The 70,424-nt window shown below is 49.4% G+C and overlaps 4 protein-coding genes and 1 pseudogene across 6 annotated transcripts in view; 3 read left to right on the forward strand and 2 right to left on the reverse strand.

Annotated features, from left to right (window-relative positions):
- Positions 1-22,517: 22,517 nt before the first annotated feature.
- Positions 22,518-24,628, forward strand: LOC109940935 (serine/threonine-protein phosphatase BSL2 homolog; annotated as a pseudogene).
- Positions 24,629-24,906: 278 nt separating this feature from the next.
- LOC100191166 (uncharacterized) lies at positions 24,907-34,939 on the forward strand. 2 transcript variants are annotated; one of them, XM_020540196.3, is made up of 4 exons: positions 24,907-25,101; positions 26,070-26,134; positions 33,689-34,329; positions 34,422-34,939. In XM_020540196.3, exons 3-4 carry the CDS (start codon positions 33,699-33,701, stop codon positions 34,481-34,483), a joined length of 693 nt encoding a protein of 230 aa, XP_020395785.1. In that variant the 5' UTR covers positions 24,907-25,101; positions 26,070-26,134; positions 33,689-33,698; the 3' UTR covers positions 34,484-34,939. The 2 variants fall into 2 exon arrangements, with proteins under 2 accessions (XP_020395785.1, NP_001354359.1); NM_001367430.1 differs by lacking the exon at positions 26,070-26,134 and having other exon boundaries at positions 24,914-25,101; positions 34,422-34,938.
- Positions 34,940-38,332: 3,393 nt separating this feature from the next.
- On the forward strand, positions 38,333-45,714 carry LOC100382564 (uncharacterized). Its single transcript, NM_001353444.1, has 13 exons — positions 38,333-38,457; positions 38,536-38,663; positions 40,096-40,386; positions 41,318-41,405; positions 41,503-41,624; positions 42,001-42,140; positions 42,216-42,288; positions 42,595-42,683; positions 42,775-42,880; positions 42,977-43,192; positions 44,669-44,863; positions 45,001-45,078; positions 45,195-45,714. Exons 2-13 carry the CDS (start codon positions 38,559-38,561, stop codon positions 45,504-45,506), a joined length of 1,815 nt encoding a protein of 604 aa, NP_001340373.1. The 5' UTR covers positions 38,333-38,457; positions 38,536-38,558; the 3' UTR covers positions 45,507-45,714.
- Positions 45,715-52,758: 7,044 nt separating this feature from the next.
- LOC100217060 (ROTUNDIFOLIA like 8) lies at positions 52,759-53,588 on the reverse strand. The gene has a single exon (NM_001143431.1). It carries the CDS (start codon positions 53,512-53,514, stop codon positions 53,215-53,217), a length of 300 nt encoding a protein of 99 aa, NP_001136903.1. The 5' UTR covers positions 53,515-53,588; the 3' UTR covers positions 52,759-53,214.
- A 15,054-nt stretch (positions 53,589-68,642) lies between these two features.
- LOC100193025 (putative laccase family protein) overlaps positions 68,643-70,424 on the reverse strand; it is a 3,433-nt gene continuing 1,651 nt past the window's right edge. The window contains exons 4-6 of one of the 2 annotated variants that reach the window (NM_001138193.1): positions 70,405-70,424; positions 69,367-70,323; positions 68,820-69,081 (exon numbers count right to left, since the gene is read on the reverse strand). The exon at positions 70,405-70,424 is cut by the window's right edge and continues 109 nt beyond it. In NM_001138193.1, the coding sequence (NP_001131665.1) occupies positions 68,951-69,081; positions 69,367-70,323; positions 70,405-70,424 (1,108 nt within the window). In that variant the 3' untranslated portion in view covers positions 68,820-68,950. Of the gene's footprint in view, positions 69,082-69,366 lie in introns of both variants that reach the window. The other variant, XM_020539486.1, reaches the window with a different exon arrangement.

Genomic DNA, 70,424 nt, shown 5'->3' on the forward strand with positions numbered 1-70,424 from the left:
CCCGTCCACCGCGAAGCGCCCCCCCTCCCCCCGCCGCGAAGCACTCCCTATCCTTGCTCCATTTTCGTGCATCATCAGTCGCCCCTACCTCGTTGTCCCCTCCCCATCCCATTCGCCTGAGCTCGCGGCCGACGCGTCGGCCCCCGCCCCCCACGCCAGCGCCCAAGCTCCAGGCCAAGGAGTCCGCGTCGACCGCTAACCCCTTCTCCAGCTCCCTCCTCACAGCCCTAAAGCCATCCGTGTCCGCCTCTCACCTCCCCGAGGGCGCGCATAAGAGCTACATCAAATTCTTGACCACCGTCAAGCGCGGCAAGGTCGAGCGCGTGCGCTTCTCCAAGGACGGTGGCCTGCTCCAGCTCGCGGCCATCGACAACCATCGTGCCACCATTGTGGTTCTCAACGACTCAAACCTCATCGACATCCTCGCCAGAAGATCTACGTGCTCACCATTTGTTGGGGCGAAGGCAAAGACGCCACCCTTCGCTCGTGGCCTTCGCCGCAGTCGCTGATCTGACAGAGACAAAACGGGCAGGGACACCCTTCGCTCCATTCGGCACCAGACGAAGGCCTGCGGCGACGGCCTTCCCGCGGCGTGGCCTCGTTCAGCTCTGAGGCCCACGTGTGATCTGGCCCATTGTAACGGGCCCTGCGTGGCCGCCTTTGTGTTACGGGCCTAATTTGTAAAGGCATGCTTGTAATTACAGCTTGTAACCCTGCTTTATGGGAATATTCTGGGGATAAACTAGGTGTCTGAGGGCACATGCGTCCTTAACACAAGGCACTGGGCACTCAGATACCTATAAATACCCCCGCACAGTGCCCGTGAGAGGCTAGATTAACAGAGCTATTGCCCCCGAGCACGTAACCCTGTTGTCACCACTGTTCACCCTTGTTGGCCTCCTTGCTGCTGAGAGCAAGTTCCAACATTTGGCGCCCACCGTGGGGCTCGAACCCACGACCACAAGGTCGACAACCTTCGCAAATTTTTTGTTTGACCCATTTAGGGCTGATTTCGCCCTTGTAATTCGCCACAAACAATCTTATACCGGCCCACACTCTTTTCCTCCCGGGGGGTGAGGTTTTTAACGAGGCGGAGCCATGTAATACATGTGAGAAAAATCCCCCGCAAAAACATGTGTCGAAAAAAGACCGCGACAACGGTCTTCGGCATTCGACCAATCCGAAGTCACCGCGAGGCTAAGCGCTAGCCACCCTCGCGTGCGACAAATCCGCGCAGAAGTCGCCTAAGGGTGCAGTCGGACTAAGCACAACAAGTGCGAAAAAAAATCGACGTCTATCGCGAAGACTATCCGCGCAGAAGTCGCCTAAGGGTGCAGCCGGACTAAGCACAACAAGTTCGAAAAAATCCGACGTCTATCGCGAAGACTATCCGCGCAGAAGTCGCCTAAGGGTGCAGCCGGACTAAGCACAACAAGTGCGAAAAAAATCCGACGTCTATCGCGAAGACTATCCGCGCAGAAGTCGCCTAAGGGTGCAGCCGGACTAAGCACAACAAGTGCGAAAAAATCCGACGTCTATCGCGAAGACTATCCGCGCAGAAGTCGCCTAAGGGTGCAGCCGGACTAAGCACAACAAGTGCGAAAAAAATCCGACGTCTATCGCGAAGACTCCGCGCAGAAGTCGCCTAAGGGTGCAGCCGGACTAAGCACAACAAGTGCGAAAAAATCCGATGTCTATCGCGAAGACTATCCGCGCAGAAGTCGCCCAAGGGTGCAGCCGGACTAGCACAACAAGTGCGAAAAAGCCCGAAGTCTATCGCAAAGACTCCGCGCAGAAGCCGCCTAAGGGCGCAGCCGAACTAGTACAACAAAAGCAGAAACGACAGCATCAAACCATCCGCGCTAAGACCGACTATAATCACACCAGCACAGCATAACCAACCATACCAGACAAAGTACACAGCGCCCTCGCAGGCATAGGCACGCGAGGGCACACAACTTCATCTTACAAGCCCTTACACATATACAAGCGAGGGCGCCACGCTCTACATCGGCTCAACCTTAGGAATAATTCCCATCTCCCTATAATTAAATAACATTATCCTAAGCTCCTCACCCGCAAAAAGACTTCGCAGTTCCCCTTCCCCTGTACCCGCGGCGGCCGGCAAAGACAACAGCTCCTGCCGACCAGCCCTACTCACGCGAAGCCGAGCCCCTTCCTCCGTACTAACCCTACGCTTTGCGACCGCCCTTCATCGTCGGTGCCCGGTGCTAGGGCCTGGCACGTCTGGCGCGTCCGCGGCGTGTGGCGAAGCCTCCGCCGCAGCCACGTCCAAGGCCGCAAAATAATCCAAGTCCTCCTCCGACGACTCCTCCGTCCACTCAACCGAGCTCCCAGAGTCAGTGAAATCAAAAAACTCAGATATAGACCCACCATATTCATTACCACCTTCCGCGGTCGAAGCCGCCAAAAACTCAGTAGTAGCGGTTGCGTGCGCAGGCCCAAAATCTTGAACCTGCGCAGCAACCAAAATTCAGCACAACATCCAAAACTCCCCAACCCTAAACACCCACTACGCCACCTGCGAAGGCCCTGACGCTGCGGAAGCCTCCGCCGTAGGCTCCGCCGTTGCCTCCACCGTTGGCTCCGTCGTTGGCTCCGCCATTGTTTCCACCGCCACCGCCACGGGATCTTCAACACTTGGCTCAGCAGCTGCGGGGGCATCAGGGGCGCCTTCGGCCACCTTTGGGGGCAGGTCTTCGCCGGCCGCAGCAGATGCGGGGGCAGCCGTCGCGATTGCTGCGGTCTCCGGGGTTGGCTCCAGGGCGGCCCCAGTCACAGCCTCCACAGGGGTCGGCTCCGGGTCTGGCAGCGCGCTGTTCAACGCCCCGAAGTCGTCCACCCGCTCGCCACGCGCCGCCTAAGACAAAACACACAAAATTCAGCAAACACACGCACAGCCCACATACAGCAAACACCAAACAAACAACAACGTTACCTGAGCTCTCGCAATCTCGGCCCGCTCCCTGACCACCTCACGACCGTGCGGACCCCACATCCGGTCATAGAGGGCCCCGGCGGATTCCTTCACGACGGGGTCTTCGACCTTATAGACATCTCGTTCAAAGTCTTCATCTGCCTGGTCAAAGACCTCGAAGTGCCGGCACCCTTCGCGAGAGAGTGCGTTCACCGCCCCCTCGCAGGTGACCAGGGAGGCGTACGACATAAACCCCCCCACGACAGCGGGGAGTTCCTGCAGCTCCTCCTGCACCCATTCCAGACAGCGAAGCCCGGGCTCTCGGTCCGGCACCTCGAAGTCACCGGTCCGCGCACCCAGCTCACGATATGTATCCATAAGCTGTGTGCGCGTCCGTTCGGCCTCCGCACGCATCGCGGCCTCGGCCCCCTTCGCGCGGCTCTCCAGGGCGGTGAGCCGCTCCTGAAGATGTCCGGCGAGCTCCTTGGCAATATTGCCTTCCGCCCGCGCCAGCTTGGCCTCCGCCTGCGCAGCCTGCTCTTTGGCGATGGCTTCGTTGGCCTCCCTCCTCTCCCCCGCCAGCTGGCGCCGGAGGTCAGCCTTCTCCTTCTCCAGGGCGGCCACCTTGTCCGCCAGTTTACGGCACTTGCTGTCGGAGGCCGATTTCTCACGGACAGCGTCAGCATGTTGCGTCCGAAGTCTCTCGACTTCGGCAGACAAAGTTGCCGTAAGGGCCCCCGACACAGTACGGCTGGTGAAGTCAGCCACCTGCAGAGCACACGTAAGGTCGTTGCCTTAAAAAAAGAAGGGGGGGAGAGAGTAAAGCTCAGCGGACCTGACTCAGCGCCTCCGTCGCCTAACTCAGCGCCTCCGTCACTCCCTTCAGCCGGCGGGTCGCGATGCCCGCCTCGTCCCTGACCACCGCGAGGGCCGACACCTCGCCTCCGGCGCCAAGAGCCTCGGCCCTCGCCTTCGGCACTACGGCAGCCGTCGCGATCGCCGCGCCAGGCGCAACTATAGCAAGCTGGCCCTCGTCCGACCCTGCAACGCATCAACGAATTAAAAAAAATAATAATAATAATAGGCCAACGGCTTACCTCCAAGATAGTCGTCCACAGTAATATCGGTGCCGAAGTCGGCAACACGTTTGCCCGACAACGGCAGCGCTCGGGCCACCTTCGAAGCCTCCGCCACTCCGCTGGCCGGCGGCGCCACCTTCGTTGACTTAGAGCCTCCGGCGCCCGCCGTTGCCTCCGGCGCCTTGCTAGGTGCAGAGGCGCCCACCTTCGCCGCCAGCGGCGACTTGCCTCCGCCGGGGGCCGCAGCCTTCGCAGCCCCCCGCTGCCGCTTTGGCCTAGCCTCATGCAGCCTGACAGCCGCCTGGTGTTTTTGCGCCGCCCCTTGGCGATCCTTGTCCATCACTGCCCACACAACAGCACTGATATTTCGCCCGTAAGGAAAAACTCTCCACTGTCGAACCATACGAGATGTAAAACAGTCCTCGTCAGCCGCGCAGGGGATAGGAACATTCCTAGGCCAGCAACCCCCGGTAACCCTCAGCATCCGAGCCGAAGACTCCCGGAGCTCGGGCGAAGACATCCTTTCCCCCGGGGCCGCACACGTCCTCATTAACTCTCTAGCAAAACTATCAGACACCCCAAGTCCTCCCATCGCAGTACCTAATTTTCTCTTTTTTGAGGAAGGGGCGGCCGCCAGCGCAGGGTCGCCTCCAGTCTCCACCGCCGGTTTCTTCCCACGGCGGTCCGCTTCGTCTTGACCAGGATAGCCGTCGTACGGCAATTGATTTAATTCGAAGACCCTGTTCAAACGGTCATTTGACCCGCGGATATCAAAGATGCGCTGGCCTTCCGTCCTCGGCACGTAACGCCCCACGAGCCGCACCGCCCCGTCCTCCGCATCGCGCACAAAGGCGGCCGGGTCGCGGTTTCGCAGATTCAGTGCGAAGGCAGGACTTCGCACCACCCTTCCTCCGTGAAAAGGCATCTGGCGAGGGCACACTTCGCCCAACGACCAGCCGTGCGCCAAGGGCCACACCCCGTACGCCACAAACTCTTCAACTAAATCACGCCCACTGCTCTGACCGGCGGCGCACCGAAGGGCCCCTTCGTCTGCATCCTCCTCCGCCACTTCAAAGGGCGGATACGCAGAATAGTAATGAGAGCACATCTCAGACACGGGGAGTCCCTCATGGTCTTCGACAGTACCCTCAGCAACGTAAAACCAAAATTCATTCCAATTGCCCCACTTGTTACGGGCGCACGGAACCAACTCCACTACTTGCATTGTGGTCTTGCCGGTCTTCGGCGTGAATGTGCATGACCCGAACTGGGCAACCTCGTCCCCAATCATCCTCTTCTGCCGGTGCAAACAATAATACTTCGCAAAAACTTCAACCGACGGTTGTCCGCCGTACGAAGTCGTCGCCCAGACGTACTTCGACAGTGCCCCCACGGCATTCGGTGTCAGCTGATGTATTTGAACGTTGAATCTACGCAGGACTTCGCCAACAAACCGGTGCGCAGGCAAGCGGAGACCGGCGGCGAAGAACGCCTCGAAAACGACCAATTCACCCTCCGGCTCGGGGACTTCCTTCGTCCCCGGAGCACGAGCAACTCCGCCGCCAAAGTAGCCCAATCGCTGCATATCTTCAACGCGGGCTGACGTCATCCGTGACACACCAAAATCAACAGAGTCGCCGGCGCGCAACTCTTCCACCATCAAGCTACTCAACGTCTCCTCAGACGAGGCGGCGGCCGGCGGCGTAGTGGCAGCGGAAGAAGAAGAAGACGGCATTGCTACGTACCGTCGGCGGCGGCGGGCGGTCTGCTTCACTCGAGCCAGAGCTCCGGCGAGCAAAAGGAGCAGCGGAAGAAGAGGAGCAGCAAGACGGCGGGCGGCTAGGGTTTTCACGGAGCGCGGAAGGCAAAGTTCAAACACGCCGACCCCCGCCCCCTTTTATAGGCAGGGCGCGGCTCTTCGGGAAACCCGCAATCCGACAGGGCGCGACGCTTCGGGAAACCCGCAATCCAACAGTACGCCGTCCATCAACGGTCACATCAAAAACCCCCGCGGAACCACTTCGAGCGAGGGCAGCGTCTCCGCCATCTAGTAACGTCTTCGGCACCAGGTGACTTTGTCGAACTGGTCCCTCGGAGGGCAAATGTTGGGGCGAAGGCAAAGACGCCACCCTTCGCTTGTGGCCTTCGCCGCAGTCGCTGATCTGACAGAGACAAAACGGGCAGGGACACCCTTCGCTCCATTCGGCACCAGACGAAGGCCTGCGGCGACGGCCTTCCCGCGACGCGGCCTCGTTCAGCTCTGAGGCCCACGTGTGATCTGGCCCATTGTAACGGGCCCTGCGTGGCCGCCTTTGTGTTACGGGCCTAATTTGTAAAGGCATGCTTGTAATTACAGCTTGTAACCCTGCTTTATGGGAATATTCTGGGGATAAACTAGGTGTCTGAGGGCACATGCGTCCTTAACACAAGGCGCTGGGCACTCAGATACCTATAAATACCCCCGCACTGTGCCCGTGAGAGGCTAGATTAACAGAGCTATTGCCCCCGAGCACGTAACCCTGTTGTCACCACTGTTCACCCTTGTTGGCCTCCTTGCTGCTGAGAGCAAGTTCCAACACCATTCCCTCCTCCTCCCTCGCCTTCGTCACCGCCGTCCGCTGGGTCCCCCCCCCCCAGCATGCCATCCCTCAATGAGACGATGATGACGAAGACGGCTCGCTCCGCCTCTCCACGGGGGACTGCCACGGTGGCATCGCCGTCTGGTACGCTCACGCGCGAGATGTGCTCCACTGGCTCAACCTTGACGAGGCACACATCATGGCACCGGGCTTTGAGAGGTGGGGTGTAGGACCTGTGCTAGGTCCACCACGGCTTCAACGGCCATGACCAAGAGGTGCACGAATCTAGCGTGCGGCATGTTGCCGTCAATGGTGGGGATTGGAGGAAGGGTTGGCCGCTGTCGCCTCCAGCTCCTCGGGGCATTCCACTCTCGTCCCTCGCCTCCTTCCTATCCTTTGAGGCCTTCCCTCCCACAGTCGTCCGCGGTGATCGCTGTCTCTAATTCGTGCAACATCGTCGATCTCCACCAACGGGGCGTGTACTCCGATGTTGAGACCTTGGGGACAGCGGTGGAGCCGGCTAGGAGGTTCACTATTTACCTGGTGGGACCTCGTGTGCTGTACTGCGCCGATGAGGCAGTGGACCCAACACTTGCTTTAGTTTTTTTGGACTGGCGCTAATGGCGGCGTGCCAGATCGAATGCGGCAGGGAGGAGGGGAGCGTGACGACGCGGAGAACCAGCGGTGGCCGCCGTGGCTCAAGCCGCTGCTGGGGACAAGCTTCTTCAGCCAATGCAAGCTGCACGAGGACGCGCACAAGAGCGAGTGCAACATGTACTGCCTCGACTGCATGAATGGCTCGCTCTGCTCCCAGTGCCTCGCCTACCACCGCGACCACCACGCCATCCAGGTGAGCTTGGGATTGGAGCAGCCGGCGTCGGGCCCTTCCTTTGAAAGAAACGGCAGCTCCGGCGCCCCTGCGTCCATCCAAAAGACTCTTCTTCTTGTTGTGCTATCAGTCTTGTTGGTTGCATCCAAGGTCGCAACGACCAATCTTTCCTCCTTACACGCGTTATTAGTTGCATCAAAGAATAGGGTAGCTTGAGCTTGATGGACTGTCAGCAAATGCGCCCTTCTCGCTGACGGCGATGCATGCTCTGCCTGTGTTTTGGTTGGTGGTCTTCAGATACGGAGGTCCTCCTACCACGACGTGATCCGGGTGTCGGAGATCCAGAAGGTGCTGGACATCAGCGGCGTGCAGACAACTTGCATTGGATTACTACCTGGTAGCTTTTATTGTAGATTATCTATCGCCAGCGTTGTCAGCACGCTGACAGCTAGCTATGCTTGTACTTTTAGTAACACTATGGGTTTCTGAATTAAATAAGACCAAACCAAAGGATCTATCATGCTAATGTTATTGCATGAAACAAGCAGATATCTAATGCAAATTAATATTGGTAACTAAGAAAATAATTTCTCACCTTTGAATGAATCTAAGATCCTTTTATGATAGAAGGATGTATCAAGGATAGAGACAGGGCTTGGAATGTTGTCCAGTGAATGAATGTTTTGGTCTGAATCCAGAATTGAAGGAGCCTGAAAGAGGATAGACATGAATCACTCATTAGTAAAGTAGTGGTAAACAATGAATACAGGATGCATGTACATTGTAGAATTAGGTGGATTACAGGTATGAACTTTCTTTCTGTTTTATCTGTACCTTGTGACTTGCTGTTGCAGCAGCATTGCTTGGTGGAACGAAGGTTGAGTTGCCACCCAGAGGCTTTGGACAATCTGTAACTGTTGGGGACCATAATTAGGGGTACCCTCAAGACTCCTAATTCTCAGCTGGTAACCCCCATCAGCATAAAGCTGCAAAGGCCTGATGGGTGCGATTAAGTCAGGGATCAGTCCATTCGAGCGACTCGATCACGCCTCGCCCGAGCCTAGCCTCGGACAAGGGCAGCCGACCCCGGAGGATTTCCATCTCGCCCGAGGCCCCCCTCCAACGGCGAACATATTTCCGGCTCGCCCGAGGCCCTGCCTTCGCTAAGAAGCAACCCTGACTAAATCGCCGCACCGACCGACCAAGTCGCAGGAGCATTTAATGCAAAGGTGGCCTGACACCTTTATCCTGACGCGCGCCCCCCGGCAGAGCCGAAGTGACCGCCGTCACTTCGCCGCTCCACTAACCGGCCTGACAGAAGGACAGCGCCGCCTGCGCCACTCCGACTGCGGTGCCACTTGACAGAGTGAGGCTGACAGGCAGTCAGGCCCTGCCGAAGGAACCATAGGAAGCTCCGCTTCGCCCGACCCAGGGCTCGGACTCGGGCTAAGTCCCGGAAGACGGCGAACTCCGCTCCGCCTGACCCAGGGCTCGGACTCGGGCTAAGTCCCGGAAGACGACGAACTCCGCTCCGCCCGACCCAGGGCTCGGACTCGGGCTAAGTCCTGGAAGACGGCGAACTCCGCTCCGTCCGACCCAGGGCTCGGACTCGGGCTAAGTCCCGGAAGACAACGAACTCCGCTCCGCCCGACCCAGGGCTCGGACTCGGGCTAAATCCCGGAAGACGGCGAACTCCGCTCCGCCCGACCTAGGGCTCGGACTCGGGCTCAGCCCCAGAAGACGACGAACTCCGCTTCGCCCGACCCCAGGGCTCGGACTCCGCCCTGGCCTCAGCCGACGGCCTCCGCCTCACCCGACCCAGGGGCTCGGACTCGGCCTCGGCCACGGAAGACAGACTCGACCTCGACTTCGGAGGAGCTTCCACATTGCCCAACCTAGGGCGCAGGCCAGCCACGTCAACAGGAGGCGCCATCATCACCCTACCCCGAGCTGACTCGGGCCGCAGGGAACAAGACCGACGTCCCATCTGGCTAGCTCCGCCAGATAGGCAATGATGGCGCCCCGCGTACTCTGTGACGACGGCGGCTCTCAGCCCCCTTACGGAAGCAAGAGGACGTCAGCAAGGACTCAGCCGCTCTGACAGCTGTCCCTCCGCCAGGCTCCATCGCTCCTCCGACGGCCACGACATCACACCAGCTTGGTGCCAAAATCTCTCCGGCTGCCACAACGGCATGTACTTAGGGCGCTAGCTCTCCTCCGCTAGACACGTAGCACTCTGCTACACCCCCCATTGTACACCTGGATCCTCTTCTTACGCCTATAAAAGGAAGGACCAGGGCCCTCTTAGAGAAGGTTGGCCGCACGGGGACGAGGACGAGACAGGCGCTCGCTTGGGAGCCGCTCGCTCCCTCTCCCGCGTGGACGCTTGTAACCCCCTACTGCAAGCGCACCCGACCTGGGCGCGGGACGAACACGAAGGCCGCAGGATTCCCACCTCTCTCACGCCGGTCTCCGGCCGCCTCGCTCTCCCCCCTTCGCGCTCGCCCTCGCGCTCGACCCATCTGGGCTGGGGCACGCGGCGACATTCACTCGTCGGCCCAGGGACCCCCCGGTCTCGAAACGCCGACAGTTGGCGCGCCAGGTAGGGGCCTGCTGCGTGTTGACAAACAGCTTCCCGTCAAGCTCCAGATGGGCAGTCTCCAGCAACCTCTCCAACCCGGGACGGTGCTCCGTTTCGGGAGTCTTGAGTTCATGTCCCTCGACGGCGGCTACGACATGATACTCCTTCCACCGCCGGGCGACAACGACAATGGCGACCGACAACCCGCCCGCCGGCGGCGGAATCGACGACGTCTTCCCCGCGTGGTGGAAGAACAACCTTCGAGCTCGTCCCACCTTCTTCCCCGCCGACGGAGGGGAAGGCAGGGCAACCAAGGCCAAGTAGGAGGCAACGCCTCGTCGGCTGTCGAGCGAGTCGACAGCGCCGGCACCCCAACGGGGGGCGCACCGGGTATCGACTTCGCGCTTGAGACGAAGACGAGCGCCGTCTCCTCGCGACACGCCAGTCCCGAGCAAGCGGACGACGCCAGCGCGCTCGCGAAAAGCTTGCTGGACGTCACCCTCATACCCGAGACGACGGTGCAGTCAGTCCCCGACGTGACTTTATCGCCGCTCGTCGACCAAGAGGTACCGACCGACTCCCATCCCACGTCATTTGGATTCAGCCTCAATCCTCCTGGCGACCTCGCTTTGGCGGGCGCTCTCGTGGAGGCAAGTCCAAACCCTCTGGGGTTTCGCATGCGGTCGCCTTGGGACCGGCTGACGGGCGTCTCGACCTACGGGCCCTCTAGGTCCGAGGAAGACGACGACCCCAGCATCTGTTGGGATTTTTCTGGACTTGGCAACCCCAGTGCCATGCGAGACTTCATGACCGCATGTGACTACTGCCTCTCCGACTGTTCCGACGGTAGCCGCAGCCTCGACGACGAGGACTGCGGCCCAAGCCGTGAATGTTTCCACGTCGATCTAGGGGGTCCCTCCGAAGGCAATCATCTCGGCATGCCGGAGGACGGTGATCTCCCTAGGCCGGTGCCCCGCGTTGACATCCCACGGGAGCTAGCTGTGGTCCCCGTTCACGCGGGGGGCCACGACCCACAGCTCGAGCAAATCCGTGGGGTGCAGGCCAGGTTCGACGAGGGAGCAGGAGCGCTTGAGCCGATCCGCCGGGACGTCGGGCAGGCATAGGCGGGCCAACCCCCGGCCGGAGAAATACGTCATCTGCCCTAGGGCTTCCAGCACCGCGTCGCCGACGACGTCAGGGTCAGGCCACCACCCGCATCTAGTGGGGTCGGCCAGAACCTGGCTGCAGCAGCGATGCTTCTCCGCGCAATGCCGGAGCCATCAACCACCGAGGGTCGGCGAATCTAGGGGGAGCTCAAGAATCTCCTGGAAGGCGCCGCGGTCCGACGGGCCGAGAGCACTGCCTCCCGAAGGCAGGGGTACCCCTCGGAACCTCATGTCGCGACTTCCCGATTCATGCGGGAAGCCTCGGTCTACACCGGGCGCACGCGCAACACCGCGCCTGCGGCCCCGGGCCGCCTCGGCAACGAGCACCATCACCGCGACCGTCGAGCCCACCTCGACGAGAGGGTGCGCCGAGGCTACCACCCCAGGCGTGGGGGACGCTACGACAGCGGGGAGGATCGGAGTCCCTCGCCCGAGCCTCCCGGTCCGCGGGCCTTCAGCCGGGCCATCCGACGGGCACCGTTCCCGACCCGGTTTCGACCCCCGACTACTATCACAAAGTACTCGGGGGAGACGAGACCGGAACTGTGGCTCGCGAACTACCGTCTGGCCTGTCAACTGGGTGGAACGGACGATGACAACCTCATCATCCGCAACCTCCCCCTGTTCCTCTCCGACACCGCTCGCGCCTGGTTGGAGCACCTGCCTCCGGGGCAGATCTCCAACTGGGACGACCTAGTCCAAGCTTTCGCCGGCAATTTCCAGGGCACGTACGTGTGCCCCGGGAATTCCTGGGATCTCCGAAGCTGCTGGCAGCAGCCGGGAGAGTCCTTCCGGGACTACATCCGGCGATTCTCGAAGCAGCGCACCGAGCTGCCCAACATCACCGACTCGGATGTCATCGGTGTGTTCCTCATCGGCACCACTTGCCGCGACCTAGTGAGCAAATTGGGTCGCAAGACCCCCACCAGGGCGAGCGAGCTAATGGACATTGCCACCAAGTTCGCCTCCGGCCAGGAGGCGGTCGAGGCTATCTTCTGAAAGGACAAGCAGCCCCAGGGCCGCCCATCGGAAGATGCTCCCGAGGCGTCAACTCAACGCGGCGCCAAGAAGAAAGGCAAGAAGAAGTCACAAGCGAAACGCGACGCCGCCGACGCAGACCTTGTCGCCGCCGCCGAGTACAAGAACCCTCGGAAACCCCCCGGAGGTGCCAACCTCTTCGACAAGATGCTCAAGGAGCCGTGCCCCTATCATCAGGGGCCTGTCAAGCACACCCTTGAGGAGTGCGTCATGCTTCGGCGCCACTTCCACAGGGCCGAGCCACCCGCGGAGGGTGGCAGGGCCCGCAACGATGACAAGAAGGAAGATCACCAAGCAGGAGAGTTCCCCGAGGTCCGCGACTGCTTCATGATCTACGGTGGGCAAGCGGCGAATGCCTCGGCTCGGCACCGCAAGCAAGAGCGCCGGGAGGTCTGCTCGGTGAAGGTGGCGGCGCCAGTCTACCTAGACTGGTCCGACAAGCCCATCACCTTCGACCAAGCCGACCACCCCGACCACGTGCCGAGCCCGGGGAAATACCCGCTCGTCGTCGACCCCGTCATCGGCGACGTCAGGCTCACCAAGGTCCTTATGGACGGAGGCAGCAGCCTCAACATCATCTACGCCGAGACCCTCAGGCTCCTGCGTGTTGATCTGTCCTCCGTCCGAGCAGGCGCTGCGCCCTTCCATGGGATCATTCCCGGGAAGCGCGTCCAGCCCCTCGGACAACTCGACCTCCCCATCTGCTTCGGAACACCCTCCAACTTCCGAAGGGAGACCCTGACGTTCGAGGTGGTCGGGTTCCGAGGAACCTACCATGCGGTACTGGGAAGGCCATGCTACGCGAAGTTCATGGTCGTCCCCAACTACACCTACCTGAAGCTCAAGATGTCGGGCCCCAACGGGGTCATCACCGTCGGCCCCACGTACAAACACGCGTTCGAATGCGACGTGGAGTGCGTGGAGTACACCGAGGCCCTCATCGCCGACCTGGAAAGCCTCTCTAAGGAGGTGCCAGACGTGAAACGCCATGCCGGCAACTTCGAGCCAGTGGAGACGGTTAAGGCCGTCCCCCTTGACCCCAGCGGCGACGCCTCCAAGCAGATCCGGATCGGCTCCGGGCTCGATCCCAAATAGGAAACAGTGCTCATCGAGTTTCTCCACGCGAACGCCGACGTCTTCGCGTGGAGTCCCTCGGACATGCCCGGCATACCGAGGGATGTCGCCGAGCACTCGCTGAACATTCGAGCCGGAGCCCGACCCGTCAAGCAGCCTCTGCGCCGATTCGAGGAAGAGAAGCGCAGAGCCATAGGCGAGGAGATCCACAAGCTAATGGCGGCAGGGTTCATCAAAGAGGTATTCCATCCTGAATGGCTTGCCAACCCTGTGCTTGTGAGAAAGAAAGGGGGGAAATGGCGGATGTGTGTAGACTACACTGGTCTCAACAAAGCATGTCTGAAGGTTCCCTACCCTCTGCCTCGCATCGATCAAATCGTGGATTCCACTTCTGGGTGCGAAACCCTGTCTTTCCTCGATGCCTACTCAGGGTATCATCAAATCAGGATGAAAGAGTCCGACCAGCTCGCGACTTCTTTCATCACGCCCTTCGGCATGTACTGCTATGTCACCATGCCGTTCGGTTTGAGGAATGCGGGCACGACGTACCAGTGGTGCATGAACCATGTGTTCGGCGAACACATCGGCCGCACGGTCGAGGCCTACGTCGATGACATCGTAGTCAAGACGAGGAAAGCTTCCGACCTCCTTTCCGACCTTGAAGTGACATTCCGATGCCTCAAGGCGAAAGGCATCAAGCTCAATCCCGAGAAGTGTGTCTTCGGGGTGCCCCGAGGCATGCTCTTGGGGTTCATCGTCTCCGAGCGGGGCATCGAAGCCAACCCGGAGAAGATCGCAACCATCACCAGCATGGGGCCCATCAAGGACTTGAAAGGCGTACAGAGGGTCATGGGATGTCTTGCGGCTCTGAGCCGTTTCATCTCACGCCTCGGCGAAAGAGGTCTACCTCTGTACCGCCTCTTAAGGAAGGCCGAGTGCTTCACTTGGACCCCCGAGGCCGAGGAAGCTCTCGGAAACTTGAAGGCGCTCCTCACAAAGGCGCCTATCTTGGTGCCTCCAGCTGCCGGAGAAGCCCTCTTGGTCTACGTCGGCGCGACCACTCAGGTGGTTAGCGCCGCGATTGTGGTCGAGAGGCAAGAAGAGGGGCATGCATTGCCCGTTCAGAGGTCAGTTTACTTCGTCAGCGAGGTACTGTCCGAAACCAAGGTCCGCTACCCACAAGTTCAGAAGCTGTTGTATGCAGTGATCCTGGCACGGCGGAAGTTGCGACATTACTTCGAGTCTCATCCGGTAACTGTGGTGTCATCCTTCCCCCTGGGGGAGATCATCCAGTGCTGAGAGGCCTCGGGTAGGATTGCAAAGTGGGCGGTGGAAATCATGGGCGAGACAATCTCGTTCGCCCCTCGGAAGGCCATCAAGTCCCAGGTTTTGGCGGACTTCGTGGCCGAATGGGTCGACACCCAGCTACCGACGGCTCCGATCCAACCGGAGCTCTGGACCATGTTTTTCGACGGGTCGCTGATGAAGACGGGAGCCGGCGCAGGCCTACTCTTCATCTCGCCCCTCGGGAAACACCTACGCTATGTGCTACGCCTCCATTTCCCGGCGTCCAACAATGTGGCTGAGTATGAGGCTCTGGTCAACGGGTTGCGGATCGCCATCGAGCTAGGGGTCCGGCGCCTCGACGCCTGCGGTGACTCACAGCTCGTCATCGACCAAGTCATGAAGAACTCCCACTGCCGCGACTCGAAGATGGAGGCCTACTGCGATGAGGTTCGGCGCTTGGAGGACAAGTTCTACGGGCTCGAGCTGAACCACATCGCTCGATGCTACAACGAGACTGCGGACGAGCTGGCTAAAATAGCCTCAGGGCGAACAACGGTTCCCCCGGACGTCTTCTCCCGGGATCTGCATCAACCCTCCGTCAAGATCGACGACACGCCCGAGCCTGAGGCGCCCTCGGCCCAGTCCGACGTACCCTCGGCCCAGCCCGAGGCACCCTCAGCTCGGCCCGAGGTACCCTCGGCCCCCGAGGGTGAGGCACTGCGCGTCAAGGAGGAGCGAAGCGGGGCCACGCCTGATCGAGACTGCAGACCCCGTACCTGCGATATCTCTACCAAGGAGAGCTACCCCTCGACCGAGACGAGGCTCGGCGGGTGGCGCGGCGCGCCAAGTCGTTCGTCTTGCTGGGCGAAGAGAAGGAGCTCTACCACCGCAGCCCCTCAGGCATCCTCCAGCGATGCATCTCCGTCGCCGAAGGTCAGGAACTCCTGCGGGAGATACACTCGGGGGATTGCGGCCATCACGCAGCGCCTCGAGCCCTTGTCGGGAATGCTTTCCGACAAGGCTTCTACTGGCCGACGGCGGTGGCCGACGCCACTAGAATTGTCCGCACCTGCGAAGGGTGTCAATTCTACGCAAGGCAAACCCACCTGCCCGCTCAGGCTCTGTAGACGATACCCATCACCTGGCCTTTCGCTGTGTGGGGTCTGGATCTCGTTGGCCCCTTGCAGAAGGCACCCGGGGGCTACACGCACCTGCTGGTCGCCATCGACAAATTCTCCAAGTGGATCGAGGTCCGACCCCTGAACAGCATCAGGTCCGAGCAGGCGGTGGCGTTCTTCACCAACATCATCCATCGCTTCGGGGTCCCGAACTCCATCATCACCGACAACGGCACCCAATTCACCGGCAGAAAGTTCTTGGACTTCTGCGAGGATCACCACATCCGGGTGGACTGGGCCGCCGTAGCTCACCCCATGACAAATGGGCAAGTAGAGCGTGCCAACGGTATGATTCTACAAGGGCTCAAGCCTCAGATCTACAACGACCTCAACAAGTTCGGCAAGCGATGGATGAAGGAACTCCCCTCGGTGGTCTGGAGCCTGAGGACAACGCCGAGCCAAGCCACGGGCTTCACGCCGTTCTTCCTAGTCTACGGGGCCGAGGCCGTCTTGCCCACAGACCTGGAATACGGCTCCCCGAGGACGAGGGCCTACACCGACCAAAGCAACCAAGCTAGCCGAGAAGACTCGCTGGACCAGCTGGAGGAGGCTCGGGATAGGGCCTTACTACACTCGGCGCGGTACCAGCAGTCCCTGCGACGCTACCACGCCCGAGGGGTCCGGTCCCGAGACCTCCAGGTGGGCGACCTGGTGCTTCGGCTGCGACAAGACGCCCGAGGGAGGCACAAGCTCACGCCCCCTTGGGAGGGACCGTTCGTCATCGCCAAGGTTCTGAAGCCCGGAACGTACAAGCTGTCCAACAGTCAAGGCGAGGTCTACGGCAACGCTTGGAACATCCAACAGCTACGTCGCTTCTACCCTTAAGATGTTTTCAAGTTGTTCATATACCTCGCACCCACGCAAAGTTTAGTCATCAAGGAAGGGTCGGCCTCGCCTCGGCAAAGCCCGACCCTCCCTCGGGGGCTAAAAGGGGGGGAACCCCCTCTGCGTTGAAATTTTCCTCGAAAAAAGATCTCTTCTGCCAGAATATCTTTCGTGCTTTTTGACTACTTCGAAAAGTGGATCCTGAAAACGATGGAGTACACGTAAGCAGCCAAGGCTGACCGAGCCGAGGGACTCCTACGCCTCCGGGATACGGATACCTCACTCATCACCTTCTGCGATAAGTAACTCACGTTCGGATAAGTGATTCCGCGGACCGAACAAGTCTTCACGTTCGGAAGTTCTTCTACCGAAGCGATCCTTCGAGCCTTCTCGACTGAGTCGGTGACAGAGCCTCATGGACGGGTAAAAGTGCGCGTAAGCGGCAAGGCCGACCGAGCCGAGGGACTCCTACGCCTCCGGGATACGAATACCTCACTCATCACCTTCCGCGAGAAGCAACTCTTGCTCGCACAAACATCCCTGTTACCGACAAAAAAGTCCAGATACTCGAAACAGGAGGAAAGGAGACGCAGCTTTACAACACAGCAGGGTGTGTTCTGGCCTCGGCGGCCGCAGGAGACACACGCTACAAGACAATCTGATCCTGCAGGCTCGGATCTTGACGCTGGAATGGGGCAGCAGCACCCTCGGCATCGACGACACCTTCGGCGAGGTTCGACCTAGCCTCGGACGGCGACGCGGTCCGAGGATCTCCGCTCTAAAGGACGACGTTATCACCACGCCCGGGCAATCGCTGCCAGGGTCTTCTCCGGGAATCCGGCCCGAGCAGGCGGCTCGGCCGGTCGCCCCGGGGCCTCGGCCAGCCGTCCTCCCAGGGCGCCAGCCCGACCCGAGGCGTCGGCTGGTCAACTCCAGCGTCGGTCCCGCTAACGGACGACCCGACTAGGCTCCGGCCAACCAGGTTTCATTTTCGAGCCAACTCTGCCCCTGTTCATGCTGATATCGCTACCCCTGGCCTCGACTCATCCAAGAGCGGCCAAGGGGTCCCTTTAACTAAGCTAGAGGAGCTTCGGACAACAAGGCCGACCGAGCCGAGGGACTCCTACGCCTCCGGGATATGGATACCTCACTCGTCACCTTGACACGGGGCGACTCACGCTTGGTGAAGCGGTTCAGACAACCAACAGGCGAGTCTTAGTGCTCGAAAATGAGGAAAAAACACGGCTCCGTGCCAAAATTACATACATGTTCAGGCCTCGACAGCCACAATGAACAAAAACACTTGCATTCAAAGTGCCATTACAAACGGAACTCCGGTTCCACCTCCGCAGGTACGAACAACCCCACTCGATGGGGGAGGGCCTGCGGAGCAACAGAAGACCGATGAATGGCGCGCCATCGCCCGCTCCAGCAGCGGCGACGATGACGACTTCTGCTCCGGGGGGGCGAACAGCGGCAGCACTGACCTCAGGGCAGATGCTGCTGCCAAGAGGTCCCCGCCCATGCCCAAACTCGTGAGGCAAGGACGGGCAGAAGGCCATAGAGTTGGAGGTCGGTCCGTGGGCGGCCCTGGCTATCTCGTCGGCGGAAGAACCTCTTCCAGCTGCCGTGGCAGACGCCGGCGCCGCGAGCGGCTCCGAAGCCACTCGCGTCCGAGAGCCAGGCACGGTGCAGCTGCCGGCGCCACGGACGACGACCGCCCTTCCCTCCGATCACTGAGTGAAGGAGCGGGCCATCGCCCACGCAGGGACCGACCCCAACTCGGCACACTCCCCTCCCCAGCCCTGGTGATGAAAATCCTTGAGGCTGAGGGAGGGGCAGAGGCCGCAGCCCGGCTCGCTTTACCCCACCATCAAGCTGGAGGTCACCATCTTGGGTGACCGCCGGCGGAGGGGTGCAGCCGGGCTGCATGATGAAAATCCTTGAAGCCGAACGATGGCTGAAAGGTACCAACTCCCGCGGAGTTGCGTTCCCCCGACGACAAGGCAGAAAGACGGCGGGTATCCCCCATCCGGGGGCTTGGAAGGTGGAAAGACATGATGCATAAGGGAGCACGAAGACATGGTCGCCTTCCAAGGGGGTCACCCTCCTTTTAAAGGCGACTATCCCTACTTGCGTCCCCAGCCGTCACGGGCTGAGTCTTCTCCAACACACTCCAAGGCCCTCCCCTGCGGCGCGGGGGCTAGGTCCCACATGTCATGCAAGCCGGCTCAGAGCAGAAGAAGCCAAACCGTCGTGCGCGGTGCGCACAACCGCCCAGCGGTTACAAGTGACCCTCCACTTTTGCCCAGACCAACGGGCGAAAGGGGCGGGCAGCCATGCAGGCAGCATGCAACCGCGCCAAGTGGGCGCGCTTCTCCGACTCCCAACACGCCCAGCATGGAGGCCCAGGCCCACGCGTCATGCAACCGGCGCGCCGAATGCTTCGTGCATGCAACTGCACCGCCACTTGCGCCACCACCGCGCCTCCTCGACTGCGGAACCAATACCGCGACTCGAGGCGACCTAGCGCACGACCCAGCAGCGCCAGCCTAGCGCGGCGGTCAGTGCGGCCAAAATGGGCCGGCAGTAATGACGGTGGCAGGCGAGCAGGAGCAGCAGTCACGTCGTCAGCCAAGCTCACGTCCCATCCGGGGGCAGTGAGAGAACCCTCTCTCACGGCGTGAAGACAACGTGCCCGTGTTCCGTTCCTCGAACGGCTCGCGCACGCGCAACGGCCACCCCGCGAACCACTCGCCCCGTCGCATTAACTCCGCAGCGGGACAGGCGGCGCCTCAGGCAGGAGAAGCAGGCGACGCTTCGCCTTCGCCGTAATAACCGCGCCAAAAAAGGTACGCCGCGTCGTTCGATTTCGTATCCTTTTCCTTTTTTTCCTCTTTCTCTCTCTCTCTTGCAACAGGGATCGGGAAAGGGGGATACCCCGAAAAGGATCCTTCCCCGTGAAGGAACCAGGCTCCGAGCCTCCCTACTGATCAGAGGTTCGAAGGCTGGCCCCCGGAAGGGTTCGACAGCCGCCTCAGATCGCGTGGGCCCTACACCCACTACTGGTCAGAGGTTCGAAGGCCGGCCCCTCGGAAGGGTTCCACGGCCGCCTCAGGCTACTCGGGCTCCGTGCCCATTACTGATCAGGGGTTCGAAGGCTGGCCCCCGAAGGGTTCACAGCCGCCTCAGACGCCGAGCGAGGGATGACCATGGGTACGTTCGATACATAACCAAGGCTCGGGCTGCGCTCCCGAGGTACCCTAGGACATTTCCGAGACCAGCGGGAGCGATCTTGTAACGGAATCCCATCAGAGGGAGGCATCGAGCCCTCGGACCCTGTCGCCAGGGGACCGGGTCCGGCAGATCACCCGCAGGTACTTTTGGGCGTGCCTCTGGGTCCCTAGCCGACCCCTAACGAACGGGGCATGGACGTCCACTCGGATTACCCGCTTGCAGCTCACCGGAGACACCATATTCGGCGCCCATCGAGGGCAACATGGCGCTTTCCCCCCCTCCTCCTTGCGGAAAGGCGACGCAGGGGCGTATGTAAAAAAGCCGAGTCTGTCCCTGATCGCCCTCTCGCCCTGTGCAGAGGCTCGGGGGCTGCTCTCGCAAACCCGGCTCCGGCCGAACCGTTGACAGCGTCAACATACCAGCCCGAGAACTTGGGACCCGACCGTACACTCGGGCTACGGCCAGCTCGCATGAGGGAACAACCAGACCAGCCGAAGCATTACGCGAGGCATTAAGACCTTGAAGGAGTGAAACCACTCCTCCGAGGCCTCGGGGGCTACACCCGGCGGGTGCGCTCGCGCGCACCCATTGGAACAAAACGCAACCGAGAAAGGCTGGTCCCCTTGCAAAAAAGTGCGACGAAAGCCTCCAAGCGAGTGCTAACACTCCCTTCGAGGCTCGGGGGCTACTGTCGGGGACCATAATTAGGGGTACCCTCAAGACTCCTAATTCTCAGCTGGTAACCCCCATCAGCATAAAACTGCAAAGGCCTGATGGGTGCGATTAAGTCAGGGATCAGTCCATTCGAGCGACTCGATCACGCCTCGCCCGAGCCTAGCCTCGGACAAGGGCAGCCGACCCCGGAGGATTTCCGTCTCGCCCGAGGCCCCCCTCCAACGGCGAACATATTTCCGGCTCGCCCGAGGCCCTGCCTTCGCTAAGAAGCAACCCTGACTAAATCGCCGCACCGACCGACCAAGTCGCAGGAGCATTTAATGCAAAGGTGGCCTGACACCTTTATCCTGACGCGCGCCCCCCGGCAGAGCCGAAGTGACCGCCGTCACTTCGCTGCTCCACTAACTGGCCTGACAGAAGGACAGCACCGCCTGCGCCACTCCGACTGCGGTGCCACTTGACAGAGTGAGGCTGACAGGCAGTCAGGCCCTGCCGAAGGAACCATAGGAAGCTCCGCTTCGCCCGACCCAGGGCTCGGACTCGGGCTAAGTCCCGGAAGACGGCGAACTCCGCTCCGCCTGACCCAGGGCTCGGACTCGGGCTAAGTCCCGGAAGACGACGAACTCCGCTCCTCCCGACCCAGGGCTCGGACTCGGGCTAAGTCCCGGAAGACGGCGAACTCCGCTCCGCCCGACCCAGGGCTCGGACTCGGGCTAAGTCTCGGAAGACAACGAACTTCGCTCCGCCCGACCCAGGGCTCGGACTCGGGCTAAATCCCGGAAGACGGCGAACTCCGCTCCGCCCGACCCAGGGCTCGGACTCGGGCTCAGCCCCAGAAGACGACGAACTCCGCTTCGCCCGACCCCAGGGCTCGGACTCCGCCCTGGCCTCAGCCGACGGCCTCCGCCTTGCCCGACCCAGGGGCTCGGACTCGGCCTCGGCAACGGAAGACAGACTCGACCTCGGCTTCGGAGGAGCTTCCACATTGCCCAACCTAGGGCGCAGGCCAGCCACGTCAACAGGAGGCGCCATCATCACCCTGCCCCGAGCTGACTCGGGCCACAGGGAACAAGACCGGCGTCCCATCTGGCTAGCTCCGCCAGATAGGCAATGATGGCGCCCCGCGTACTCTGTGACGACGGCGGCTCTCAGCCCCCTTACGGAAGCAAGAGGACGTCAGCAAGGACTCAACCGCTCCGACAGCTGTCCCTCCGCCAGGCTCCATCGCTCCTCCGACGGCCACGACATCACACCAGCTGGGTGCCAAAATCTCTCCGGCTGCCACAACGGCATGTACTTAGGGCGCTAGCTCTCCTCCGCTAGACACGTAGCACTCTGCTACACCCCCCATTGTACACCTGGATCCTCTCCTTACGCCTATAAAAGGAAGGACCAGGGCCCTCTTAGAGAAGGTTGGCCGCGCGGGGACGAGGACGAGACAAGCGCTCGCTTGGGAGCCGCTCGCTCCCTCTCCCGCGTGGACGCTTGTAACCCCCTACTGCAAGCGCACCCGACCTGGGCGCGGGACGAACACGAAGGCCGCGGGATTCCCACCTCTCTCACGCCGGTCTCCGGCCGCCTCGCTCTCCCCCCTTCGCGCTTGCCCTCGCGCTCGACCCATCTGGGCTGGGGCACGCGGCGACATTCACTCGTCGGCCCAGGGACCCCCCAGTCTAGAAACGCCGACAATAACGCTGACATCAACCTGCTTAGCTAAGCTTATTCTGTTTCACTGGAGAAGGCTTTGGTCTTGTTCTTCCTTTTGGGGAGACAGCTTCATTGGACTTCTTGCTTGGAGATTTTGGTGAAACAGGTGGACGAGATCTTCTTTCAGGTTCTGCCTTCTTTAGCACATTTCTGGGGCTCGATGAGCTTGTAGGCCTTGGCGAGCTGGCACTGCTGACAGTTTCTTCATACTACAATTGAGCTCTTGACATCTGAAGATGAATATTCTCATTTGTGCTGGCCTCATTTGTGCCAGTGAAAGATGAATATCTTGCTGGCAACTTTCTGAGCCTTCTGAGGCCTGCTATGGGGGCAACAGAAGCAAGTGAAACCCCATGCTTCTCAGTGGTTCCTGCAGTCTTCATGACCACAATAGGAGCCTGGAAGCTTCTAGAGGTGGTTAGGTCATATCCTGTTCTGTGAGTAGCCATTGATCTGCCACTGCTGTCATTCTTGCTCTTAGCATCTCTCGCGTTCAATGCACCCAATATTCTATTTGTTTTTTTGTATATTTTTGTTTCAGCCTTCAACACCCAGAAATATAATCTACCCTGGTCCCTATCGCAATGGAATCACAAAGGGTTTTTTCTGGTATAGATGTAGTAAAATGGACTTTTGGTCTTTATTGTAACAAAGTGATATTATGCTCCAGATTTATTTTGCTATCAAAGACGTTTTTTTGATTTATTGGAATTCAGAGAGGTGGCATCTAGAGGACGTGAGTCCCTCTAGATTTATCATTGCCACTCCTTTTGATTTGGACAACCTGACAATTTCATCACTAAATTAATATCCTTAACCATACCTAAAAAGCAGTGTTAAAATGGCGAACTTGTGTAAATTCTAATTATCCACAATCAATCTAAATAACACTATAGTTACTACAACGTAGTTATGCTGCATCTGACATCTCTTTTTGGGTTCCGAATAGAGTGCATAGAGAGAATAGTAATGAGTTCGTATTTCAATCTTTGTTGTCCTCTACATGCCTGTCTTATGTTCTGCTGGCATCTTTTTAAAAAATCTGCTGACATGTGTTATTTTATTTGCCACTAAAAGGGTGAGCGGGATGGAATCTGGACCTGACACCGTGTGGACAATTTATTTAATTGGCTTCCTTTGGCTGCACTAATGGAAAAGAACATAATTTGTATGCATGGAGGTATTGGTAGGTCCATCAACCGTATAGAGCAAATTGAAAATCTTCAAAGACCAATTGCCATGGAAGCAGGCTCAGTTGTTATGATGGATCTTCTGTGGTCAGTATTTGAACTGCTACTTTTGTCAGATTATTATTGAAAGATTCTTGTTTATTATTTGTTGATGTCATGATTTATTTTTTTTATGCTCCAAGGTCTGATCCAACTGAGAATGATAGCGCAAAGGGACTCAGGTCGGATGTATGGGGTCCTGGTCTTATTACTTTTGGGGTCAGTATCAATCTGTAATTCAATCATTTTAAGTTGTTGATTTCCATGGTTTATAAATTATGTGCTTAACTTGCATTGTCGCCTGAGCCTGATAGACTTGCAGGTCGCTCAAGGTCACTTGATCACTCTTTTCGTGGCAATGAATTACTGTGGTAAGGATAAGCTTTTCAGATGTGACTCATTTTCTGTTTTCTCATGCACTTGGATTGTCCAATAGTTATCTAACATGGTATATGCACAGGAACGACAAACAACACGGGTGCAATTTTAGTTCTTGGAAGGGATCTGGTGGTGGTTCCAAAACTCATCCAATCTTTGCTGTTTGCCGTCACTTAAGACCTCTCTGGAGCATCAAATTGAGGACACATGGATGCAGATAATGGTCATTTATAATATAGATAGGTGTATGCCCGTGCCTTGCTATGGAGTCAATATTTATCGTTTTATGCTCTCGTTATTAAATATTAGTATTTAACAATTATATATTCATTCCGTAGCAAGACACAGATGATGCGTTCAATTATAAAAGTCGTGTTTTATATAACATGTTCTTTATGATCTTTGTATGAGATGCGTTCTGATTTGACTCCCCATGCAGACTCCTTGTTCGGTTCGGTTTGCTTGTTTGTTTCTGACTTAGAGTTGTTGATCCAATCGATCTGAGAAAAGTGCTACTTAAGAGGTACATTCTCTCCTTGTCATACGAAGTTTACTATTTTTGTTATGTTGTGTCTATTGGTTGGATTCTTAGCCTAAATTGGAGTTGTTCGGTGTTGCATTCCACCTTAGTTATACATACATCTAATACATGAGTTGTTTAATTTATAATGATCTAGGGGTTCTTCCTATATACCAGGAGCTGTGACTAGGTACGAGCATTGTACCCATTTCTTAGATTTTGTACTTCTTATATTTTGTTTTTTATATTCGCATTGTAATATATTTGATTTGTATCAGTTTAGTTCTGTATTGGTTGTTGTCAAATAATTTCTAAGATATTGAGGTTGATAATATATAGTATTTGTTTTTACGTAATCGTTGTACATTTACATTATATCGAATATTTTTGTATAACGTTGCAATACACATGCACCTAACTATCTTATATATCTTTTAAGGTATATAAACATCTATTTTTAGTAATGCTAATAAAAATATAGAATAACAATTATTGTTTTGTATGTCAGTATATTAATTTTGTAGCAACACACGGTTATGTAGCTAGTATATATATAAAGCAAGTCGGTTGGGGTCCTTGCCTCCTTGGGGACGGACCTCCGTCATATCACATGGTCGCCCATTTCTTGCGAGCACTTTGGTCAGTTGGTCTTCTCTCTCGGATCGCGGTTGGGGGGTTGCGGAATGGGAGCAAAGGCGGAGGAGTGTGAGGTGCCGCCGCTGGCTGCGAACGCGGAGGAGGCAGCTTCCACCAATCAGTGCACCCTCATCTTCAAAGGCTGGTCAGTACACACCCTCTCTAGTCTCTACTCAGCTTCCCTAATCTGTATTCGTTGGCACGATTCGCCTGCCAAGTTTAGGCTCGTTCCTGTCACTACGAAGAGACCCCCCGCGCGCGCTCCATCGCTGCCTTGCCACCGCCGGAGCTGTCCGTCGGAGTTCCGCGCTACCGTGAAGATGGCGGCGGCGAGGCTTTCTCCAGCAGCCTCCCCTTCCCATCCACCCCCTCCTACGTTCCCACTTTCCGGCCGCCCTCAACCCCGATTTGCTTGCCATTAGTTGTAATTGGTCGTTTAGGAATGTAGAGGATTCTCCTCTCTTGTTCTTCTTATGCATGCAGTGATTAGGCAAGAGGTTAAGGTAGAATGAGTGCTCGGGCGTGATTCCTTTCATCCTGTGATATATCTTTAAGAAATGGGGAATCGGCAAGCTGGCCTTGCACAGTTGCAGTAGATTTATAGTTAGGCCTAGCGATAAGCTATGAGGGTCAACCAAAATGATTCGCACCTCTGCATAATATTCTGGTTTTGCATGGTCTCACGTTTGGGAAGAACCGAAAAACTGCAAGCTAGGATTTTGGGGAGAAAAGAAAGATAACATCACCTTTGGCTTAATGCTTGTGGTCTACAGAGCGTTGAAACAAACAACAGAACAAATTCATTGCCTGAAACAATGAGCATGATTTTTGTTGTAGCCTTTATCACTGTTGAAGATGAGAAGAAAATGATACCACAAACAGTACTAGTTAGGTGGATGTCTTTTGGATAATTGAGGTAGGAACACCCATAATTTCCATTAATAGAAAAAGCATCCACCCAGTCTCGGACGTTGGTGGAATTGGATCAGGATACATCAAACACCCACTTTCGACAATAAAAAAACACCCACTTTCCGTAAGATTAAAAATGAGGCGATCTGTCCACTCTATTGAATTGATAACAAATTGTGCCTACTGATTTGTTGTTTTCAGCTGTAAAGATAAACCACAAGCTGAGGATCTCATGTGTCGTTGTATATGATCTGATATTAGCCCCAGTAAGGTTCCACTGTCAATCCAATCTCACATATTTTCTAATTGCAGCATGCATTTACGCTGAAATCCATAGTCGTTTCAACTTAATTCAAATCACTTGCGATCTGAATGGCATGGTGGTGTGCAGACCTGGCCCTGGAGAAGGGCAAGCGAGCAACAAACCAGTGACTTAGGTTCCAGAGGGGACTCACTTGCATGCACTTAAGGAGTATAATGATCACAAAGTCTATTACCTTTTTGGGTGTAGGAAGTCTAATACCTTTTTGGGTGTAGGAAGTATAATACTAGTAGTTCCATAAATGTCGTCGAGTATTATGTATGCCCTTCGTCACAAATAGCTATTGCAAGCATACATGCTCATTCTTTAGGTGGGTAATGGCCATCTGACTGATCCTGACAGTACTAAGGCCCTGTTTGTTTACCCTCCAGATTATATAATCCAGCTTATATAAGTTTGAGACAAATAGACAACATAGATTATCAGGTGGATTATATAATCTAGATACCTAGATTATGATAATCTATAAGCAGCTCATTAGGTGCTTATATAATCCATAAGCTGGATTATTTAATCCTAGAAGGAAACAAACAGAGCTAAACAACTAAAGTGTCATTGCTACATTAGTGTCTGTTTTTCTAACTTCAATTTTTGCCTGAACATTTACTTCACCAGTGCATGAATGCATGCTAAAATCCCATAGAGTTTTATAGCGCATATTAGGATTGGGGACACATAAATTTAGCTAGAGGTTGACAAGATTCCCAATGGAGTTGAAAAGTTTCCTGCATTTGCAGATTCTTTTGCACAAACTAACCATATAAATTTAGTTTATGCTAGTGGAAACTATGCAATCCTGAAAAAAAATCTGGGCCAAAAGAGCAACCTTTTCTATTTCTCATAATCCTAAAACACGACATTTTTTCTATTTATTTGAAAATTAGCGATTTTGTGAAAGAACCTGTGGAAATCTTGTGTCCTAGCAAATGTTATATTTATATGACTCAATTCATGAGAAGCATCAAAATATCGGGACTCATATTTTAGTGTTGCCTAGGCCCACCAAATGTCAGGATCGGGCATGTTGTTGCGGTTGAGTACCCATATGTGACAGCACATAATCAACAAGTGATGTCCCAAGAGAATACATTTGTAAGCTCTTGCTAAGCTTCCCACGTCCTAACTGAGTGCAACCAAGTCAATGGCATTGGTCTTTTCATATGGCAACGTATCAAGTGCAAACCAAGTTTCCGTGCAAACTCCATGCAAACCAACTAACATAAGTCACAAAAAATTCTCAAAAATACTATAGATGTACTTCATTGCCTACTCTACCACTGTATAAAATTTCAAGTTCAAATTCATCATATGGTAAGAGATACAAAAAAGAGAAAAATTTGAGATACAAAAAAGTGAAAATTATCTCAGAATTTTCTCTTTGTGTATCTTTTAATACATGATGAATTTGAATTTAAAAATACAGTGGTAGAGTGGGCAAAGAAGTACATCCATAAGTTTTTTGAGATTTTTTTTTACTTTTGCTAGTTAGTTTGCACGGAGTTTGTACAGAAGTACTGGTTTGCACCTGATACGTTGCCTTTTCATATACTCTCCATGCTTGAAAAATATAGAGCTCTTGAAATGACTTTTTTCTCGAACGTGCAGGAGAACTGCGCATCATTATATTAAGGAGAAAGGGACACTGATACAAAGCCCCATCAAGGAGGCCAAAAACAAAGGAACATAAACGGACCCATTAACTCAAACACAAACTACACTCGACTAATGTGCTACATTCAACACCTAAGCGGCTGCCGACAATAGGGATAGGCCCTTGGCTCCAGCAAACGCCCACACCTCATAATCCTCCCCTGCTTGTTTAAGCACTTGTGACAAACTGGGGGCTATGCCATCGAATACACATTTGTTTCTGTGATTCCAAATCGTCCAAGACCCCAAAGCAATAAGAGAGTCCAATCCTTTGTTGATGAGACTACCAACAACTGCGTTGTTAGATTCCCACCAGCTCATAAAGGATACCGTCTCAGGTTGTGGAGAAAGGGCTTGCAAGCCAAAACGTCTAAGCCAGAAAAACCAAAATTCTCTTGTGAAGACGCAGGCAACTAAGATGTGATCCAGAGTTTCATCAACTTGATCACATAGGGGACATTTTCAGGATGATCAAGGTTTCTCTTAGCAAGCTTGTCAGCTGTCCAACAATTTTTAAGCGTTGTTAACCAGAGGAAGAAACGACATTTTGGGACGCCCATGTTTTCCACACTCTGTCATAATGAGGAAAGGAGACCGAGCTAATGAAAAGTCCTTCATAAGCAGCTTTTGCCGAGTAGAGTCCATTGGCCGAGACAGTAAAAATATGCTTATCTTGAGTGCCAGCCTGCAGTTGAAAGCCTTCCAGCATCTCCCAAAGTTGAAGGTAATCAACCAGAACGCCAACAGTGAGGGCCCCTTTGATATCCTCAATCCATCTCTTATTCTGAAGAGCCTCTTGAACTGTCCTTTTTTGGATATTCTGTTTGGAATAGCAGCGAACAGCATTGGGTCCATATCCCCTAGTCTATGCCCATGCAGCCACTTGTCGGTCCAAAAAAGGGTAGATGATCCATTACCGACCTCAGATATCAGCACCATATTGAAGAAATCCCGGGTTTTGCTAGGAACCTGAGTGGGAAGCGATGACCAAGGAAAATCTGGGTCAGTTTTTTTTAAGCCATAGCCAACGCATACGTAATGCCCAACATAATTCCTTTAGATTGGAAATGCCCAATCCACCAAGATGTAGAGGTCTACACACCCTTGCCCAGGTGACGAGACAATGCCCTCCTTTAGCGTATTTACTACCTCTCCAAAGAAAACCTCTGCGGATCTTATCAATGGCCTTGAGAGTACATTGTGGAACATCAATTGCCATTGCCAGCATACCAGTGAGGACATATTGGACTTGCACTCTCCTTCAAGCTCTAGTCATCAAATCTGCCTTCCAACCTGGAAGTTGGTCTGCTATCCTGTGTCCTGTCCACAATTGGTTGAGCTTGCTCCTTTGAAATTTTACGGAGAGAAAGAGACAGGCCCAAATATCGGCAAGGAAAGGAAGAAAACTCGCAAGGCAACAAATCCTGGGCCACAGCCACATCATCTTTAGAGCATTGGATAGGAAACACACTAGATTTCTGGTTAATGTTATGCAGTCTTGAAGCTGGTCCAAATAAACTTAGAATTTCCAAGGTAGCAGCAATATCAGTTCTTGAGGGATGCAAGAAGAGAGCCACATCGTCGGCATAAATAGAGATCTGGTTGTACTTATGTCTGTTTGATAGCACCTGCAGCAAGCCATCCTCTTTGGCTTTAGACATAATGAAAAGCATAATGAAAAGCATGGGGGAAAGAGGATCCCCTTCACGTAGCCTCTTTTGTGCACAATAACATCTCCTGGAAAACCATTCAGCAAGACTTGAGTGGAGGAAGAAGCCAACAGCCCACAGATAATCTCCCTCCAAACCAGTTCAAAGCCTAACGTTTGCAGAATCTCAATAAGGAATGGCCAAGAGACCGAATTAAAGGCCTCGGTAATGTCAAATTTAAGTAGTAATCTAGCCTTTTTTCTGTTGATGGAAGGCTCGAGCTGTTTGCTGCGCAAGCATGAAATTTTCCTGGATAAAACAGCCTTTAATGAAATCACTTTGTTTTTGGGAGATCATACCATTTAGCCTCTTGGCCAGTCTCGAAGCCAGCAGCTTGGTAAAGAGCTTAGCAAAGCTGTGTACAAGACTAATTGGCCTGAAATCTTTGACTTGATCAGCCTCTTCTTTCTCTGGCAAAAGAGTAATGTAAGCTGTGTTCAGTTTGCCAAAGTTGCTAAACTTACGACCCCATATGGCTGAAACAGCCACCATAACACCCCCCTTGATGATACTCCAGCATGTTTTATAAAATCTCCCGGTAAAACCGTCCGGACCAGGCGCCTTGTTGGAAGGCAACTTTTTAATGGTATCCCAGACCTCCTCTGTAATCCGAGCATCTAGCTCGGAGAGGTCAAAAGATGGCATGCCGATAGCCTCGAGATTAGTATTCCGGTCCCTGTCCAAGCAAGTACCCATGAGATTGGAGTAGAATTGATGTACCAGGGAGGCCTTATCATCATGACCAGTGAGGACTTGATCTCCATCAACTAACTTGGCCACGAAATTCTTTCTTCTACGATGACGAGCATGCAAGTGAAACAGCTTGTAATTAGCATCACCTTTGAGCCATGAAATCCTCGATCTTAAACGTGCTATGGAGCGCTTAATGGATGACAACCCCAAAATATGCTTCTTTAGGCTGGTCTTAAGCCAGCTCTTGAAATGACTTAGGAAATGCATGGGAGAAAACAACAAATAGCTTGACTGGGTGGTCAGCACCTCAGGCTTGACCCTTCTCCAACTCCACTACTAGGCAGATTTTTTTCATGCTTTCTGTTGCAGAGATCAGATAGGATAAGAACATCATGTTAATTGTTAACAAATGATATAGAAATGCTCAGGGTTCGAAGCACTAAGTCATTGGGTCAAAGCACTAAGTCATTGGGTCAAAGGGTTCGAAGCAGCCTCTCCGCATATGTGGAGGGAGGCTTGCTTTGGTTTATCCCTTCCCTAAACACACTAATGTGGAAGCCTCCAGCCCTAGGTCTGTACTTTGAAGAAAAAAAATATAAAGATATGATATGTTTAAACCGCAATTGCAAAGGTAGTAACTACAATACCAGCCAAAATCATTACCTTCACCAACTTGGATTTGATTATCTCATGAAAATCATGAGTTGCGGAGATGAGAACCTCTTCTCGCTCCCTCCCCCTGTCGCCCATGCATTTTCTAAGACAGTTCCATCACAACTTTTTTTCTGTACCCAATTGAGATAAAATAATTTACCAGTTACTCTATTTTTTCGTCCATTTTCATAGTTTTTTCTCTGCAAGAACAAAGCCTTTGTGGTACCACCTTTTAGTTTCAAGCAAATTGTGGTACTCTAGAGTTGAAACTAGAGTAAATTGTGGTACCACCTTTTAGTTTCATAGGTGGCAGCTTGCTGTGTCTCGAGGTTTCGGCCAGACGCTGTGCTGGGGGCTCTTGGGCGAAAGTCTCGGCGACGGTGACGCCCATGGGCGTCGCTTCCCCTGTTGAGGGCATCGCATCCCCAACGCTATCTTCCTTGGGTGAAAGCCTGGTCCATCGCGGACAGGCGACGGTGGCGTCACAGTGACGTCACTCCCTTCCTGAAGGCGTCGCTTCTGAAGTTCGTCTCGGCCACGGCTTTGCCTTCGGCTGTTGCTTCGCTTCTCGGCGCCTGGTATGCGGGTGGAGGTGGGGTTTTGCAACGTGAAGTCGGAGCTGCTATGTCAGGTGATGTGGCTCGACAACGATAACATGAGGCGAACCTCCCTTCTTCGTGGTCCAGAATGTTTTGAAGGTCGGGCAAAAACCGGAGGCAGGGTGGAGGGTCAAGATTGGAAGTCGGAGCTGCTCTGTGCCTTGAGCCCGGCAACGATGACCTGTTGAGACCTTTCGCTTCGGGCTGTCTGTCTGCTTTTCGTTTGGTTTGTCTGTCGGCTGCTTTGGGAAGTCGGAGTTGCTGGATGCTCTACATCCTTGCTTGACAACGATGACTCTTAGCAGTTTTATGTGCTCTCGTGTGGGGTTGCCGCTAGGGATGAAAACGGTCGGTAAACACTAAAACCATTACCGTTTTCATATTTTTGATCGGAAACAAAATCGAAAACGGTAACTCCGGAAACGGAAACGATATCAGTATTTCGGAAACATCGGAAACGAAAGTTTGGTGCGGAAAATACACCGGTAACGGTCGGAATCTAAAATACAATCGGTAATTATATCAAACTTCATAATACAACAAAGTTGACAAAAGATCACAAAGACCACAAGTTCACAATTCATGATATAATAAGTTCACAATATAAAAAGTTCACAAGGATCACAAATTTATAATATAAAAAGTGTACAAAGATCACAAGTTCACAATATAACAAGTTCACAGTATAACAAGTTCATAGACTCAAAGTTCACAATTCACAATATCCACTCGATCTAGCTGACATGGCATGCTTACTTATGAAATATTTTTTCCTCACATAAAGAGTTTTTCACAACCTCACAGGAAAACCCTAAAACCTAGTGTGTGGAAAAGACCAAATCGTTAATCTCAACTGTCTTCCAACACCATCTATCCAAAAAAAATCTAAAGGTGTCCAAAAAATACAAAAAAATAAGTAATCCTTATCTAGAGACGTACAAGCGATGCGAAAAAACACATGCTGGAAAATTCCGAGACACAATTCCGAAAAATTCCGAGACACAATTCCGGAAAATTCCGAGACACAAATCCGGTAATTTCCGACAAAAACCGGTAACCAAAGGAAACGGTCGGTAAAACACCACGCTGATTCCGATACCGATAGAAAATTCCGAAAACCGATTCCGTTTTCAAAAAATACCGTTACCGATGAATCCGACCGAAAAATTTCGAAATCGGTTTCCAGAATACCGAAAAATTCCGAAACCGTTTTCATCCCTAGTTGTCGCTGCCTGTGTTTGTTTGGACACTCTGTGTCGGCGGTGAGTGTGGTGTCGTGTTGATGTCCCAATCCAACCGGCGAGTTAAGTTGTATGGTGTCGGCGTGTTGATGTCCCAATCCAACCGCCTGTTGTTTGTTGTTTAGTCCGATCCGAACCACTTCTTTATTAATATAATTGGCAACTCTCCTGTCTGATTCGTTTAAAAAAAACCTAACAAAAACCATAAGTCAAGGTTCAAGCACATAAACGGTTGTTTTCCACGTACTTCTATTTAAAGTTAAATCTTTGGGTATATTCTATCCTTTCATGTCCCTTTTTTACTTCATCTTTTTCCATGTCAACTTTGGCCTTCCTCTGTGTCTTCACATTGCTATTGCGCCTTAGGATCCCATTACACATTGGTACCTTTGGAGGTTTTTGTTAGACATGTCCAAACCATCTTTAATCGGTGTTGGACAAATTTTTCTTTAATCGGTGCTACCCTTAGCCTAGCATGTATATCATCATTCCGAACTCGATTTCTTCTTGTATACCCATAAATCTAACACAACATACGGGTTTTTGCAACATTTATCCGAAGAACATGTCAATTTTTTTGTAGGCCAACATTCTTCATCATACAACATAGCAAGTCTAATTGTCGTCCTATGAAACTTGCTTTTATAAAATAAACAACTATAGTTTCTCCTCCGTATCTTAAAATTTGTGTCTTCAATATTGGTTTAGCGTGTTGGTATCCAATGGTTATTATTATCAATGATGATTAAAAATTTAAAATTACCAGTGGCTAGATGCTTGTGTTTTATGTGAGAACTTCTAGTATATATCCTTTTTTAGTGCGTCTCATGAGGATTGATGTGGATGCTTTATAGCGAGACTGTTTGTGTTTCCTTGGTGATTACTTACTGTTGTGTGTCTATTTGAATACGTTGTTCTAGTTTGTAATGTGCCTTCCTACGGTTTGTTACAGTTCCAACAGCATGGAAAAAGTCTACGCCATCAGCAGTCCTAGTAAGAAAAGAAAATCACAGTATGAGCTGAGTGATCCAAAGTTGCTACCACTTAAATGCAAGTTTCGCAAACGGTTATATTGCCAGGATGATGAGTCTGCAACCACAGAAAGTTTAGGATATGATGGTATTTTCATGAACAAGACCTCTGGGACGGACATGGTCAGCATACCTGAAGAATTGGACTCTTGTGAGAACACTATAAGCCTGTTTTGTGGATGCATTGAAGTTGACTCAAAAAATGGAATTCAGGAACAATCTTTGAGAAAAATGTTTGAGATCCGGACATCTGCATCCAGTAGCTCGAGCAACAATTTTTCATCAGAGGCTTTTAGTTCTTCCCATAGCAGCGGCACGAGAGACACTGACAGCTGGGCTATGGACGATATAGAGCGTCATCATCCATATGTGATGCTGAAACCGCATAATGACGACCTTGAAAGGATATTCAACGTGCTTGAACAGTATGATGACCTAATGGAGGACGAACTAATGGCTGGCGATGTTTTTGGTTCTGCTGCTCAGGTCATGGATGAAAAGCTTTACTCGAATAGCGTTGACGATTTTCAGATTTTGCCAACAGGTCAGACTGGCTATCACGGTAAGCGCTCCGATGTACCTCCTGTTTGCATTTGCTTGCTTGATTTAGATACTAACACAGTGGATCCGGTAATGTGTGTGGCGATCAATCAGGTGAGAAGAAGCTAACCATCGATCAAGAATTTGAGCAGTATTTTGCGAACCTCATGCTGTAGGATCGAGTGGATAATTTTGTGACAGAAATGGCGTTGCGACATCCAAACATGGTTTGCTTGCTGAGCAAAGTGGCGAACCTTGGCTACCATTGGAGCTATCGTTCTATGGTGCTGTTTGGTAACATAAATGGTAATGATAATAATTCACACCTGAGTACCAACGACCCGAGTACCAACGGTAACAAGTTTAAATAGGTCGATATTAGTTCTTAGTGTGGTATCTGATTACGATTGGATTTAAACAAACATAATTTAATGTTTATCGGTTACTTATTACATTACAAATATGTGAACCAAACGGCACATATTTGTACACCGAGTCCTATCACTTAATGTATATACGTGTGAAATGTGTATCTTTTCCAGCTTGTCCATCAAATGTTGGCATCATGATGTATGTTAACGTGTGCAGATAAGAACATGTCTATGCAATATAGTAATAGTGCATTCCTTCTATGTTCTAGTGTTTCTGAATACACTGGTAAGGATACGGAAGCGATCGTTCATAGTTTTGCCTGAAATCACTCACCGTCGGATGACCTTTTTTTTGGTATGAATGAGAATGGAGTACTTTTAGGAAGGCGCTCTCTACAACACTCATGCTCGATTAATTGAACCTTTTGCAGGATGAATATGAAGTTGTTCCATGATAAATGTCAAATTTTACTTTTTACTAGCAAATTGTCCATACATTGCTATGGTTTTATTTATAAGTATAGAATATAAAATATAAAATTATGTGTGTTTTATTGGCTACGTGGATGTAAATGTGGGTTTAGATTCAACAACCATGATTTGAATATTCATTTATACATATTTTTTGTTTTTTCATTTAAATGTGGGGGAAATAACGATTGTAGAAACCGTTGAAATCGGAGCTTTATATATTACGCTCCGTTTGGATCATTGGAATTGAATTCCATTCTAATAATAGTAATTTAGACATATTAATTAAGCTAATTCGGTTTTATGAAAAATATATTTGTATACTATTATTAGCAAGATATCGGAGATATTTATGTGCTATATTTTTACTATAGATGAGTGAGACAAATAGTGTCATGTAAGTTATAAAGTAGAAACAAATTCTACTCATGCATAAAATCATTTCCCGTCCTCCACCTTATGAATTTGAGATAGGCTTATATCTTAACTTTGGAAAGTGGTGGAATGTCAAATTCCAAACTAAATAAGTTACTTTATTGAGTGAATTCCAATTTCTCTAAAATGAAGGGATCCAAACGCCCCGTTAGAGAAAACAACGGGCGGTGGGTGGAATTGTCCGAAGTGAGGTTTGATGTTGCGTTGTGGTAGCCTCGCCAGAGGAGTCGTCAGATTTGAAGCCGCTGCTAGCCTGCTACCCTAGCTCGAGACCCGTTGCCACGAGATGAGTGTTTCCTAGGGCATGTTCTGGTCAATTTCGATTACTGAGTGGATTGAATGGATTTCAATCCCTAGTAAGTTAAAATCTCTTTCAATTTATATCAATTCATATGGATTGGAAAATAATCGAACAAGCCTCTAACTGCTCGCCTTCCACGACCTTCCACCTGGGCGTAATTGTGGACGGCCCGGGAGGCATATAGCTTGCCAGCGCTTGACATCCGCGCCTTCGAGCAGCGCCGGTCCTGACAAATTAGAGGACTAGAGCAAGACTTAAAATTGGGGCGTTTATTTGTGTAATATATATTGCTAAAAATACTCAAACATGTATACAAATATTCATCTCAAGAAAAAAAATCCTTCTAACATGTCTTGAGGTGAAGTTATGGATGATGACATCAATATCAATGTCCACTAATATCTTCTCGATAGAGTAGCAAACTATTTAGTCTTTCTCGCCATGTTTTAGACCTTAAATATTTTAATTCAGCGGCTTCAACTTTGAAAACTACTTTCAGCTGATGCAACAGTCTTAGGACAATCATAGGTCACACATCGCAAACTCGTTTGAAGTGATCTACTAATTGCTGGCGACATGTAGTAGCCGCTAGGCGATCCGAGAATAGACACATGAATCATTTGTGCGCTGCATGGGCCAAGCACTCTGAATTAGTTATTTATCACAAGTATCACATGAGTTGGAATTAAATACTGAATACATACAGTAATACGTTGCTGACATGGCCTATTAGAGGTGGGGCCCATGAAACTGGGGGGGGGGAACTGCTCCCCCCTCTAGGCCCGACCCTGCCTCCGAGTGTCTTCACAACTCTCAGGATGATACAAAACGAGAGGATAAATCCAGAAAGAAGAGACATATGTTGTGGTGCATTTTTAGGGACTTTTTAAAATTAGTGTCTTTAGTTTAGCACCACTGTTCAGTTTTATCTCTCTAGTAGTAAAAACGCCTCATCCATTATTGTATAGAGGGATAAAATTGAGCAGTGGTGCTAAACCAGGAGTATAGATTTAAAAATCCTAAAAATTATGTTATTTAGGACGGTGCGATTTGCGACTGTGCGGTGGGATCAAAGGAGAGACTTATTTTAACGAGGTGTATGGTAGTTGTGCTACCAACCAAACTTACATCATCTCCAACAAGAAGCCCTGTATTTAAATCCTAAAAATTGAAATATGAATTAATTCAAAGTGTTTAGGGCAACAAAAACATTTGCATCTCCAACATTTGAGTCATATATCTTGTTATTAGAAAATATATTGTGTTATTTAGGAGATAACATGTTAGAAATACTATATAAAACTAGGATAAGCCCTATCATATGGGGTCTTGTATTTAGAACCTGAGAGGTCGAGTTCTATAATTATTTGATGATTTTTTATGAAATATGTCCCTTGTTGGAGCATATTTTTGTGTTAGAATCCTACATTTCAAAATAGGACCTCGTCCAAGGTTCTTCTTGAAGATGCCCTAAATCTCACTTTTCCACCATCCTATAAAAGATTCTACCAATCTAAATCTCAGCTTCTTCAGCGATTACCTCTAATTTCATCTCCATACACAATGCACCACATTTCTACTATATTTTAAATTTAACTCCATATATATATATATATATATATATATGTCAGTCTAAAATGGTATGTGTATATTGATTAGTCTAAAATGGTATGTGTATATTGATTACGTGTTTAATTTGTATTTTTTATAAAAAAACATTAAGCAAAATAAGAAAGAAAAATACGTCCCTAAATTTAGGATGTTTCTTAGAGACAATCACCGTGGTTTTAGGGAGCTTTAGGCTCTATTTAGGACAACTATAGCTCCAGAAAATTTTGTAGAGTTGGTGGATCGGGTCATTAGGTGTTCCATAAAATCGTAGAGTTGACGTTGTAAGCCTTTAGAAGACATTTAGATAAACCATTTGTTTATTATTTAGATTAAAAATATTTTTAAAACTATTTAAATTAATATTATAAACTATCACAAACACCCCTTTAGAGCATCTCCAAAAAACTAGCTAAATATCTTGTCAAACTAACTTTTATCTACTTAATAGCATAAATAGCTCTCTTTGTTAAGCTATCTGGCTCTCTAAATTAACTCTTTCACTAGCTAAATTTGACTAGCAACTCTCGCTATCTAAACTAACTTACATATTAGAGAGTCTGTTGAAATGAGACATTATATATAGAGTTTAATATTTATAGATAGACAAATAAATAGTTAAATAAAGAGTTAAAAATAAAGAGTATGTCGAAGATTAGAGAAGCTTTGAAAACAACCGTTTCGTCAGTCTAAAGCCCCAACTCATCTGCAGTCCAGACTGCGCCTGTCGTCCAAGTCAGTCCACAACGGACCACCTAACCAAACAAGGCCACATTGGGTGCACGGGAGGAGGCCTGGGCTGCCACAACCCACAAGGAGGCCAGGGACCAATCACAGACAGTCATCTTCTCCCGTTCACGTAACGTGCACTAGGGTTTATGGTTTAGGGCGACCGCCGCCGTCCTACGTCCAGCGGCCAGGTTTTCTTCTGGCCCTCTGCGCTGACTACAACCCACCACCTCCGGTATGCCTGCCTCTTCTTTTTCCTCCATGCCATGTAAAATTTAGCATCCGAACCCTAACTTGAGCTATTTGGGTTTAGGGTTAGGTTTTGGATTTGGAGACATGGCGGAAGTGGTGGACAAGCTCAAGGACTACGATATCAAGAAGGAGGGAGAAGCAGAGATCCTCCTGCACAAGAAGAACTCCGTCTTCTTTAATCCCGTGCAGGTCTGGAAATTTTCCATTTTTCGTATTATTTCCTTTTTAAAAAATGAGGGTGTTGTTCTATCGGTTCCTTATCTCTGCACCCTTAAATTTGCTTGTAGCGACTTAATGTAGTGACTTGTTGACTTCCAGCTGATAATTTATCTTTACCGCTTGTAGAGCTCATGCTTTGTGGTATTCTTGAGGGTTCCAGATTGAGTGTGTTGGGTGGTGATTGCCTGATTGGTATGGGATAGGCTTCAAGTTTATCCAGTTCTACCATTAGCGTGCTTTGTGCCACAATTCATTTGCATTTACTAGTACTTCACATAGACCTGTAGCGGTTAAGCTGTCTATTGCACAGAGACCAAACAGCGAATTGTATTTTTGTATGTGCCTTGTTATCTTGCTGCCAACTGATTTTCTTTGGAAATCAATTAGTGATCAAGTTGTCCACTCCAAGTTTACCTCATTCTACCAGTTTGTGCAGTTAAATGAATTTATCCACACCTATTTTCTTATCATGGTGTATGAGAACAGTGTAAGTTTCAAATTGCTTAGATATATTGCAAATTCAAAACAGTAGATTGAACTTCTGCATGCAATATTCTGGTATTGAATTATGCACCTGGCAAAAGAAGTCTAATGATTTTACAACAACAACAACAACAACAACAAAACCTTTTAGTCCCAAGCTAAGGTAGGCTAGAGATGAAGCCCACCAGAAGCCACAAATCAAGGTTCAGGCACGTGAATAGCTGTTTTTCATTTGCTTCTATTTAAGGCTAAATATCTGGCAATATTTTATCCTTTCAAATATCGTACTGCCTCTTCCCATGTCAACTTCAGCTTTCTTCAGCCTCTTCCCATTACTATCGCACCTTAGGATTCCACTACTCATTGGTACCTATAGAGGTCTTATTTGGATTTGTCCAAGTCATCTCAATTGGTGTTGGACAAGCTTTTCTTCAATTGGTGCTATCCGTAGCCTATCACATATATCATTGTTTTGAACTCGAACTCTTCTTCTATGGCCACAAATTCAATGCAACACACATATTTTCGCAATACTTATAATTGAACATGGTGTCTTTTTGTAGGCCAACATTTTTGCACCATACAACACTAACCTCAGATTCTTAGATCCTACACGCAAAACGTCTATTGGTGTCATCAAAAGAGTCATCCGACTCAAATGTTGTATCCCTATTCTGTCCATTGAACGATTGGTCAAAATACTCTCGCCATCTATGCCTAATGGTTTCACATTAGAGTAATTATTATGGCTTCATTGAAGAAGACACCGGTTTCAAATTGTGATGTAACTCCCTGATTTTTTCCCTAACAGATACATAGCTATGAAACATTTCTTTCTCGAATGAAAGTAGTTAGGGGTAATATCCCAGTTATACCATCATACAGATTTCTGAAAATTGAAGTTTACTGCTTTGACTAGGTTCACAACAGAGACATGTCCATTGCTGTTTTAAGGACCTTTGTTGCCAAGCGTAAGGAAGAACATGAAGCGCTGGTGGACAAGAGGAATACATCACATAAAAAAAATAAACAAAGTGAAACATCCAGTCAAAATGGAGAGGATGCGTCAACTGGCCAGCAAGATGAAATGGATGTTGTTTGTGAAAAGGAGCTGAATAAAGCTGAAGATCAAATTGATGATCTGTCGAAAGAAGCAACAGAACCTTCTTGGAAAGTAACCAGAGAGCTTAAGCCACCACTTGTTCTTGAGGTGAGAGTGTGAGATTTCTCATAACAATCTCTACTATATTTAACGCGCTCGCCTCCCGCATGTTCGCTCTGCCCCTGTGCAAAATAAACAAAAATACCGCAGGTGCTGAGGCTCGAACCTAGACCGTTCGGAGAAGAGCATTGTCCCCTAGCCACTATTCTCAGACTTGCTTGTGCTATATTTTGTGTTATATACTACTAGAGATTGGAGGCTGCTGGTTTGGTCTTCACGACTCACTTGGAAGCAAACAATGTTCCATGAATCATTAGAATGATTAGAGATTTCAAATGGTCAAATAGCTCAATAATCTCTACTATCTATTATGATTTTATGCAAAAATAAGGTAAAGTTGTGCACAAGTGAAGGTTCGAACATTAGTCGTTAGCTCTACATTCACTCACCTAACCAATAGAAAACACATATTTTCGTGTTTTATTAAAATAAAGTCTACCAAATGATATATAAAAACCGTAGCAATGCACAGACATCTGACTAGTATGGAAGTTAGGTATGAAACGGATCAATACGAACAGATATATATGGATATGAATACAGATAATTATTTTTTGTTGGATTCAGACTTGGACACAAATATTGTCAGGTGTGTTGGATACAAATACTAACAGATAGTTTGGGTCAAGGTATAGTCAGATAATAATAAAAAATACTCCTATCTGTATCATATAGCCAACTTCAATATCCATCTGAAAGGGACATTGAATATATGGGCTTTGTTACAGATGGATTTAAATCATTTGGAAGGATGGATAGATGGGAAGATCTTTCCCACATTTCATCCATAATGGAAATGCACTTTCTGTATACTTCTACATTAATGTTAACTGAGATCTAGTTTTTTTTTCCTTAAAAAAATCTAGTTTTCTTGTCATAATCTAGGCTTGTAGATTGCACTGCTAATTTTTTTTGCCAGGCTTTGGCTGCTACTGGGTTGCGGTCTCTCCGGTATGCCCGTGAAGTTGAGGGCTTAGGAAAGGTAGTTGCTCTGGACAATGATAAAGGTAATGCTACAGTTTACTAAACTTGCTTCTTATTTTCCTAGCTATTGACGCCTCCACATTTGATTTCACTAATTCACCATGGTTCTTATTTGTTCAGCTTCTATTGAAGATTGCAAACGAAACATAAAGTTCAATGGTGCTTCCGCTACTAGTAAGGTGGAAGCTTACTTGGTTGATGCTCGAATTCACATGCTGACGCATCCAAAAGAATTTGATGTGGTAAGGCATTCGAGAGAAAAAAAAATATTTCTAAATCTGACTTTTTGTTACCCTTATTCTTTCTAAGATGAAAACACAATGGATTCAATGTTGCTGTATACATTAGTTTTTTTATTGGAATGATGTACTTATGTGTGTCAGGGTGTGGGGGTTACCATTTATATGGTCATGTCTTTGGCTACTGACTCTAAATCTGAAGTTTCTAGTATTTATTATGCAAGGGTGAATCTTGTTCTTGGTATAAGTCAATGGACTGAAAAGTCACATGTAAATATGCTGTGAAATAATTGCATTAAATGATAATGGATGTTTCTATGAACATTGAAAAATATATTTAATATGGTTTTACACCATATTTTCTTCTCATTGTTTTTAGGTTGATCTTGACCCTTATGGATCACCATCTATATTTCTCGACTCAGCTGTACAGGCTGTTGCTGATGGTGGTCTATTGATGTGCACTGCCACTGATTTGGCAGTTCTTTGTGGTACCAATGGAGAAGTTTGTTACGCGAAGTATGTCAGTACTACATGTTCAAGTAATGTTTCATCTGAGCAATTTATAGTGTAATAATCAACCATGTTTTGTAGGTATGGTTCATTCCCAACCAAGGGCAAGTATTGCCATGAAATGGCTTTGAGAATTCTCCTTGCCAGTATTGAGGTACATAGGTGATTTACAAATTTCAATATATATACTGAGGACTATGAATTACTTCCATTTTTGGATTTTGTTAATGATTTATCAAGTTAATCTGCTCTTAGGGGTGGTAATGGGCTCTAAATTTTACACTATAAAATTTAAGGATCGGGCTCTATTTCTATTCACTTTTTTTGAACTAAAATTATTTAAGGGCTCAAATAAATTGTGAGGAACATTTGGATCATGATCCATTACCACCTCTATCTGCGCTTCATATGCTTCATTCATTAGTTTCTCATGCCTTTAACCCTTCTTTTCTTACACCAGAGCCATGCTAATCGGTACAAGCGATATATTGTGCCTGTTCTCTCTGTTTTCATGGATTTTTATATCCGTGTTTTTGTTCGAGTATTCACGTGAGCCCCCCACCCCCAGTTCCTAGTTTGTTCCATATTTGGTTAAAGTACCTTTTTCTAATGTGGCATTGTATATGGATTCCACGTGCAGTTCTGCAAGTGAAATAAAGAATACACCTCTTAAACTTTCTTACATATATCAGTGTGTTGGCTGTGATTCTTTCCATCTTCAATGTCTTGCAAGGACTGTTCAGAAGGTATGTTTTAGCATTTAACTCTTTGATACACCATTCTCTCTGTTTTATATTGACAGTCTCTGGACTCTCTGTTTGGTTATCTTTCTATATAAGCAGAAGAATAATGGTGTGAAGCATGCACCTGCTATTGGACCTGTTGTTCCTCAGGAGTGCAGTGACTGTGGAAAGAAATTTAATGTAGGTGGACCAATATGGTCAGCTCCTATTCATGACCAAGACTGGGTACTTTCTACTTTGACAGGTGTTAAGTCAATGAAGGATAGATACCCTGCATATGATAAAATAACTTCAGTTCTAAATACTATGTCAGAGGTACCTCTACCCCCACCCCCTAAACACACACATCAATTGGTAGAGGAAAGATGTTGTAGATTTTGACCCTTAATTTCTATTGCATTTTTTGTCAATTGCCACAAAATCAAATATAACCATAAAGGCACTTTGAATACAAATTTAATGATGCAACTTTGTATGCACTAAAGTACTAAACATTCATTTTATTGATGAATGGAAATTAAGTTCGGCTTTCCCTACTCATGCCTTGTATTGATGCACGAGGAGTATCAAATTGTTATTCTCATGGCTGTTAGAGGCCTACCAATTTCTAATATTATTTCGTATTGCCAACTCCAGAGTTCTTTATGCTTTAGTAGTTAGTTTAATTAAAAGATAATGCTTGGAAGGTTTTAAAGCAAGACCAATGTTTTGAAGACCTATTAATCTACTGCTCAAGTAAAAGAAACAATGTAGGGGATTTCAAATTATAGTCCACTTCGGCTCCTCTAGCATAATGGTTAAGCCTTCCGAGTAGCAGCTCCAGGTCCCAAGTTCGATCCCCCCGAATTTCGAGCTTGGTTAAAAAATCCCCTTGCTGTGCCCCACCCGATCCCGGGTTACGTCCTGCGCGCCACCATCCGGCTGGGCCATTGCAGAGTGGGGGTTGACGGCCCGTTAGTGATGGGGGGACAATGTTTGGGGATTTTCTCGGTTGAGGCCATGTTTTGGTCTCTTCTTAATTTAATACCGGGAGGGCGGTCTTTCCCTTCCTGGCCGAGTTTTTTAAACTTTTAACTTTGGGTTTTGAACCGATTGTTAGAAAAGACAACATATCTGGTGCACATGGAACATTGGTGCACATGATGCACATATTAAATCATCATCACTCATTTTAGATCTAACGTCTCTAGTTGTTTGGTACATTTTACTAAGGACACCCTTCAACGTGGTGGTGTGTAGTGGTGGAAGGTGTTATTTGTAAATTGAATAATCAACTAGAGACGTTAGATCTAAAATGAGTGGTGATGATTTAATATGTGCACCATGTGCACCAGTCTTCTATGTGCACCAGATATGTCCCCGTTAGAAAAATATATTAAAATGTATAACTTCAAATAAATGCACTATTGAAACATCGTAGATATTAGTGTATTTTCTGTAAAATTAGTCATAGTTGAGCAGCTACACTTAGGACAAAACCAGTATAAGCTATATAATTGGCTATCTAGATGTATAGGCCATTCAGTTTAAGAATTTGGTTACCTAGTCAATAGGTTACCCAATTGAAACTAATAAACCATTTCTGGACCTTTTTTTCATTCCCCTTTTGCATGGTAAAAATTGAATGATCGCAGCTAAGTTTTGGGAGGATTTGGCAGAAAGTTTGACTATATAGCTTAACTTTTGTCTTTCGGCAACCTATTCTTTTTTTAGAGTGACTAACTGTTTGCAATTCACAAAGTACTTCGCATACTTTCTCTCAACTTCATTTGAGTTATTCTTCTGATGCAGGAGTTACATGACGTTCCATTGTTTTTCAGTCTCCATAACATAGCAGGCACTGTTAAGTGCACATCTCCATCTTTGGTTATGTTTCGGTCTGCAGTTCTAAATGCAGGGTATCGGATCTCAAGCACCCATGTTAACCCACTTGGGATTAAATCTGATGCCCCTTGGGATGTTATTTGGGACATCATGCGGTGCTGGGTAAGTTTGGGTTGTTCCTATATCTATCATAAGCCAAAAACAGCATCCCGTGTCAAGTACGAATTTGTTGATGTCTTGCCCTATATGATATGAACTTCTAAATTGCCGTATAAAATTTACTGCAAACCTCAACGCAGGTGAAGAATCATCCTATTAAGGAACAGCCACGTGACTCACCTGGCACGGTGATCCTTTCAAAATCGCCAAAGCTAGAAGTATGTTGTCTATAATATATTGGGGCCTACAACGTTCATTATATGTTTTTCTTATGCAGGCTGCAAACGATATATTGTTTAATTAATTAATAATTTTTGTGTGTGTGTTTTCATAGGCAAATTTTTCAAGAGCAGTTGCTGCCCTCAGCAAGGCTCAGACAAATAAGATTAAACGATTCCTTCCAAACCCCGAACGGCACTGGGGTCCGAAGGTCAGAGCAGGGCGGAAGATCACGAGCAAACATGTCTCTCTGTTGGGCCCTGACGCTATCAAGGGTGCTGTGAACGGTGGTGACTGCCAGAAAGAAGGAAACGGTGCTGAGCCAGATAGTACAGCCTCAGAACCCGAGGGGATCAAAGACGTTGAGGATGAGCCCTCAAACAAACGCCAAAAAACCAGCGACGGCGAACCAGCAAGCGAACCTTGATTTGTTTGTCAATCTTTCGCGTCTCCATTGTGTTGTGCCTGTGCTTTTCTTGTTTGTAGGTGGTCGATGGTTATTTATACCACCTGTTGGATTTTGAACGAACAAATTGTGGCAGGTTTTTATTAAACTTTTGTTGCATGTGTGATGCTCCTCCTAGTCACAGAGGGAAAAGACCTATTAAAGCATAATATATAGTATAGCTTTCTGCAATGTCGAGACATTATGGACTGTCGTATAACGTTCGATGCTTGTATTCACACCGGACGCATACAGAAATCTCGACTCCAGGTACAATCCTTCAATAGAACCTACGACTTCTGAGGTCAGCCATCTGCAGTGCAGGCTGCAGCATCTGCGACTGCGAGCAGAGCAGCGTGCGTGGGTGTGCGCGTGGCCAGTCGTCAGAATAGTCAAAACCACCAGCTCTTTGCAGCCGCTTGTCGGGCGAATCATGAATTCGTGACCACGCGCGGAGCTCCTAGCGCTATCCTCATCATTCACACGCGCGCATGGTTCCAACCGGCAGTGCTACGTACGTGCGTATCGCAGGCGCGTCTCCAGCCCCGGCACCTGAAATCTCCTCTGCACCCCACCAGCAGATTTTTTTTTCCCCAGCCGGCGAGCACCCCAAAAAGGAATCATGGAAAAGCTAGCAGGATTCCATGTGTGTGAAACCTGTCGCCGTTCATGTGAGCTGCTCGGCTCTCTTGTGTGCCAGCCACGGCGGCCGCTCCCTCGTCCCTGTCTCCCCCGCACGGTGCGCCCGGGCGTCAGCGCGCGAGCCGATCAGCCGCGGCCCGCGGGCGGGTCCCGCCGCACGTGGTCCGGCTCCCCACCCTAACGCGCCGACGTGGCGGGCCGGGCCGCTCGGCGACGTGACCCGCAACCCACGGGCAACAGGCCAGGCCCGGACGCAGATGGACCCCTCCCGCGGTCAAATCCGTCACACCGGGGTTGATCCAGGTCCGGTTGGTGGGGGAAGCGCAGCGCATGGGGCCGCCACCCCCACGTGCGATGTTGAGGTTGTCTGCGTGCCCCTTCTTTTCTGCTGCCGCTCGACGGCTGGATGACGACGGTGTGGCTACTTTTTGTGGGCGCTAGAACGCGTCAGGTCAACGGTCAGCGTCACGGCACAGATCCTCTGCTCCTGTCCCGCTTCCGCGCGCGCGCGCGCGCACGCTCTGTTCCGGCCGGCGGCAGGTGCACCGGCGCGGACGCGAGAGAGAGTGGGAGACCAACTCCTATGCGCACGCGCACGCGGCACGCCCGTCGGCGGCGCCTCGCTCGTGAGGGGCGGCGGGGCTGGGGTCTCTTCGTCTCGACTCGACTCTCGACGCACGGGCAGCTCCAGCGCCGCCCCCAACGTGTCCGCACATGTTGGAGGGGTCAGAGGCCAGCCGAGCCGAGCCGTGCCGTGCGCGTGGGCGCAGCGTCCGAATGCAGTAGAGTAGCAAGTTGCCAGGGCCGCAAGACGCGCGTGCACGAACACGATGCACGAGCGGGCGCCGGGCCGGGCCGGCACGAGCACGAGGTACAGGTTCGTGTGGATCGCGGAGTGCGCGCGCGGTGGAAGCAACCGGCCGTGCCGGCGAGTTTAATGCGCGCGAGTCGTCGGTGATGAGACAAGACAGCAGGTGTGGAAATTGAGTGCGAACCGTGGAACGCCCGTTCCCAGCAAGTGAGGCTGTCGAAGAAAAAAGAGGTGTCTCTCGGATCAGAGTGCAGGCTTCGTCGATCGGATGCCAGGAAAAGAAACTTCGCGGTGCGCGCTCCAGCTCGTGTGCATTTGTCGCATCTGACTGATGCACGCACTCGGCACTCTGCTGCCGATGATGGAATGGACAAGTTTTTCTTCGACCGCACGCACATCCCTCGCCGGTCGTGGCGAGCGCAACGGTGTTTCTACCTCTTCATCGTGGCTCCACGCTGCAACCCGCAAGCACCGCGCAAGGACAAACCACCGCACGGGCGCGCAGCTATTGGGTGGCACGTTCCATCCGGCACACGGGGGGGGGGGGGGGGGGGGGGGGGGGGGGGGGGGGGGGGGGGGGGGGGGGGGGGGGGGGGGGGGGGGGGGGTCACGGGCCTCTAGGTACGTTTCGTCCGGGAGACGAGACGGGCGGGCGGTCCATGCTGCGTTCCCTCCTTGCCGGGCAATGGTTAAATGCTTGTTGACACACTTCAAATGTCCGTAGGATGGTCTGGCCTAATTCACTGATATCGGTTCACAACGCTAGCACCTGTGAAAGATGGTTCGAACCGATTTGTTTTTAAATCGACTTTTGTTGTACAAAATTTAGATAACACGACCCTCTCTGTATATGAGTGGATCATGGTCGATTGAGATAAGCAACATCCGACCGAACAAAAAACCAATCCACCGCCTCTCTTTTGCCCTTTCAATATTCATATTGTTTTTTTATCGATAGATCCAATGACCAAAGATGACGCTCTAGACTTGTCAATCGACCTAAAATAAACCGACTACATCCTTGCTCTGGTAAGGTCCCTCCTAAATTTTGGCTTTGAAGGTTACTTTGCTAGTTTACTTAAAAATCTTTGTTACGTAAGCGCGATTGATTATTCTTTGATGGTTTTCTCATAAATCCTTTTGTTCTTCACTATGTAATATCCTCGTTGTGTCCATGGTGACCTAGATGATGTAGGCCTAGCTGGTGTGTGTGATCCAATTCTGCGTTAACACATCTTTTGACAGCTCTGTTAGGGAAGAATTGTTTCGCCCCTACTTCGTAGATGAACCTCTTTACCCTAGCCATATTATTCGTTATTAATCCATCCTTCCTATACTCGCCATTACCATCGTATCTGCCCTAAAAGGTAGATCACATCTAGTTCTAACCTCCTTGTGACCTTGCTTACTATTGTGCAATGTGTTGCTATAAAAATCCAGCTAGGCACCGAAGATCTAAAATCATGGAGTACCTAGGTATGACACTATAAAACTACTACACTTACTTTGCGGTACAGCTTACAAATGCATCATATGATTTCAATAATATGTATTGAACAAAGCAAGATACCTACTAGCAAGAGGTAGCAACACAACAACAATTACTACTAAGTATAATCCTCACAAATCTAGTTGAGCAAGTATTGTACAACAAGTAGATTGATGTAAATGGAAGAGTAAGTAAACACGACTTGGTTCATCTGTAACTCCTCTAAGTACCGTATCCAGTGCAGGATCCGATGTGCCACCTGACATATCCAGTGCGTTGTAAGCTCCCATGTACATGTTATAGCTCTTACCATGCGTCTTTGTCCGGTGTGGTATCGTGTGCACATATCTGGTGCACATGTGCATGTCCGGTGTACTCAATGTTCATTCCATTCTTTAGTACATAGGCTGCACTTGTGCGGTGCAACATCTGGTGCACCTCTACAGTCTTGTTTTATTCGTTTCTTCATGTTTCTTTGTTCGGGCTGCTTTCATTCCATGTCTTGGATTCTTGAAAGATCTCCATAGGTCTTTAATGAGCCTTCTAATAATGCCTTTCTTTGTGGTATTGATCTTTTCTATCATCATATTGCCTTTCGTCCCAAGTTCGCGCTGCATGCTTTGAACTATAATCATAAACACCAACAAATTTTACTAGCTCAAATGGTTATGTTGATCATCAAACACTAAAATCCATTAATTAAATGGGCTACAATGATAGTCTCCCAAAAATCAATAGAATATATTTCAAAAAACATTTTTAAGTATTTATCAAGAGGCCTTAACTGCTTTTCAAACAATGGATGATACTTTATCACTCTTAGATGTTGTATATCTAATGAGTTGGATATCGTAGATACGTAGAACTTGAAAAACTAGTCGTCCTTCGGCGTGTAAACGTGGTTGGTTACATTTTGATAGTTTTCTCGTAAATCTCTTCTATGTAAATGTTTTACTATGTAAATATGATATTATGAATGTATTGTTTGGTACGTGAAGATGTAAGGGCTTGTTTGGTTGATGAGGATTAAAGAGGATTGAGAGACATATAATCCTTATAATTTCTTCCAATCCTCATAAAACCGAACAAGCCTTAAGGGCTTGTTCGGTTTTGCGTCGTGTGGATCGTGGGCTTCCCCGGAGGAGCATGGACCGCGTTCGTTCGTTCGTTCTGTGACCTGATCGCTGCTGTGCTACAACCTTCGTTGTGGTCTGCACGTACGTAGACACGCACGCCTTGATAATCTTGGTACATTCACCCTCGTGCTATTTCCTTGTCGTCTTGTCAGTGTTACTGCTTACTGCGCCTAGAGGAGCTATCTATTCTGCCCTCGGTGACCTGGTTGCCATGCCACCAGCCTGCTAGAGTGGTTATCACGCATTGCGACAGCTACCCTTGTATAGTACTGGGGGCTGGGGCGTACGTGGAGCTGAAGACCGAAAGCAAAATTAATGGGAAGTTGCTAACAGTACAAGCCTCTTCCCCAAAAGGAACTTTACTAATTCCAAAACAACCCGGAATAAGTGTCAGAGCATGCTTAGATTATTACCACCAGTCCACTACTCATTAATAACGAGGTCAAATGGACGTGGGATACGTGAAGTTAGGGGGGGGGGGGGGGGGGGGGGGGGGGCGCGCGCGCTGGAGCTGTTGCTTATAGAAAATTATCTGTCAGAAAGATTCTGACGCCAGGGGCGGCGGGCGCGCGGGGCAACCGTTCATGTTAGGCGAAAGCAATGGGCGCCATTTCCACACACCTACTAATATTACCTTAATTAGTTAACCTTCGATATTTCGATGTGGCATTCAAAATATGGACCAAACAGGTTCGACAAGTGTGGTCAAGGAGGACCGTGCGTGCACGCGAGAAGAATACTCATACAAAGCAAGTGTATAGTAATATTCCGCCCGTTTTCGTACCAGCTCGTGCTTGTAAGCATCAGCCAAAAATGCGTGCTCAAACGTGTCTGCAGGCCCAGCGAGCTTTATACGCCTGCCCCCACAAATGTTCGGCCGGCGAGCGGCCACGAACAACAGCGCCACTTTGCTCCCAGTGAGCAGCACGAGCGGCGGGCAAAACCGTAGGGCCGGCCCCAAAAGAGCAGACACGAGTACACGGCACGATACATCAGCCAAAAACCCTGTAATAAAAGCGGTGGGAGGAGAGTTTGCATGCATGCGCAGCAAGTTGCGCGGGGGGTCGAGGCGCGAGTTCGACGGCCGACGAAGGGAGGATTCCGCGCGTGGTCAGGAGCTGATTGGCACTGTGCTCCCCCCCCCGGTGTCGCTCGTTGCGAACTCGCGAGATGACACTGTCAGCGCTGTAATTGGTCGGATAACCTGGGCTCTGCGTGCCGTGCCGTCTCGTGATGGACCATCCAGCCGTAACGCCAAGCCGACCCGACCCTTTGGCACGACACGAGCGGGGAGATGGGCATGCACATCACATCAGTGTTCGGCGAGGGCACATGGACTGTCTCTTTAGCCAGTACTAGTAGGCCGGGTACGGGCACGGGCACGAGACGAGGAGGAGGGGCAGCGCAGATGGGTTCAATCACTTGAGCCCTTTTGGTATGGTCCTTGTGCCTGGCTTTCTTGCGACGCGCCGTACGTGATTCTCGACCGACCGTCCTCTCTGCACCCGCGCCGTGCCTAGAAGCGCACGTCCGCAAGACGATTCGGCCTTTTCTCTTGGGAAAAATCAGGCAGGGCTCCGGCCTCCAGCGTGGGGAAGTTTTGCGTTCAGGAAACGAGCTCTCCGCGTGCGTGACACCCCAAGAAGGGTGGAGGTGGAGCGCGTGCCGGACGGACCTTTGAGCCTGCCTGCCTGGCTGCCACGACTCGACAGCTGCTGCCAAGAGTCCAAGACCCAAGCCCGCCCACCAAACCCGATTGCTGGATTTGCTTTGCTGCATGGGAGCCCCGGATTTGGGCCTACATGCTCACTGTTAGGTCACTGTCATGTTTCCGGTCGGCTCCTGGCTGTAAATACAGGAAAAGTCTCCTGCCACGCCACAACCCTGCAACCACTAAAACTTTGGTCGGTTCCGGCCCAGATTTTAGTTTGCGAGAATTTCTGACAAGTTAGCACCAGGCTACCGGACTCGGATTCCATAGCCAGCCTCACCGCGAAAAGAAAAGAAAAAGACGCTACCTCACAGCTACTAGCAGATTCAGGTGTATCCGTCGCCGCCCCGTTAGATCACGGGCTGGCTATGGCGCTGCAACAACATGCATGGATCCACATCCACCCGACCTCTACACGGGCGCGCAGGCAACGGCAGACGCAGAGCAGAGGTTCGCAGGGCTGCTCGGCCAATGGCGTCGCCGCCGTGCAGGGTGGGTGGGGACACCGGCACGCTATCATTTCGCCTGCCCTGTTTACGGGTGCTCTGTTGATCAGCAGGGGATGGCGTGGCGTGCCGTGCCTTTTTACAGGGGAGGTGGTGATGGCCCAACCCAACTCGCCTGCGGCCAAAGCCGAGCAGCCAGTTCTCGTCTCGTGTGCTTTGATGCTCCGATTCACCCCCCCGGATGGACCGCTCCAAGCCTGCCCTCCAATTAACAAATGGGGGTCAAGGCGCAGTCTGATTACCGCGCCAATTAAAAAAAAAAGTGATTCGGGCTCAGATCAGCGTGGAGGGCGCTCGTACAGCCCTGCAGTTTTCTCGCTCTGTTCTCATGTGCGCCTCTCTGGTCCGCGCGCTTGTTGTCTTGCTGCTGGGCAGAGAGCTCCAAGGGTGGTGGTGGTGGTGTGGGAGGGAGGGCCGAGGGGAGAGGAGGAGCACCAAGTGCAATAATGGAGGCCGTCAGATGGCCACGCCGGAAATGGCAGTCCCAAAAGGGTGAGGACAAAGGAAAAAAGGGGGGTTGCCATCCCCATTTACTGCGCCGGCTCTGGCTGCCTGCCTGCTCCTCCCTCTTCTTCCTCAGCGGGAGGCATTTGCTCTGCTCACAGTCACAGCTCTCATCTCCCACTCCCAGTCTCCTTCGCCAAACCGCCCGTCTCGCTGATCCCAAAACTCCACTTTACTTTCGTCTCCCTCTCGTGCTCTGTCAATCAGCACCCAGCAATGTCTCCCTTTTGTCGATCAGCATCCTCGTTGGACGCCACCCAGAGAGAAAGATGACGAGGAGAAACGGAACAGAAAGAGAGATTAAAAAATATATATAAACAGGATACGAGGTGACATGCATCTTTAGCAGGCTGTTGCGTCTGGTTTCTTTAGCTATACATGGCCGGGCGATGACGACGTTGTTGTTGTTTTTTTTACCGTGGTCGTGGTACAACTAACAACAGAAGAGATCCACTAGATTTCATCTCAGCTGCCTGCGGTGCTCCTTCGCAGCACTGCAGCTGTAAAGAACCCAGATCCCCATTCCCCTTGAAGAAGGGGATTCCCAAAACTGTCCACGATACCACACGCATCTACCTCGCAACGCTAGGTACTGTACTAGTTACTACTCTTTACCTAATCGAGCACCGGCAATCGAGAAAACGTCCCAGAAATGGGAGGTAAAAAAGAAGAAGAAAGATGAGGACTCCTAATCAAGACTGATGACTGATCTATACACACATCACCTAATCTGCCTTCTTCCCCGTGTCCCCCCGGCTTGCAGCTTGCTTGCTTCAGCCCCATGGCTGACTCTCTCTCTCTCTCTCTCTCTCTGATCCTGGCGGGCGGGCGGACGGGCGGGGGGAACTGCGAGGGGTCGAGCCTCTTCGCCGGCCGGCCCTGGAGCCGTGGCTACGAGCAGTCCTTCCAGCAGACGAGCATGGTGACGCAGCGGCGCATGATGTAGAAGCGCGCCCGCTGCTCCTTCACCAGGCCCGCGCACCGGCTCGAGAACGACGGCTGCGGCGCGCACCCGCCCGCCGCCGCGGCGCCGGCGCCGCCGGTACCGCGCCGGCCGATCGCCGCGACGTCCCTCATGCTCGACGATCTCTTCAGCAGAGAGTCCCCGCCGCCGGATCCCGGGACGCGCCGGCTGCCGTTGTTCCGGCTCTTCTTGGAGAACTTCCACTTCTCGTCCACGTACAACTCCATGGACCGATGGATGCGCTTCGCCGGCCTTGGCTCGCTGAGGTGGGTAGCTAGTGAGGAGAAAGAGTGCGCTGGACAGAGGGAGAGAGAGAGAGGAGAGGTGTGGCCGTGTGGGGGCGTGAGGAATCCGAGCGGTATTTATAACAAGGGTGAGAGGTGAGAGGGGAGAGCTGGAGAGGGCACGGGGGAATGGACCGAGACCTGCACCGTTTTCTTCAGCGGGGCAGCCCCCAGCCAGGTGTGGGTTGAGTTGGACTGCCTTCTTTCTCACTGGAATCTATATCCCGTTGTGCATTTGCTAGCTTTATTTTTCCGTGGTCCAGCGGAAATAATTTCCAGCCAGTTTGCACCGTGATCGCTTCCAAGGTTCTGGTCAGCATTTTCAATCATTTGTGAATCCTGTCGTTGGTTGCTCCTTATTTTGTACGCTAGACTTTTGTTGTAGCCAAGCGTTGCTATTCCTCGTCGTAAACTAATGAATGGAGTATTTGGCAACTGTTTCTGTCTATTTTATATTTTCTTCATTAGTTTCATACATATCTTAGATCTAAATATTTTGTTATATAAACTATGTTTGACTTTAATTATTTGTAATCTACTACTGTAAACTATATTTTAAATCTGTTTGGTTGAAAAAATTTTATGTGGGAATACATAAGAATGAAATCCTGGCACAAGGGGGTTTATTCAGCAGAGGAAAGTTTTGTTCTTTATTAGTCTGCTGGAAGCCAAAGTAGTTTGCTTCTAAGATCTGGTATCAGCGAAGAAGCAATCAAAGTGTTTCACCTGAAACGTAAATTCTTCGATTTGGGACAATTTCACTATTCGATGATAATAATCCTAACACAAACTTTGTTTTAGTTAAGATGGACCAATCCATTTGATCATGTACTTTATAACAGGATCTAAAACTTGTGTAACTTGTGTTGAATAATTAGACAAATTCCAGTTTAAATTCTGAATATAAATCATGACTAAATCAGAAGAACTGAAATAACAAGCCAAATCAGATGATGCGTACTGATTAGACTTACTGATAGATGGCACGCGCCGGAATCAGCAGGGTCGACGATGTCGAAGTAGCGAAATCAGCAGGGTCGACGAAGTCAACAGATCACGAGCAGTCGCATGAAGACGCTTCCCAAAAACCTTATTCGCCCTCTCCCGGTGCAGGATCTAGAAGACGAAGGGTTCCGGAGACCTGCTCTCCTGATCGCAGATGCACCTCTGCGGTCGGGACGAAGGGAACTAAAAGGCGGCTCAGCTATGAAGAGAGGCGAAAGCGAACTGGGATGATCTGGAGGCTGGCTGCCGGGCTCCTTTTATAGGGCCGAGTCCGCGACCCTCGTGCTTATCCGCCCACGAAAATCTCGCAATCAGTTGAGATTTTATAGCGATCGGTTAGGATAAGCGTAACAGCCAAGAAACCAAAAAATCAAACGGCAAAAGGTAGCCGCGCCCCCGCAAGGCGAGGGGCCGGATTTCGGCGGACCATTCACGCGCATGTCGTGCCCCCGCGCCCTTCGCCCCGCCCCGCCCCGGCCAGGCCAGGCCAGGCCAGGCGAGCGAGCGCGCGCGTGTGCTCTCCACACTCTCTCCTCTCATCCATGACTTGGTGAGTGAGTGTGGCTTCCATATTTAAGCTAGCTCTACTCCACTAGAACTAGCAATATGGTGCTATTGGTTCCACCAATTCCCTAGCCATCCACTTGTATGGGCTTTTGAGATTTTCCTGGGATTTATTAGAATTTCTTATTTGGGCCAAGCCCATAAATCCTAACAATCCCCCACCAGATCTCAAATGCACATCTGCAGTTTTCGCCACTGTTCACTACTGTTTAATATACTAGTTTTTCAGCAGAGACTGTTAAGTTGAACTTCCGCCTAGAACTCCAAGCTACACCAACCCACAACTTGGACAATGGACTATGCCTTGAATTGCAAGTTTTGCGTGAATGAGTTTCACTTGAAGTCATGACCAGTACTTGGCTACCAGTAGTCCCCTTCTCGGGTGGAGCATATACGTCGTACTCCAAGGTCTCTTCATGAGTTTACTAGAGATCACCCAAATCTCATAGACTGCGACATTAGACAGTCTAACTCATATAGGTGTGTTCTTTCAAAGAATGTTCTGCAGGACAACATCTTCGCTAATACAAGCCAACAGAACACATTAAGGCACAAAGCCAACCTGCCTTACAACATTTGAGAGTATTGCATCTTTACTTAGAGAGGGTCAAAGGTTACTCTCCTCAGTTCACCAATGGCTTGTTCTTCCCAGGACCTAATTCACGGGATCTCCGATCACATAGACTGGGTTTCCACCATGGCAACTTTATTCGGGTCTCATACCCATCTCTCTCGATGCGATTTCTATCACATTACGTGGTAGTCCCTTGGTAAAAGGATCTGCCAGATTTTTATCTGTTGAAATATAAGTCACACTTATAACTCCGGAGTTTCTCAACTTTCTGACAGACTTCAATCGTCTTTTGACATGTCTTGATGACTTTCCATTATCCTTAGAACTCGTCACTTTAGCAATCACTGTCTGATTGTCACAGTTCATAAGGATAGCTGGTATTGGTTTCTCAACCACCGGCAAGTCCATCAAGAGTTCACGCAACCATTCTGCCTCAACGGTTGCTGTGTCAAGTGCAGCTAGCTCGGCTTCCATGGTTGACCTCATCAAAATGGTCTGCTTGCATGACCTCCATGATACCGCACCTCCACCAATAGTAAAGACATAACCACTGGTGGCATAAAGCTCGTCTGCATCAGATATCTAGTTCGAATCACTATATCCTTCAAGTACTGCATGCTGACCAGAATAGTGAATTCCATAACTCATTGTACCTTGCAGGTAGCGCATAACCCGCTCAAGTGCATGCCAATGATCAGTCCCGGGGTTTGACATGAACCTACTCAATTTGCTCACAACAAACGAGATATCGGGCCTTGTTGCACCAGCAAGACACATGAGTGAACCGACAATCTGAGAGTATCTCAATTGGTCTAAACCAATTCTCTTGTTCTTTCGCAGTGTCACACTGGGATCATAAGGTGTTGGAGAAGGTTTGCACTCAGAGAAGCCAAATCGCTTCAAAACCTTTTCAACATAGTGAGATTGCGAGAGAGTAATCCCACCATCTGCCTTAATCAGCTTGATGTTTAGAATCACATCAGCTTCTCCCAGATCTTTCATATCAAAACTCTTTGATAGAAAGGACTTGACTTCATTGATCACATCAATGTTTGTGCCAAATATCAATATATCATCAACATATAAGCACAACATAACTCCTTCGCCCCCACCACAGCGATAATATACACACCTGTCTGCCTCATTAATGGCAAAGCCTGCAGACGTTAGAGTCGTGTCAAACTTCTCATGCCACTGCTTTGGTGCTTGCTTCAGACCATACAAAGATTTCAATAACTTGCACACCTTGCTTTCTTGACCCTTTACTACAAATCCATCAGGCTGTTCCATATAGATTTCCTCGTCCAGCTCTCCATTAAGAAAAGCTGTCTTTACATCCATCTGATGAACAAGGAGACCATACGAGGCAGCCAAAGAAAGTAGTACTCGAATAGTGGTCATTCTAGCAACAGGTGAGTAAGTATCAAAGAAGTCTTCTCCTTCTTTCTGAGTATAGTCTTTAGCCACAAGCCTAGCCTTGTACTTTTCAATTGTACCATCAGGCTTGAGCTTCTTTTTAAACACCCACTTACAACCCACAGGTTTGCATCCATAGGGTCGATCAGTGACTTCCCACGTACCATTTGAAAGAATAGAGTCCATCTCATTATGAACTGCTTCTTTCCAATCATCTGCATCTGGAGATGCAAATGCTTCTGCAATGGTAGTAGGGGTATCGTCCACAAGGTACACAATGAAATCATCACCAAAGGATTTTTCAACCCTTTGTCTCTTGCTCCTTTTAGGAGCATCATTGTCATCCTCCTCTAGGACAATTTCATGTGGCTGTTCAAAACTCTCAATAGGTGTACTATGTTCAGGAGTTATCTCAGAAGAGTATCTAGAATTTCTATGAATGTCTTTCATTGGAAATATATGTTCAAAGAAAGTAGCATCACGTGATTCCATAATAGTATCAACATACACATCAGGAACTTCAGATTTAACTACTAAAAATCTATAAGCTATGCTACACGAAGCATATCCAAGAAAGACACAATCCACTGTCCTTGGACCAAGCTTGCGCTTTTTATTAATTGGTACATTGACTTTCGCCATGCACCCCAAGTGCGCAAGTATGAAAGTGATGGTTTTCTCCCAACCCACTTCTCATAAGGGGTTTTATCTTCTTTGCCCATAGGAATTCTATTCAGAACATGACATGAAGTCAGGACTGCCTCCCCCCACCATGCCTTAGATAAACCACAAGTGTCTAACATGGCATTCACCAGGTCAGTCAACGTACGGTTTTTCCTTTCAGCAATCTCGTTTGACTCGGGTGAATAGGGAGGAGTCCTCTCATGAATAATGCCATGTTCTGCACAGAAATCATCAAAGACTTTGGGAAAGAACTCGCCACCACGATCTGATCTAAGACGTTTGATCTTTCTCTCTAGTTGGTTTTCAACTTCAGCCTTATAGATTTTAAAGTAGTTTAAAGCCTCATCTTTAGTTTTTAGCAAGTATACATAGCAAAATCTAGACGCATCATCAATCAATGTCATGAAGTATCTCTTACCACCTTTTGTCAACACACCATTCATCTCACAAAGATCAGAATGTATGAGTTCTAGTGGTGCCAGGTGTCTCTCCTCAGCAGCCTTATGAGGCTTTCGAGGTTGCTTCGACTGCACACAACTATGGCACTTAGAACCTTTGACTATGGTGATATTCGGAATTAAACTCATGGTTGCAAGCCGAGACATAGAGCCAAAATTAATATGACACAAACGAGAATGCCAAATACTCGCAAGATCATCAACATTAGCACAAATATGGTTCACAAACTTATTATTGAAATCTAACAAAGAAAAGCGGAACAAGCCTCCGCAATCATAGCCTTTACCAATAAATTGTCCAGACTTGGACACAACTAATTTATTGGACTCCAAAACTACCTTGAACCCATCTCTACATAGAAGGGTTCCGCTAACGAGATTCTTGTGTATAGAAGGGACATGATGCACGTTCTTCAGCTACACGATCTTTCCCGAAGTAAACTTCAGATCCACAGTGCCAGTGCCATGAACAGAAGCATGTGACCCATTCCCGATTAGCACGGAAGAATCCCGGGCGCCCTGATAAGAAGAGAACAAGTTAATGTCAGAACACACATGAACATTAGCACCAGTATCAAGCCACCAGCTAGGTGATTGAAATACTGAGAAGATGAAAGGTAAATTACCATACCCTTTGTCTTCCTCATTGCTAGCGACCACTGTGTTGACATTGCCCTTTTTGCCACGGCGATCCGCTCGATCGGGACAATCCTTGGCAAAATGACCCGCCTCGCCACATGCGAAACATGTCAATTCAGCCTTGTTCTTCTTCTTCTTGAAGTTGGTAGTTTTATTGGGCTTGTTAGATTTTGGCTTTCCTTTCCCCTTGTTGTGGTTCCTTTGAACCATGTTGGCGCTGGAGTTGCCCTCACCTCCTTTAGATCCCGTGTCCTTAGCCCGAGCTTTCTCCTCAACATCCAGAGACGCTATCAGATTTTCAACTGATATCTCCTGTCTCTTATGTTTCAGAGCTGTGGCGAAGTTCCTCCGTGTAGAAGGCAACTTTGCAATAATGCACCCAGCCACAAATCGGTCAGGAAGGACTATCTTAAGGTGGTCGAGCTCCTTGGCTATACACTGTATTTCATGAGCTTGCTCTACAATAGAGCGATTATCAACCATCTTATAATCATGAAAGCTCTCCATGATATACAGGTCACTGCCAGCATCTGATGCACCATACTTAGTAGTAAGTGCATCCCACAACTCTTTCCCGTCTGTGTACTGCATATTCGCATCAACCAGACGGTCAACAAGGGCGCTAAGAACGGCTCCTGTGAACATAGTATTGGCATGGTCGTACTCTTTCTCCTGTTCAGGAGTCAGTGGACCCTCAGGTCTGCCTTTACTAACATGGAAGACATTCATAGCAGTAAGCCAGAGCGTGGCCTTGACTTGCCATCTCTTAAAGTGCATACCATTAAACTTTTCTGGCTTCAGCGCGTCGGCAAAAGCAGCCATAGAAAAACTAGGAAATTGTCTACAATAAGGTTTTTGGATTGTTGAATAATTAGACAAATTCCAGTTTAAATTCCGAATATAAATCATGACCAAATCAGAAGAACTAAAATAACAAGTCAAATCAGATGATGCGTACTGATTAGACTTACTGATAGATGGCACGCGCCGGAATCAGCAGGGTCGACGATGTCGAAGTAGCGAAATCAGCAGGGTCGACGAGGTCAGCAGATCACGAGCAGTCGCATGAAGACGCTTCCCAAAAATCTTATTCGCCCTCTCCCGGTGCAGGATCTAGAAGACGAAGGGTTCCGGAGACCTGCTCTCCTGATCGCAGATGCACCTCTGCGGTCGGGGCGAAAGGAACTAAAAGGCGGCTCAGCTATGAAGAGAGGCGAAAGCGAACTGGGATGATCTGGAGGCTGGCTGCCGGGCTCCTTTTATAGGGCCGAGTCCGCGACCCCGTGCTTATCCGCCCACGAAAATCTCGCAATCAGTTGAGATTTTATAGCGATCGGTTAGGATAAGCGTAACAGCCAAGAAACCAAAAAATCAAACGGCAAAAGGTAGCCGCGCCCCCGCAAGGCGAGGGGCCGAATTTCGGCGGACCATTCACGCGCATGTCGTGCGCCCGCGCCCTTCGCCCCGCCCCGGCCAGGCGAGCGAGCGAGCGCGCGCGTGTGCTCTCCACACTCTCTCCTCTCATCCATAACTTGGTGAGTGAGTGTGGCTTCCATATTTAAGCTAGCTCTACTCCACTAGAACTAGCAATATGGTGCTATTGGTTCCACCAATTCCCTAGCCATCCACTTGTATTGGCTTTTGAGATTTTTCTGGGATTTATTAGAATTTCTTATTTGGGCCAAGCCCATAAATCCTAACAACTTGTTTTGCTTCGGATTTAGCTGGTGGTACTGCCGTGGCCACTTCGAATGTCATTTTCTTCTGAAGACATTGTTTTGGTTTTGGGAGGATGCTCTCCCTTGAGGTGCTAGAACATGCTCAAGCTAGTTCACCTGAAACATAGTTGTGTTTGTCGAAGATGTTCTCCTTTTTTATTCTTCTTATGGTACTTAAAAATTGTCTGATGAATTGGCTATATGCCTTTCTTTGCCCGTTTGTAATAATTATGGGTTATTACTAGGTGCTCTGTCTACTTTTTTATTTGTTACAATTTAGTTTAAAAATGAAATAGCAGACCATAAATATTCGAAATCAGATGCATAACCTGGAGTTCGAGCGGAGTATATTGTAACCGTATTAGTATTTCCCAGATGAGCACAAAAGAAGATTTGGCGGGCCGACTCCATGTGAGTTTTAATCAATGCAAGAGTGTACGGCTGGATTCTTTCGAGAAACCATGCAAGGAAAATCGTCCCGCAAAAGACTGCATTCCACCCTACTAATCGCTGATTTCCCCGGAAGAAAGCAAAGATTGAAAGGGGCAAAGTACAATTTGGATCCATTCTCTTGCTTCTTCAAGGCAGCGGCGCGTAATCATGCAGTGGTTGATTTTTGTCATGCGCCCACGCCCCCAAATCCCATGGAGAGAGTAGAGATTTTTGTTTTTTTAGAAAAAAAAGAAAGAAAAATGGAGGGAGTAGAATAGTAGATAGCCATTTTGCGTTCTTGACTGACGGCTTTTGCCGTCCAATCTGGGCTGAGTCAGATGGGCCTGGAGGCGGGGCCCTTCTGTGTTCCCCCCGTGTCCACAGAGGCTAGCAGGTGCGCATGTCTCTCGGCGCAGCCCCACAACTAGCGTCGCTTTGCTCATTTCGTTCCAGTCTAATCACCGTCTAAAACGGCAAGTCCTCGGATTAGGATTGGGGTTCAAGGAAAAGCAGGCCATGATTTACTTGTTATCATTTCTTCATTCATTGCCTGTAGACCAAATACTCCAGTCCAGGTCTAGTATATATGGCCTTTAAACGTAGCGATCTTTGTTGTTGCTTTAGAGCATCTCCAACAACGTGACCTATAAAAATGCCTTATAATTTAAAAATAAGTAAATTTTATAGAATTTAGGGCACCAATAAAGCACTCCGCTCCAACAGTAAAGCCCCAAATCTAGATTATAGGGCAGCCCACTACGGTGTAGTATATTTGAGGCACTTGAGAGGGTGACCTATAGTTTTTTGACAAAATTTGTTGAATTGAGGCACTGTTGGAGTGGTTTTTCCTGTGTAGAGCCCTATATTTCAATTTGAGGCACTAGTTTGAGGCATTGTTGGAGATGCTCTTAGTCGATGACCAGATTCGTTTGGGGCTTTGGATTAAGATTCGGCCGCGAGATTATGGCTTGATTTTTATTTTTTTGCGAAGGAGATTAACGATTGATTTGACGACTTGGAATCTCGTGCCCCCCCCCCCCCCCCCCCCCCCCCCCCCCCCCCCCCCTGTTAACCGTGTCGTGGTCCTGCGCATTGGGCAACCTAGCTCCGGTCGGTTCGAACCAGTGGGCTCCTTGGCGGCAGATCGCTGCTCTGGACGCCCCCCGTGCAGGCAGCCGTGTCCGTTCGTACGTGCAGCGTGCGTGGTTCAGGCCCCGGCGCATCCGATGCGCCTGCGCGACGCGCCTCGGCTAGTCGGCTGGGTTCTTCTTTCCCCACTCCGTCCGCAGAGCAGCATGCAGCCGCCCGGTCGGTCGCCGAATCCCCACGCGGCCGCGGGATTGGTCGGCCTCCCGCGTTGCCGCGGCAACGCCAGAGCCAAGAGTCGATGCAGGAACAAACAGCCGCGAGGCGTCAGACAAAACGCGGGGCGCTTCGACGGTTCAGCAACACGTCGGCCCTCGGTGCAGGCTACCGTTAGACGAATGGGCGGGCCGAAATGGTGGTGCTAGTGCAGGTGGACATAGAAGAGGCTCGGCTAGAGATGGCAATGGCGACCCGATCCCCGATTTTCCGCAGGAAATTCTTTTATTAGAGCTAGTTTGGGAACTCTATTTTTCCACGAGATTTTCATTTTTCCAAGCAAAATTAGTTTATTCCGTTTATGAAAATATGAATCCCTCGGGAAAATGTAGTTCCCAAACTAGCCCTTAGGAGATGGGGATGGGGAAGTTTCTTCCCCCACGGGGATGTAAACGGGGGAAAATTCTTCCTCAACGGGTAAACGGGGACGGGGATGGAGAATTATTTTTACCATCTCTGTTCCCCGCGGTTATCCGTTAAACTTACATGTGACAATGTTTTCATGTAATAGTTAATGGTAAAAATAAAGAATTACTTTGTCAAGAGATCACCCGTTGTACAAATATATTAATTTTAATGCGCACATAATGATTTTTATATCTAACAATATGTATAAGTGACAATATTTTACATTAATAACAAATGAAATACAATTTAATTATAATTTAAACGGTGATTAGGATCCTCGACGGGGATTTATCCCCACGGGGAACGGGGATGTGGAAGAAATGTCCCCCGCAAGCGTTCGTGGAGATCTCCACGGGAAAAAAATTTCGTCGTGGAAACGGGTTTGAATAGCTAAAACCCGACTGGGAATTTCCCATTGCGCATCGGCCTCGCCGCATCGGCATGTGGTCGGCCTTATCCTCGGCTCCTATTCGCCGTTCAGTCCCAAATACTACGAAGGATTGGCTCGCGTCGCGGGGATGCATGCATGTTGCCCCTGCGAGCCCACGACGGCATGGCGAGCCAACTCTGTTTTTAAGGCGTTGCCCGGCGCCGGCGCGGCCATACCGTCCGCCCGTGCTACGCTACGCTACGCTACGCCGCCGCATTCGGCTCTCGTAGTCGTAGCTAGGTTCGGTTGGGAATTGGGACGGGCGCCGTTATCAGGTCATGCTCTTCGAGGACAGACATGCCGCCCTGGTATGGGACGGTCCGCCGGGCAATGGAAGCTTGCTGGACTGTTCTTGCGATTATCTGCAAAGCCAGTAGCCTGTCACTCTCATCTACTACTACATACTTGACACTTGACCGAAAAGAAAACGCAACCGTGCGAGACATCATGACCTGTACTGCCTGCACGGCTGGTCCACCTCTCGCGTCGAAGCAGATGACCGATTGACCGGCGACAGGATCTTGAATAACCATAACCATGGCACTGTGCTACCAAGCGCCCTGTTCATGGATTAGAACGGTGCCTTGGCAGCGACGGCGGCATGCCCAGATTGATTTCCAGAACCCCGGTAGCTCATCGATCGTCGCTGGCCCAGGCGCGACAATGCCGCCATCAACAACAAGGAGCTCGACAGTGTGGCCGCTGTTCACTCGCGGTAACAGGGGTTGGCACGCGGGTCGTGCCACACGCGCGCATAGTCGATCAGATCCCGTGCACAAGGTGACCACGAGGTGGCACGTGGGGGGCGATAGGGCGATGACATGGACGGACTCGTGGTTGGTCCCGATCCCGATCGACGGGCCATCTAGCAGCCGACCGGCAAGTCTGCGGATCGGAGAGGGACGCCGCGCCATGCCTGTCCTGATCACCTTATCCTTTCGATGTTGGCAATGAGTTTTGCCCGCACAAGCAAATTGGTTTAAGCAAGTGTTAGTCTTGCATGGGTTGGGATTAATTGCATGTCGCGAGGTGCAGTAGCACACGAACGGTGGTGCCTGCCTGCGTTAGTCATATCTCTGTCTGTCTTCGGTCCATGACTAAAATTGGGTTGCGTCTGCTTCATCTACATGGAGAGATTCTCGCTCGCAGCAGTTGATTAGACCAAGCCTACCGCCTACGTTACAAGTGCCATGTGATGATCGGCATAATGCAGTTGCTATGGAGTGTCTTGGTTGAGTTGGAACAGCGTTCGACTTCCATCTACTGTTTGCTTTGGAAAGTAAATGATCCTTCATGCTATCCACAGAAACCATCGGCACCTGTTTTTCAAGATAATATTGTTCAGATAACTAGCGCAATAGTCTTCAGAGGTCTACTGTTGAAATGCGTCATGTGACGGTTCATCGGCTTACTGCTGAAACCGTAAAGCATCCTGTAACTTCGACTGCCATTTCCGCCAGTGTCATGTTCAAATTCGGAACTGTAAATCTAGCGGGGGGGGGGGGGGGGGGGGGGGGGGGGTCTTATAGTGTGATTTTTAATTGCATATTGTTTTTAAAAAATATTTATACAATATTTTAAAGAAACTTTAGTCTTATTTATCCTCTGAACTATCACCTGAGTTCGATTTACTTCCTTTTAACACAGACGCGACGCCCGCAAACACCGATATTAAATCGTCCAAAGTGTAAAACTAAACGGTTTTTTCCATGCTTAAATTTGCGTTGCCGATTCTATGGTCTATATGATTTCTGCAGGAATGAAATTATTTTCGATAAAAAAGATTCTATTCTTATTTGCAGTTCATCTTTAAGGCAACTTATTGGATAAGACTATGGAGTGCTCTGCAAAACAAGGAAAAAAAGGGGGGCAAATTCTCAAATAGGCCTGCCGTATTTTAGAGACCTTTAGGCCTTGTTCGGTTATTCCTACATCACATGGATTGGATGGAATTGTAAAAGATTAGTAGAGATTTTGACTTGCTATGGATTAAAACTCATCCAATCCTTTCCAATCCACATGGATTGGAGAGAAAACGAACCAGCCCTTACAATGGTTTTGACCAAACATGGTTGTCCATCATCTAGTAGGATTAGCTTTATTTAAACTTTTATTGCTCTTTTGGAGCATTTTTATAGAACTATTTTAAATACAGATTATGTGTAAAACTCTTGCGGAGACTGGAATAAAATTTTCTTAATCTACAAAAGTACGAGGGATAGAATTGGACAACTGCAAAATTTGAGGGGCCGAAAGGACCTTTCGTTTCGTTTTTTTCTCGAATGGTTTCTGGGCTTTTACAAAGCGGATGGGCCGTCCAAAAACTGACACACCCCGAATAACGGCAACAATTTTTTGTTTGTGTCATTGCGTCTGTGTGAGACTGAACGGTGCTTGCTGGGTTATAGAGACTAGAACCAAACATACTGACACTGTCCCAAATTAAATTCCGTTTTAGTATTTTAACAGAATCATACAATACTTAATGTATGTGATATATATATTATGATTTATTTTATTATATACATAAAATTCAAAAGTTACAACAACTAGTAATATAAGACAGGGGGAGTATAATCTATCGAGTGAAAATACAAAAAATGTCTAAAATGATATATAGAGCGACAACCTAAGTTTGGTATTACAAATATTATTCATGAAAATACTTTAACGACATATAAGTATTTCTACTAAAATAGTAAACAAAATTCACGTTGTTAATCAAATTGACATATTATAGATCGTGCCTATACCCTTGCGGACCTTTTATAGAGAAAGGAATAACGTAACGAGCTAAGAGCACCTCTAAGAGACTCTTTATTTTTGATTCTCTATTTGACTCTTTATTTGTCTCTCCATAAATATTAAACTCTATATGTAACATATCATTCCAACAGACTCTCTAAAATACAATTTAGCTTGACTAGCGAGAGTTGCTAGCCAAATTTGGCTAGTGGGAGAGTTAATTTAGAGAGCCAGATAACTTAGCAAGTTAAATGACTACTCTGTTGAAGAGCTATTATGCTATTAAATAGTTAAAATTTAGCTTGACAAACTATTTAGCTAGTCTATTGGAGATGCTCTAATAAATAGTGTAATAAATATCTATATATATTCTACTTATCTTATAAATTAAAATTCAATTACATATTTCAATCTCAACATATAAGCTATTTACATCGCTGCCCCTTCGTACTATTTTTCAATCTCTTCATTGAAGTTATCCATGCCATCACAATACTAAAGCATCCACCTCCACTACGGACAAAGTTGAGCTACACCATTCTCCACTAGCAATTACTACCTCCATTCTCAAATACTTGATGCCAATTAGTTTATTTTTGAACTAAAGAATGACAAATGGAAAATAGAGGGAGTACTATTTTTAATCTATCTATTGACAATCATAATTGACCAAAATGCATAATAGACTCACCATCATATTACTATTTTTAACTATATGTTGAAGGTCAAAATTAGCCAAGTGCAAAATAGACTGTTATCTTATTTCTACTATTGAGAAGATCGGAAAACATATTTACATCATCTCATTTGGAGCTCGAAAATAACTTTTTGGAGGTTGATCGAGCCGAAACTGGCTTAGCCAGTTTTCCGCTCAAATGCAAGAACAAATTACAACACTGCATTTTCTCCCATTAACTTGATTAGAATATATATTAATTATCTCATTAAGAATACAGATAAATTAATTATGATTTTTTAGAAAGTTTTATATCATGGGTATGCAGAAACCAGCTAAGGTGATTCTAGAATCGAATAAGCCAGATTTGGTAGCTTAGATAAGAACACATTTTATTGAAGGGTTTTTGACCCGTAAGGCCTTATTTGGTTATGAGTGGATTTAAGGGTATTGTAAAATACTAAATCCCTTTGTGATATCCTAGCCCCGTAAGGTGATTCCAGACATCGTGCCACAGGAGGATGGTCCTACCATCACCAACCTAGGGCATAGAATGACCCCTGTAATAGACCAATGTTATAACGTCTTTCCACCAGAATGAAACTTTCACCTGAGAAGCGTGAGGGATCCGACCTAGGCATAATATGAGTTCAGACAAGATCAACCCAGGGGATGTCATGCCTACCGTAGAATTTATGTAGAAACTTATGAAATAGAGTTATGTTCTGGATCTTCAAGTTGAGAACACCAAGACCACCTTTGTTCTTCGAACGAGTTACCTTGTCCCATGCAATAAGAGAGTTTCGATAATCAGATTCATTGTTTTCTCTCCAAAGACAATCCCTTCCGATGCGGTCAATGATATTGATCACGACAATCAGCAGCTTAAGGGTGCACATAGCGAAAAATAGACATCGCCGAAAAGGTGGAGTTGACAAGCGTGAGTCTCCCAGCCATAGACAGCCAAGTATTGGTGGCATTCAACCTTCTATCAATTTTAGAAATGAAAGGAAGATAATCTTTAATTTTCGACTTTGTGTGATCCATAGGCAAACCCAAGTAGGTGAAAGAGGAAGCACCAACTTGGCAACCAAACATTGCAGCCAACTGACCGTTTTTGACGGTGTCGAGGTTGATCGGCAGAAGACAAGACTTGTGGAAGTTGATTCTGAACCCAGTTGCAAGCAAGAAAGGGTGGAAAATTCCTTTCAGACAGAACAAATCTCTTTGGTACGCCTTCATGATGATAAGAGTGTCATTAGCGTATTGGATAATCGGGAAGTCGGACATGTTGTCCCTCTCAAGGGGACAACGAAAACACCCATATTGGGTACCTTATTAATGATGCACTAAAGAAGATCAACAACGATTAAGAAAAGGAGAGGAAACAAAGGGTCCCCTAAGAAAAGGAGAGGAAACAAAGGGTCCCCTATCGGACACCTCTTTTGCACAATAAACTTTTACCTAACACCTCATTCAGCAACACAGCCGAGGCACTAGACTGAAGGATGGCTTGAATCCAGGAAATCCATTTCTCCGGGAAGCCGAGATGCTTATACATTTCCAGACTAGCACTGTGCCCCCCCTTAGAGGAGAATTTCCCCTGGCAATGTTAAATAGAGATGCATATTGTCTTTTGAGGGTCAGGTTTTCAAATCACTTGTCCACATAGAATCTAACCCAAGCCCCATTATGAAGATTGAAAATGGATAAATCCAAAAAATGACATTTATCCTTTATAAGGCTTGGCCTCAATAGAGTGAGCCTCCTAGTTTTCAATGTGTTTCTCCTATAATTTTATCTTTCAACGCAAGTACATCTTCCTAAGAAGTTTTGTCACTACACATCCAAACCACATCAACATTGATAAGTTTGAATTACCATTTATTTTGCGAACAAATGATTTTGAATTTCAAGATGAACAATTACTAAGCCATCTTACTCCTTTGTAAACATAGAATATCTCACTTGGTCAACTTGTTTTTTTTTGAAACCATATTTATTGAGTTCGAATTGCAACAAAGGATTTCAAACTACTCCAGATGAAAAAAAATCTATGTGAAAGTAAAACAATGATTTCCTATCACAAAACACAACTTTTAAAACCTTTAGAAGAATGAAGAAGAAACAATGCATAGAGAAACCACAAAGCCTCTTTAAACGCTGTGTACGACGCTATATGTACGACGACAATGTGTATCTCCATTGATATGTTTATGCAGTAGAAACGAATCATAATGTTGGACAATGTCAACGCGCGGTGGATCTTCAGCACTTGGGAAGATCGGCCGGCGGCGGCATCAGCTTCTGCTCAGGCAACGGGCCATCGTTGACCACCCATGCCATCTTCAACCCCCAGCTTGTGTGCACCTCCAGATGGCAATGCATGAACCAAACACCTGCACAACAATATATTTTTTCCCGAGAAGCACAAACGAATTGAGTGTCTAGCCAGTTGTTGAGTGGCGCTTGCAATTAATTGGCTATTTGGACGGAGGGAGTAGCACACAATGTAATTTTAGGGCTTGTTCGGTTAGAGATGGATTAATATAGATTGAAGGGGATTAAATCTCCTCTTATACAAATTTTTGTTATAAAAATTTAATAAAACCTAAGATGCTTTGACTATACTGGAATGATTTGTCATTTGGACGGCAATTTTAGCTAGCTGGCTGTTCACGCACCGGGATTATCCGCGAAGAACCTGATGGCGACCCAGCCCCCTGCCGGCACGCCGACGGTGTTCCTTTGCACCGGGTCGACTAGGTTGAACTTGGGTGGGTCCTTGGACGAGTCGTAGTTGCCGAAGCCTTGGCCGACGACGAAGAAATCGAATCCGTGGAGGTGCAGCGGGTGGCTCTCGGCGCCGAGGATGCTGGTGGCCTGCAGCACGACCTCGACGCTGGTATTGTAGTCCAGCACCACCACCTTGGTCCCGTGGGAGACGTTGGTGTTGTTCGGCGGCGTGCCCGTGTAGTTGAACGGCTCGAGCGGCGCGACGGGGAAGTCGGGCGTGTACACGCCGGCGACGCTGCCGTAGTGCGCCTGCAGGAGCGCGGTGGTGGGCATGTTGAAGGACACGTTGTTCATGGACGCCGTGAACATGGTCCCGTTGGGCCCCTGGCACGTCTGGTTGACGGGGCAGGGGTTGGTGCCGAGCCCGACGGCGAAGAAGAAGGAGCGGTCCACGGCGCGGGGCACGTTGGCCGGGTAGTCCGGGGTTGCCAGGCTCCGGAGCCTGGCGCTGTAGTTCGCGGCGAAGGCCGTGTCGTTGAGCGCGGGGAGCGAGGGCCGGAAGAGCGGGAGGCTCCTGATGTGGCCCGGCGGCGCGTACTCGAGCACGGCCGCGACGGTGGTGTTGTCGAAGGTGCCCGGCTGGCCCGTGCCGTAGGGGCGCGCCAGCATGAGGTGCGTGGCCGCGGGGCACCCCGCGTCGGGCTCGGCGCGCAGGAGCACGTTGGTGGTCTGGCCCGGCGTGATGAGCACGATGTCCGTGCGGAACGGCTTGACGTAGGCGGCGTCGACGTCGACGACGGTGAGCGTGTGGTTGGCGATGGAGAAGAAGAGCTCGTCGTTGAGCGCGGCGTTGATGAGACGGAGCAGGTACCATTTGCCGGGCAGCACCTTCAGCTTGAACGTGTCTATGGAAGCAGCACACATGTGACACATGACGGTGAGCTTGAACTTTTCAATGGGCCCTGGCTGAACGGGCCGAGTCTTACCTTTGCTGGAGCAGTTGTAC

The sequence above is a fragment of the Zea mays genome, chromosome 1, assembly GCF_902167145.1.
Source record: "Zea mays cultivar B73 chromosome 1, Zm-B73-REFERENCE-NAM-5.0, whole genome shotgun sequence".
NCBI classification, from domain to species: domain Eukaryota; kingdom Viridiplantae; phylum Streptophyta; class Magnoliopsida; order Poales; family Poaceae; genus Zea; species Zea mays.

Excerpts from the sequence above, each read along its gene's own strand:
- LOC100191166 (NM_001367430.1), top strand. The coding sequence starts at position 25,004 with ATGGGAGCAAAGGCGGAGGAGTGTGAGGTGCCGCCGCTGGCTGCGAAC. Across the intron at positions 25,102-33,688 it reads ACCCTCATCTTCAAAGGCTG|TTCCAACAGCATGGAAAAAG; the intron begins GTCAGTACACAC and ends GGTTTGTTACAG. Across the intron at positions 34,330-34,421 it reads AGGTCAGACTGGCTATCACG|GTGAGAAGAAGCTAACCATC; the intron begins GTAAGCGCTCCG and ends GCGATCAATCAG.
- LOC100382564 (NM_001353444.1), top strand. The coding sequence starts at position 38,559 with ATGGCGGAAGTGGTGGACAAGCTCAAGGACTACGATATCAAGAAGGAG. Across the intron at positions 42,289-42,594 it reads TTCTCCTTGCCAGTATTGAG|AGCCATGCTAATCGGTACAA; the intron begins GTACATAGGTGA and ends TTCTTACACCAG. Across the intron at positions 43,193-44,668 it reads TTCTAAATACTATGTCAGAG|GAGTTACATGACGTTCCATT; the intron begins GTACCTCTACCC and ends CTTCTGATGCAG.
- LOC100217060 (NM_001143431.1), bottom strand. The coding sequence starts at position 53,514 with ATGGAGTTGTACGTGGACGAGAAGTGGAAGTTCTCCAAGAAGAGCCGG.